Source organism: Lithobates pipiens, unplaced genomic scaffold (genome assembly GCF_037356315.1).
Source record: "Lithobates pipiens isolate NorthernLeopardFrog02 unplaced genomic scaffold, aLitPip1_a1.2 Scaffold_41, whole genome shotgun sequence".
Taxonomy (NCBI): domain Eukaryota; kingdom Metazoa; phylum Chordata; class Amphibia; order Anura; family Ranidae; genus Lithobates; species Lithobates pipiens.
Genome location: NW_027507861.1, coordinates 3,030,396 through 3,102,484, shown reverse-complemented (window position 1 = coordinate 3,102,484; position 72,089 = coordinate 3,030,396). Strand labels below are relative to the sequence as shown.

At 45.7% G+C, this 72,089-nt stretch overlaps 1 protein-coding gene and 1 pseudogene across 1 annotated transcript; one reads left to right on the top strand and one right to left on the bottom strand.

Annotated features, from left to right (window-relative positions):
* The first annotated feature begins 17,567 nt into the window (after positions 1-17,567).
* Positions 17,568-58,158, top strand: LOC143956762 (uncharacterized; annotated as a pseudogene).
* On the bottom strand, positions 37,492-40,898 carry LOC143956810 (uncharacterized). The gene is made up of 2 exons (XM_077466983.1): positions 40,761-40,898; positions 37,492-38,776 (listed from the first exon to the last, which is right to left on the bottom strand). Exons 1-2 carry the CDS (start codon positions 40,822-40,824, stop codon positions 37,614-37,616), a joined length of 1,227 nt encoding a protein of 408 aa, XP_077323109.1. The 5' UTR covers positions 40,825-40,898; the 3' UTR covers positions 37,492-37,613.
* Positions 58,159-72,089: the final 13,931 nt, after the last annotated feature.

Below are 72,089 nucleotides of genomic sequence, written 5' to 3'. Positions count from 1 at the left end.
GATTTGCAACTAGTGGGAGTGGGATTATGGTTTGATTTAGGGGTTTCAGAACAGTGGGAGTGGGATTAGTGGTAGGGTTAGGGATTTGGGACTAGTGGGAGTGGGATTAGGGTTAGGGTTAGGGGTTTGGGACTAGTGGGAGTGGAATTAGGGTTAGGGTTAGGGGTTTGAGACTAGTAGGAGTGGGATAAGGGTAAGAGTTAGGGATTTGGGACTAGTGGGACTGGGAGTAGGGTTTGCGATTTGGGACTAGTGGTAGTGGGATTATGGTTAGGGTGATGGCATTTTCAACTAGTGGTAGTGGAATTAGGGTTAGGGGTTTGAGACTAGTGGGAGTGGGATAAGGGTAAGAGTTAGGGATTTGGGACTAGTGGGACTGGGAGTAGGGTTTGCAATTTGGGACTATTGGGAGTGGGATTATGGTTAGGGTGATGGCATTTGCAACTAGTGGTAGTAGGATTAGGGTTAGGGTTAGGGGCTTGGGAACAGTGGGAGTGGGATTAGGGGTAGAGTTAAGGATATGGGACTAGTGTTAGGGATTTGGGACTAGTGGGAGTGGTATTATGGTTAGGGTCAGGGATTAGCAACTAGTGGGAGTGGGATTAGGGTTTGATTTAGGGGCTTTAGAACAGTGGGAGTGGTATTAGTTGTAGGGTAAGGGATTTGGGACTAGTGGGAGTGGGATTAGGGTTAGGGGTTTGGGACTAGTGGGAGTGGGATTAGGGTTAGGGGTTTGAGACTAGTGGGAGTGGGATAAGGGTTAGGGTTAGGGATTTGGACTAGTTGGACTGGGAATAGGGTTAGGGATTTGGGACTAGTGGGAGTGGGATTATGGTGGGGTTAGGGCATTTGCAACTTGTCTGAGTGGGATTAGGGTTAGGGTTAGGGGTTTGGGAACAGTGGGAGTGGGATTAGGGGTAGGGTTAGGGATATGGGACTAGTGGGAGTGGGATTAGAGTGAGGGTTATGGATTTGGGACTAGTGAGAGTGGGATTAAGGTTAGGGGATTGGGACTAGTGGGATTAGGGTTAGGGGTTTAGGACTAGTGGGAGTGGGATTGGGGTTAGAGGTTTGGGAACAGTGGAAGTGTGATTAGGGTTAGGGTTGGGGGTTTTGTAACAGTGGGAGTGGGATTAGGGGTAGGGCTAGGGATTTGGGACTAGTGAGAGTGGGGTTAGGGTTAGGGGTTTGGGATTAGTGGGAGTGGGCTTAGAGGAAGGGGTAGGGATTTGGGACTATTGGGTGTGGGATTATGGTTAGGGTTAGGGATTTGCAACTAGTAAGAGTGGGATTAGGGTTTGATTTAGGGGTTTGGGAACAGTGGGAGTGGGATTAGGTATAGGGTTAGGGATTTGGGACTAGTGGAAGTGGAATTAGGGTTAGGGTTAGGGATTTGGGACTAGTTGGAGTGGGATTAGGTTTAGGGATTTGAGACTAGTGGGAGTGAGATTATGGTTAGGGTTAGGTGTTTGGGACTAGTGGGAGTGGGATTAGGGTTAGGGGTTTGAGACTAGCAAGAGTGGGATTAGGGATTTGGTACTAGTGGGAGTGGGATTAGGGGTAGGGTTATGGGTTTGGAACTAGTGGGAGTGGGATTAGGGTTAGGGGTTTGGAAACAGTGGGAGTGGGATTAGGGGTAGAGTTAGGGATTTGGGACTAGTGGGAGTGGGATTAGTGTTAGGGTTAGGGATTTGCAACTAGTGGGAGTGGGATTATGGTTTGATTTAGGGGTTTCAGAACAGTGGGAGTGGGATTAGTGGTAGGGTTAGGGATTTGGGACTAGTGGGAGTGGGATTAGGGTTAGGTTTAGGGGTTTGGGACTAGTGGGAGTGGAATTAGGGTTTAGGTTAGTGGTTTGAGACTAGTGGGAGTGGGATAAGGGTAATGGTTAGGGATTTGGACTAGTGGGACTGGGAGTAGGGTTAGGGATTTGGGACTAGTGGGAGTGGGATTATGGTTAGGTTGAGGGCATTTGCAACTAGTGGTAGTGGGATTAGGGTTAGGGGTTTGGGAACAGTGGGAGTGGGCTTAGGGATAGGGTTAGGGATATGGGACTAGTGGGAGTGGGATTAGGGTTAGGGATTTGGGACTAGTGGGAGTGGTATTATGGCTAGGGTTAGGAATTTGCAACTAGTGGGAGTGTGATTAGGGTTTGATTTAGGGGTTTTAGAACAGTGGGAGTGGGATTAGTGGTAGGGTAAGGGATTTGAGACAAGTGGGAGTGGGATTAGGGTTAGGGTTAGGGGTTTGGGACTAGTGGGAGTGGAATAAGGGTTAGGGTTAGGGATTTGGGACTAGTGGGACTTGGAATAGGGTTAGGGATTTGGGACTAGCGGGAGTGGGATTATGTTGGGGTTAGGGCATTTGAAACTCGTGGGAGTGGGATTAGGGTTAGGGTTAGGGGTTTGGGAATAGTGGGAGTGGGATTAGGGGTAGGGTTAGGGATATGGGACTAGTGGGAGTGGGATTAGAGTTAGGGTTATGGATTTGAGACTAGTGAGAGTGGGATTAAGGTTAGGGGATTGGGACTAGTGGGATTAGGGTTAGGGGTTTGGGACTAGTGGAAGTGGGATTAGGGTTAGGGATTTGGGACTAGTGGGAGTGGGATTGGGGTTAGGGGTTTGGGAACAGTGGAAGTGTGATTAGGGTTAGGGTTGGGGGTTTTGGAACAGTGGGAGTGGGATTAGGGGTAGGGTTTGGGATTTGGGACTAGTGAGAGTGGGATTAGGGTTAGGGGTTTGGAACTAGTGGGAGCGGGCTTAGAGGAAGGGTTAGGGATTTGGGACTAGTGGGTGTGGGGTTAGGGTTAGGGATTTGGGACTAGTGGGAGTGGGATTATGGTTAGGGTTAGGGATTTGTGACTAGTATGAGTGGAATTAGGGTTTGATTTAGGGGTTTGGGAACAGTGGAAGTGGGATTAGGTATAGGGTTAGGGATTTGGGACTAGTGGGAGTGGAATTAGGGTTAGGGTTAGGGATTTGGGACTAGTGGGAGTGGGATTAGGTTTAGGGATTTGGGACTAGTGGGAGTGGGATTATGGTTAGGGATAGGTGTTTGGGACTAGTGGGAGTGGAATTAGGGTTAGGGTTAGGGGTTTGAGACTAGCGAGAGTGGGATTAGGGTTAGGGATTTGGGACTAGTGGGAGTGGGATTAAGGTTAGGGTTATGGGTTAGGAACTAGTGGGAGTGGGATTAGGGTTAGGGGTTTGGAAACAGTGGGAGTGGGATTAGTGGTAGGGTTAGGGGTTTGGGACTAGTGGGAGTGGGATTAGGGCTATGGTTAGGGGTTTGAGACTAGTGGGAGTGGGATACGGGTTAGGGTTAGGGATTTGGAACTAGTGGGACTGGGACTAGGGTTAGGGGTTTGGGAACAGTGGAAGTGTGATTAGGGTTAGGGTTGGGGGTTTTGGAACAGTGGGAGTGGGATTAGGGGTAGGGTTTGGGATTTGGGACTAGTGAGAGTGGGATTAGGGTTAGGGGTTTGGAACTAGTGGGAGCGGGCTTAGAGGAAGGGTTAGGGATTTGGGACTAGTGGGTGTGGGGTTAGGGTTAGGGATTTGGGACTAGTGGGAGTGGGATTATGGTTAGGGTTAGGGATTTGTGACTAGTATGAGTGGAATTAGGGTTTGATTTAGGGGTTTGGGAACAGTGGAAGTGGGATTAGGTATAGGGTTAGGGATTTGGGACTAGTGGGAGTGGAATTAGGGTTAGGGTTAGGGATTTGGGACTAGTGGGAGTGGGATTAGGTTTAGGGATTTGGGACTAGTGGGAGTGGGATTATGGTTAGGGATAGGTGTTTGGGACTAGTGGGAGTGGAATTAGGGTTAGGGTTAGGGGTTTGAGACTAGCGAGAGTGGGATTAGGGTTAGGGATTTGGGACTAGTGGGAGTGGGATTAAGGTTAGGGTTATGGGTTAGGAACTAGTGGGAGTGGGATTAGGGTTAGGGGTTTGGAAACAGTGGGAGTGGGATTAGTGGTAGGGTTAGGGGTTTGGGACTAGTGGGAGTGGGATTAGGGCTATGGTTAGGGGTTTGAGACTAGTGGGAGTGGGATACGGGTTAGGGTTAGGGATTTGGAACTAGTGGGACTGGGACTAGGGTTAGGGATTTGGGACTAGTGGGAGTGGTATTATGGTTGGGGTTAGGACATTTGCAACTAGTGGCAGTGGGATTAGGGTTAGGGTTAGGGGTTTGGGAACAGTGGGAGTGGGATTAGGGGTAGGGTTAGGGGTATGGGACTAGTGGGAGTGGGATTAGGGTTAGGGTTATGGATTTGGGACTAGTGAGAGTGGGAATAAGGTTAGGGGTTTGGGACTAGTGGAAGTGGGATTGGGGTTAGGGGTTTGGGAACAGTGGGAGTGGGATTAGGGGTAGGGTTAGGGATATGGGACTAGTGGGAGTGGGATTAGAGTTAGGGTTATGGATTTGAGACTAGTGAGAGTGGGATTAAGGTTAGGGGATTGGGACTAGTGGGATTAGGGTTAGGGGTTTGGGACTAGTGGAAGTGGGATTAGGGTTAGGGATTTGGGACTAGTGGGAGTGGGATTGGGGTTAGGGGTTTGGGAACAGTGGAAGTGTGATTAGGGTTAGGGTTGGGGGTTTTGGAACAGTGGGGGTGGGATTAGGGGTAGGGTTAGGGATTTGGGACTAGTGGGAGTGGGATTAGGGTTAGGGATTTGGGACTAGTGGGAGTGGGATTAGGGTTAGGGATTTGGGACTAGTGGGAGTGGGATGATGGTTAGGGTTAGGTGTTTGTGACTAGTGGGAGTGGGATTAGGGTTAGGGTTAGGGGTTTGAGACTAGTGAGAGTGGGATTAGGTTTAGGGATTTGGGACTAGAGGGAGTGGGATTAGGGTTAGGGTTAGGTGTTTGGGACTAGTGGGAGTAGGGTTAGGGATTTGGGACTAGTGGGAGTGGGATTATGGTTAGGGTTAGGTGTTTGGGACTAGTGGGAGTGGGATTAGGGTTAGGGCTAGGGGTTTGAGACTAGTGAGAGTAGGATTAGGGTTAGGTGTTTGGGACTAGTGGGAGTGGGATTAGGGTTAGGGGTTTGAGACTAGTGGGAGAGGGATTAGGTTTAGGGATTTGGGACTAGTGGGAGTGGGATTAGGGTTAGGGGTTTGGAAACAGTGGGAGTGGGATTAGGGGTAGGGTTAGGGATTTGGGACTAGTGGGAGTGGGATTAGGGTTAGGGTTATGGATTTGGGACTAGTGAGAGTGGGATTAAGGTTAGGGGTTTGGGACTAGTGGAAGTGGGGTTAGGGTTAGGGTTTTGCGACTAGTGGGAGTGGGATTAGGGTTACGTTTTTGGGAACAGTGGGAGTGGGATTAGGGGTAGGGTTAGGGTTTTTCGACGAGTGCAATTAGGGATAGGTTTAGGGATTTGGTTTTAGTGGGAGTGGGATTAGGGTTAGGGGTTTGGGACTAGTGGGAGTGGGACTAGGGTTAGGGTTAGGGGTTTTGGACTAGTGGGTGTGGTGTTAGGGATTTGGGACTAGTGGGAGTGGGATTATGGATAGGGTTAGTGATTTCTGACTAGTGGGAGTGGGACTAAGGTTAGGGTTAGTGGTTTGGGAACAATGGGATTAGGGTTAGGGATTTGTAACTAGTGGGAGTAGTATTAGGGTTAGGGGTTTGGGAACAGTAGGAGTGGGCTTAGAGGTAGGGTTAGGGATTTGGGACTAGTGGGAGTGGGACGAGGGTTAGGGTTAGGGTTGTGGGAACAGTAGGAGTGGGCTTAGAGGTAGGGTTAGGGATTTGGGACTAGTGGGATTATTATTTCTCTCCCCAGTAAAATGTTGTGGTTTTTCAGACCTGTGATATGGGAACTATAGGGATCTGGTGAAGCTGCTGTTTGTTTTTATCACATAGGCTTCCTGCACTGGATGAGGAGAGCGCCCCGTATGACCTACTAGAAGAATTCCTAGTTGGATTATTGAAAAAAAATAAGACAATGAAGGTGAAAATGCCACATGATGAGGATACACATACAGTATGTCTATGTAACTGCCAGGTAATTTTTTGGCACAGGTACATAGATGATATTTTTCCCTTTTGGATCAGACCTGCCAGTGAATTTAATAATTTTGTGGAGTCATCAGATGATTTTAATTTTGAAGTTTAAATATAAATGTAGCAAACTTGTAGTAAATGTCTTGGACTTCTAAATAGTGGTAACAAAAGAAGGTAAGGTTATCAACATAATAAATAGTAAGTCTGCAGTTTGCATCAAGTTCTCATCCAAGGCTCCTTAGATGTAGCAATAGTTAAACTTTTTGGACTTTGGAATAGTGGTGAGAAAAGGAGAGACACACTCCTCATTCCAGGCTCCTCATACCACACTCCTCATTCCAGGCTCCTCATACCACACTCCTCATTCCAGGCTCCTCAAACCACACTCCTCATTCCAGGCTCCTCATACCACACTCCTCATTCCAGGCTCCTCATACCACACTCCTCATTCCAGGCTCCTCAAACCACACTCCTCATTCCAGGCTCCTCATACCACACTCCTCATTCCAGGCTCCTCATACCACACTCCTCATTCCAGGATCCTCATACCACAGTCCTCATTCCAGGCTCCTCATACCACACTCCTCATTCCAGGCTCCTCATACCACACTCCTCATTCCAGGCTCCTCATACCACACTCCTCATTCCAGGCTCCTCATACCACACTCCTCATTCCCGGCTCCTCATACCACACTCCTCATTCCAGGCTCCTCATACCACACTCCTCATTCCAGGCTCCTCATACCACAGTCCTCATTCCAGGCTCCTCATACCACACTCCTCATTCCAGGCTCCTCATACCACACTCCTCATTCCAGGCTCCTCATACCACACTCCTCATTCCAGGCTCCTCATACCACACTCCTCATTCCAGGCTCCTCATACCACACTCCTCATCCCAGGCTCCTCATACCGCACTCCTCATTCCAGGCTCCTCATACCACACTCCTCATTCCAGGCTCCTCATACCACACTCCTCATCCCAGGACTTTGGAATATTATTGCTTCTGCCCCTGTGGGACATTCCTTACCAAAGATTACATTGAGTTTCTTTACCCTAGTACTCAACATGGGTACTATTGCATCAATTCCTGACTGCAGAGGGAGAGAATCCTATACATCCTATTCTATCTTGAAAGCAGGGGATTGTGGGACATGTAGTCTAGAAAGCTGGGATTTCAATGGACCCAATGCTGCTGCAAACTACAAGTTCCAGCTATCTGGAGAGAAAAATAATTCTGGGTGAGCAGATAAATAGAATGGTCAGGGAAGGGGTTCACTCTCTTGGGACATGGGACCTACAGCTGCAGGGGTGAGAGGCTAGGCTTCCATTTTAACCCTTCAATAGCGGGCACACCCCCTCCTGCCCAGGCCAAGCTTCCAGCGATGTCACACTTTGAATGACAATTACATAGTCATGTAACTCTGTACACATATGACATTTTTTATAATTTTTCCCCCACAAATAGAGATTTATGATGATAACAAAAAAATGTAATAAAGCGTTTTTCTTTGTTTTGTAGAATTTTGTAAATATGTTTTCTTCTTCAGTGATGGGAACTGATGAGGAGGCACTAATATACAGGACTGATGGGCACTATTAAGTGGCACTTATAGGCATTGATAGCTGGCACTGTTGGACACTAATAGGTGGCACTGATGGGCATCGATAGGTGGCACTAATGGGCAACACTGAGGAGGAGGCACTGACAGTCAGCATTGATTGACACCCCTGATGAACACTGATTGGCATCCCTAATAGGCACTGATTGGCATCATAGGTGGGCACTGGTGGGCATCGCTAAAGGGGCTGCACTAATTATCAGTGCAGATCCCCCCATCAGCAGTGCTGCTTATTATCTCTCCTCTACTCATGCCCTGTCAGTGTGAATAGAGGAAAGCAGACAATAGGCACTTCCTAGTAATGCTGTGGTCAGCTGTGATCACAAGGTAGAGAGCCTATGTCATAGGCTCTTTACTGTGATTGGAGATGCGGTGTGTTTGAGCGACAACCCACACTACTGATCAAACCGCACAGATGGCTTGTTCTGCCAGACGTCATATGACATCCAATCAGAACGGATGAGCCACCACACGGCCGTGATTTTGCTATAGGCCGGGCTGGATGTTGTTAAAATGGCATATTGTTAATCTATTGTACAAATAAATTTTAATTTATAAGAAGATTTATCATAATAAGGACAGAAACACAGCCAAGAAGGCAATGTTCATGTGAAAGATGTTTGATGAATTTGTTTCTCTATCTCCTCCTTATAGAGGTCTGTGTATAAAATCTTCATTGTGACAATTATCCTCACATTTAGAATGAAAATTGCTGTATTTTCTCTGATATGTAGTTCCTATATGATCAGCGCCACCTAGGGGCCATTATCTGTTTTTTCCTGGCTGAAATAAAATGCATAACCACCGCTGGGTGGCGCTACAGAAATATAGAAATTAGGGATGATTACACAAATAATAATACTGACATTATTAATAAATAAGATTAATATTATGAAACGACTTCTACTTCTCACTGTACTTTTACTTTCTTAGAAAGAAGTTTTGACTCAAAGCCGAGTTCCGGGGGACAATCCGCCCGTCTGTGTGCTAGTCCGCTGGACTTTTAAAATGAACGGACTTGCCCACACATGGAATAAAACCCATTCATTTTGAACGTGGCTCCATGTAGCCGGGACTAGCGAACGAAGTCAGTGTCGCCGCCTCCATTGGCGAGATTGACACCTCGCTGGCCCCGTCACCTGGTATGGATTTAAAGGAGAACCTCTACACCGAAAAAACAGCGTGGGGGTCTCCCAAAGTCCATAGCATACCCTTATCCCTGCGGACCCCCAACCCAAAGCACCTTGTCCCCATGTTGATGAGGACAAGGGCCTCTTCCTGACAACCCTGTCGGCAGAGAAAGAAGACCGGGCCAACACTAGTAAAAGAGCTATAAGAAGATAGCGGAGGCCCAGCAGAAGAACTGAAGAGTGGAACAAGACCCCAGAAGAGCGGGACAAGACCCCAGAAGAGTGGGAGAAGACCCTGAAGTCAGAAGTAGACCCCGGACAGTGGCAACGGCTATGAAGAAGAAAGCCGGGCTCCTCCGCTAGTAAAAGAGCTAGTAAAAGAGCAGAAGATAGAAAGACCATTGGAGCTGTCTAATAAATTCTTTTAAAAACTCATTCACATAGGGTGGGGGTCCGGTATCTGGGGGTCCCCTTATTAAAGGGGATTCCTATAAGCCCCCCACCTGCAGACCTCAAGAACCAACAGCCAGGGTTGTCAGGAAGAGGCCCTTGTCCTCACAAACATGGGGACAAGGTGCTTTTGGGGTGGGGGCCGCAGGGCCCCCCTTTCCCAAAGCACCCCATGTTGAGGGCACGCGGCCTGGTATTGCTCAGGAAGGGGAGCGCTTGCTCGTCCTCACCCCCTTTCCTGACCAGCTGGGCTGCGTGCTCGGATAAGGGTCTGCTATGGACTTTGAGGGGACTCCATGCCTTTTTTTCAGTGTAGGGGTTACCCTTTAAATCCATACCAGGTGACAGGGCCAGCGAGGTGTCAAACATTGACTTCCTTCGCTAGTCCTGGCTACCTGGAGCCACATTCAAAATGAACAGACTTTTCTCTGTGTGTGGGCAAGTCCATTCATTTCAAAAGTCCGGTCGGGTGTGGGCAGGTCTGCTCGTTTGGTAAGTCTGGCAGACCTCAGCTGCAAAGTCCGGCGATTAATCCTTCGGATTAAGTCCGCCGGATAGTCTGATCGTGTGTACGTGGCATAAGAGGCATAAAACCATAGTGGTCACTAGAAGGAAAAAAACAGATTATGGTATTGGGGTATGGGGATGTGGGGGGTCAGACAACACATGGGGTATCACCTTCTGTTGTATATACACAGAAATCACCCAGCACACTGGCAGATTTCAGGAGAACCCCAAGTTCCCAGCCTAGACAGGGGTAACAACTGTATAACAGCACACACACTCTATTCTTCCACCACTGCCACACACATGACAAGGATGGAAGCCACGGGAACTAGAAAACCAAGAGAGGACCTTGTATGGTGGAGGAGGGAAGGAGAAGGAGATCATTGTTAGCCAGTAATACCAGCTGTGATAGACTTGGCAAAGCTTGCAATACCTCTGCCCACCACTAGAGGGAGACTCTGCCCATATCTAACTGGCTGACTACACAGACTAGAGCAGTCTAGTAATCAGCACACACTTCTGGGGTTCCTCAGACTCCCCTACAAGCTAGAATCATTGTGTTACTCACTCTTCCCACTATCTATGTATACCCCTACACCAGACACAATATGGGGGGCAGTGAGGAAAGTGGGGTGAACAGGGAGGCATTTGGGGAATAGAGAAGTGGGGGGAGGTGAACAGTGAGAGGTAGGTGGTAAGAAAAAATACCCACTGCCCATGGTCATTGTGTGGGGGGGTACCTTCTATTGTTATCAGTTGATTTTTAAAAAAAGATGATCACTGAGAGGAAATGTTGGGCATTGGTGCATAATGTAAAAAAGGGGAACTTAGTGAGGAGCAAGGGAAGACAGAGGTGCTCAGTGAAGAAATAAATGGTATTGGACTGGTGCTCAATGATAGGATGGTGGGCAGTGAGGATACAGATGGGTGGAGAGGGGAGCAGCAGGGAGACAGAGGGGTGGACAGGGGGCAGTAGGGGGGCACATGGAAGGACAGGGGGCAGTAGGAGGACACATGGGAGGAAAGGGGGCAGTAGGAGGACACATGGGAGGACAGGGGGCAGTAGGTGGACACATGGGAGGACAGGGGGCAGTAGGAGGACACATGGGAGGAAAGGGGGCAGTAGGAGGACACATGGGAGGACAGGGGGCAGTAGGTGGACACATGGGAGGACAGGGGGCAGTAGGGGGACACATGGGAGGATAGGGGGCAGTAGGGGACACATGTGAGGACAAGGGGGCAGTAGGGAGACACGTGGGAGGACAAGGGGGCAGTAGGGAGACACATGGGAGGACAAGGGGGCAGTAAGGGGACACATATGAGGACAAGGGGCAGTAGAGAGACAAGGATGTAGGCAGGGTTACAGAAGGGTATATAGGGGCAGTGGGGGGAGACAAAAGGGCTTGACAGGGGGCAGTGGGGGGACACAGGGGTAGTTGGGGGACAGGGGGTGGACAGGGGGCAGTAGGGGGACAGATGACTGGATGGGGTGCAGTGGGTTGAATTGGGAAATGAATATCTGGCTGATGATGTCCTGTTCAAGGGGTTGATGTGGAGCTCCTCTGATGAGTCTTCTATGGTTGGGGTCCTCTCGGATGGTCCCCTTGGCTCCTCTGATGAGTCTTCTATGGTTGGGGTCCTCTCGGATGGTCCCCGTTGGCTCCTCTGATGAGTCTTCTATGGTTGGGGTCGTCTCGGATTGTCCCTCTTGGCTCCTCTGATGAGTCTTCTATGGTTGGGGTTCTCTCGGATTGGTCCCTCTTGGCTCCTCTGATGAGTCTTCTATGGTTTGGGTCCTATCGGATTGTCCCTCTTGGCTCCTCTGATGAGTCTTCTATGGTTGGGGTACTCTCGGATGGTCCCTCTTGGTTCCTCTGATGAGTCTTCTATGGTTGGGGTCCTCTCAGATGGTCCCTCTTGGCTCCTCTGATGAGTCTTCTATGGTTGGGGTACTCTCGGATGGTCCCTCTTGGCTCCTCTGATGAGTCCTCTATGGTTTGGGTCCTCTCGGATGGTCCCTCTTGGTTCCTCTGATGAGTCTTCTATGGTTGGGGTCCTCTCGGATGGTCCCTCTTGGCTCCTCTGATGAGTCTTCTATGGTTGGGGTCCTCTTGGATGGTTCCTCTTGGCTCCTCTGATGAGTCTTCTATGGTCGGGTGACTTCTGACTCTTCCCAGCACGGTGACTGGACATGAAAGGGGGAAATCTCTCCCAACTCTCGGCTTCCTTCTGCTCACAAGTCTCCACAATCAGGGGAAAGTTCTCCTCCGTGTCCCCGATGGTAGATGGAAAATTCTTGTCCTGGCTGAGAGGTGTGAGGGCCGTTCTGTGTCTGCACTACAGATCTAGAAAGATTCCTCCAATCTCATTGTGAGCCAGCTTCCTCACAGGGGCCCCTCCCCCACAGATGCCCTGGGGCCACACTGACTACAAACTCAGGGCAGGGTAGGGGGATTCACAAAGAGGACCCCTCCCTCCATTCTCTGGGATGACACAATATAATCTCATTCCAGATTGGTCATATGAAGAAGGTTTGTTGGATGTTCTTCTGGTTAGTGGAGGGAAATCAATGTTGATTATTGAGTGCAGTGAGGAGAAGATTGGGAGGAGCAGGATGGGGAATTTTTCTCCAAGGAATGAATTTCTAGCAGTGAATGTGGTTTTCATTCAATAAATTCCATTCATTCCAAAATGAGATGATAAAAGGAAATGAAATGTTGAACTCCTTCTGAGCGCCATTCATCAATCCATGGAATGTAGTGAGAAGATTTCTCCAAATTCTCCTTCAATAATCTCCTAGTGTAGGAGGAGCTTTGCCTTTCTTGTGTCCTCTTCCTTCCTCCGCTGATCACACTGGTGTCTTCAGAGAGATCCGGAGCTGAGCTCTCACATCTCTCAGGACTCTCATATTGCACCCACCGGGGGATCACCTCATACACTTCATCTTCTACATGTGCTGGACGCCATGACACTCATTTCTTGGGGAAAACTTTCTCCCGGAGATCTTGGAGGAGATGAAAGGAATATTGTACGAGGCATGTGTGAGACGAGGCACATGACATCACACGCTCCATCTTCTGCATGCGCGGTATAACATACATTTACATAATGATGGTGTGGGGGAGGGGACACAGGCTGCACAGAGGTACAATAAGTGATTCGGAAGGGATTGGATGGATTTTGATCCATGTATTGGCTTGCTGGTTGTACACAGGTCAGTCTATTGATCGATTTGTGTACAACCAGTCTGTCAGGTTTTACCTGAATGATCAACACCACCGGCTATAGGCGGCAGCACCAGTCATTGTATTCTGATGGTGGGGAGGGTCTCCACTGTCAGAACACAATAGCACAGCGAGAGGATTCCCCCATCCCCCTCCAATGTGTGGGAAATGTACATTCTACCCACTGTTTGAATTAAAAAAAAAAATATTCCTCTATGTCCAGGATAAGGACGTCCATATACATTCCAATCTGATTGTACAATCTCTGTTCTGTGAGCCTTGTCCCTCCCCTTGTCATATCAATAATGATAACTGAACCAATAATGATTCAAAATTAGGAGGACACCCCTCCCCCACCAATGAGGATACCATCTCCCTTCCTGCAACAATGACTTCCCCTCCCCCTCCCCACCACTGAGGGCATCCCCTTCCCATTCTTCACAGAGAACACCCCCTCTTTTTCTGCATTAAGGACACCCCCTCCCCCAGTGAAAACACCCCTCCCCTCTGTCACTAAGAGGGGGGAGGAACCATGGGGGGTAATGTGATGTCACTAAGAGGGGAGGAGAGAGGACCATGGCCTAGGTAATTTTGGGCCTCATGGGAAGAATGGTCAATGTGAGCGGAGGGGAGGATAGAAGAGGAGACCATAGGGGGCAGTGTAGTGTCACAATGTGGGGTCATCATAATGGAGGGAGGAACTATGGAGGACAATGTGGGGTCACTTCTGGAAAAAGAAAGAGGAACCAATGGGAACAATTTGGGGTCACTATTTTGAGAGGGATCATGGAGAACAATGTCCAGTCATTATGGGGGAGGGGCGGTGCAGGGAACATAGGAGGGGGTGACAAGGTACATATTGGGGGATTCTGGAACAGAAATCTATTTCTTTTAACGTTTTCCAAAACAATGTAATAGGAGGAAACACCCAAAACTTCCATTCAGTGTGTATGGGATCGGGCAGATCCTTGTACTATGTAGATGATGGAAAGGAGATTGTACAATCAGATTGTATAGTGTATGGTCACCTTTAGGGCTCATTCACACCAACAATTAATCTGGCCATACACGAGGAGATTTTCAAATGAACGTCCGTACAAACTTCCATATGACAATTCTCATCAGTACATTCAATGACTCCCATGGTGAATGTCCTTTGTGCTTGGAATGTCCCGTGTGTTTGGAATGATGGACTTTCCGGAATGAAATCGTATTCACTGCTAGAAATTTCTTCATTCCAGAAACATTTTCCATCCGACTCCTTCCAATTTCCTCATCACCGTCATCACACACTTCCATTTCCCTCCACTAACCAGAAGAGAATGGAGGGAAGGATCTTCCAATGAAAAGATTGGAAGGAGATTGTACGAGTGTATGGGCAGCTGAACAAGGCGATGTTCCCGATGTTCTATGGCTTCCGTCACCATCACAGAAAACAATGTGAGGTTGTATTGTTTGTGCCGAGCGTTCCCACACCTTGTATAATATTACAAAGAGCCCATAGAATTCTATAGAGGAGAGCCTAACACCTCATTACACCACACAACAGCGCCCCCACACTGCACACCGGAGAACACGCATTATACACACAATAACATGGGCTGTGTTCTGTGACTGAGCCCCAATGTTACCTCCCCCCTCTCCTCCGCCTCTACTAGAATTGTCCAATCATGCCCTCTAATATTAGAGAGAGTGTCTGTACTTCTCATTACATGTAACCTCCCCTCCCCCATACACAGCCCAACCCCATACACCGCCCTCCCCCATACACAGCCCAACCCCATACACCGCCCTCCCCCATACACAGCCCAACCCCATACACCGCCCTCCCCCATACACAGCCCAACCCATACACCGCCCTCCCCTCCCCCATACACAGCCCTCCCCCATACACAGCCCTCCTCCATACACAGCCCTCCCCCATACACAGCCCTCCCCAACTTCTCACTCCTCCCCCATACACAACCCTCCCCTCCCCCATACACAGCCCTCCCCCATACACAACCCTGCCCCATACACAGCTCTCCCCAACTTCTCACCCCTCCCCCATACACAGCCCTCCCTGTCTTCTCACCCCTCCCCCATACAGAGCCCTCCACACCTTCTCATCCCTCCCTCATACACATCCCTCCCCGACTTCTTACTCCTCCCCATGCACATCCCTCCCCAACTTCTCACCCCTCCTCCATACACATCCCTCTCCAACTTCTCCCCCCTACACATCTCTTCCCTGCCTTCTCACCCCTCGCCCCCATACACAGCCCTCCCCATCTTATCACCCCTCCCCCATACACATCCCCCCCTGACTTCTCACCCCTCCCCCTACACATCCCTCCCCTGCCTTCTCACCCCTCGTCCCCATACACAGCTCTCCCCATCTTCTCATCCCTCCCCCATACACATCCCGCCCCGTCTTCTCACCCCTCCCCCATGCACATCTTTCCCCACCTTCTCACCCCTCCCCCATAAACACCCCTCCCCCATACACACCCCTCCCCACCTTCTCACCCCTCCCCCATACACAGCCCTCCCCAACGTCTTACCCCTCCCTCCGACTTCTCACCCCTTCCCCATCCACAGCCCTCCCTGACTTCTCCCCCCTCCCTCATACACAGCCCTCCCCATCTCCTCACCCCTCCCCCATACACAGTCCTCCCTCATGCACATCCATCCCCCCCTTATCACCCCTCCCCCATACACACCCCTCCCCACTTTCTCACCCCTCCCCCATACACAACCCTACCCGACTTCTCCCTCCTCCCCCCTACACATCCCTCCCCGACTTCTCACCCTTCCCCCATACACATCCCTCCCACATTTCTCACCTCTCCCCCATACACATCCCTCCCCGACTTCTTACTCCTCCCCATGCACATCCCTCCCCGACTTCTCATCCCTCCTCCATACACAGCTCTCCCCAACTTCTCCCCCCTACACATCTCTTCCCTGCCTTCTCACCCTCGCCCCCATACACAGCCCTCCCCATCTTATCACCCCTCCCCCATACACAGCCCTCCCTGACTTCTCCCCCCTCCCCCCTACACATCCCTCCCCTGCCTTCTCACCCCTTGTCCCCATACACAGCTCTCCCCGTCTTCTCATCCCTCCCCCATACACATCCCGCCCCGTCTTCTCACCCCTCCCCATGCACATCTTTCCCCACCTTCTCACCCCTCCCCCATAAACACCCCTCCCCCATACACACCCCTCCCCACCTTCTCACCCCTCCCCCATACACATCGCTCCCCAACTTCTCACCCCTCCCCCATACACAGCCCTCCCCAACGTCTTCCCCCTCCCCCCGACTTCTCACCCCTCCCTCATACACAGCCCTCCCCATCTTCTCACCCCTCCCCCATACACAGTCCTCCCCCATGCACATCCATCCCCACCTTATCACCCCTCCCCCATACACACCCCTCCCCACTTTCTCACCCCTCCCCCATACACAACCCTCCCCAACTTCTCCCCCCTCCCCCCTACACATCCCTCCCCGACTTCTCACCCCTCCCCCATACACATCCCTCCCAGATTTCTCACCCCTCTCCCATACACATCCCTCCATTTAACAAAAAGTTCTAACAACTTGTCTGCTTTCTCTGCGCAAACAGATTCCAACAAATAACCTCACATGTCACTTCCCTCCCTCATACACTCCCTATAGATCAACTCCCCCTCCCCCACACAAATGATCAATTTATCCAACTGTCCATCCAGAGCCTCTGGTTTATAGACCGGATACATTCTAAATACAGAATCATTTATCCAACTATAAAATCAATTATTTAAATTTTTATAGTGCAGCTTTTTTTGATTTTATGGGTATTTCCTGTGTTATCGCACTGTATTGCTGCTGCTCTCCATAGCTTCTTTCCTTTTTTGCCAGCGCAGTTACATTCTTGTTTCTCTCTATATTTATCCAACTATAGTGTCATCCCAGAGAATGGAGGGAGGGGTCCTCTTTGTGAAACCCCCTCCCCCGCACTGTGATTGTAGTCAACGGGGCCCCAGGGCGTCTGTGGGGGAGGGGCTCCCTGTGAGGAAGCTGGCTCACAATGTGATTGGGGTCTTCCCAGATCTGTAGTGCAGACAAAGAACTTCCCTCACATCTCTCAGCCAGGACACGAAGCCTCCATCTTCCATCGGGGACACGGAGGAGAAACAGAGAAGATCCTCACACAGGTCAGAGCAAAATCAGCTTCATGTCTACAGTCTGCACATTGCAGGCCTAGGACCCCCACAAGGTGGAAAGACACTTTAAGGAGAACTTTCCCCTGATTGTGGACAACTTTTGAGCAGGAGGAAGAGGAGCCGAGAGTTGGGAGAGATTTCCCCCTTCATCTCCAGTCAGAAGTCACCCGACCATAGAAGACTCATCAGAGGAACCAAGAGGGACCATCCGAGAGGACCCCAACCATAGAAGACTCATCAGAGGCATCAAGAGGGACCATCCGAGAGGACCCCAACCATAGAAGACTCATCAGAGGAACCAAGAGGGGCCATCCGAGAGGACCCCAACTATAGAAGACTCATCAGAGGAGCCAAGAGGGACCATCCGAGAGGACCCCAACTATAGAAGACTCATCAGAGGAGCTTCACATCAACCTCCAGACCAGGACACCATGAGCCAGGTATTCATCTCCCACTGAGCACCACTACCTTCCCATCCCCCACTGCCTTCCTGTTAAGCTCCTTGTTTCTCCACTGCCTCCCAGTTTACCCCAATGCCCCCTATCCAACCCCTGTCCCTCACTTTCTCCTGTCCAGCCCTCTGTCCTCTCGACTCCCCCTTCCCCACTTCACCGCCCCTCTGTCCCTTTATTGTCCCTTTTCCACACTTCTGCCCCCCCCCTAGTTACCGCCCTACGCCCCCACTTCCCCCTGTCCAGCTACTGAGCAGCAGTGCCTACTGTTTCTCTATTGAGAACCTCTTACCCCCTTGCTCCTTCCCCCTTTTTCCTACTAATCACTAATGCCAATCATTTCCCCCCCAGTGAACACAACTTTTTTTAAATCAACTGATATTAATAGCGGACATTCCCCCCTCACACACACACACACTGTCCACAAATAACTGGAATTTAACCCTCTTTTTCCTATCTAGTTCCCTCTCTCCCCACTTCCTCGTCTACTTCCCTCTCCCCCACCCCCATCTATTTCCCTCTCCCCCCACTTCCTCATCTACTTCCCTCTCCCCCCACTTTCCCATCTACTTCCCTCTCACCCCACTTCCCTGTCTACTTCCCTCTTCCCCCACTTTCCCATCTACTTCCCTCTCACCCCACTTTCCTGTCTACTTCCCTCTCCCCCCACTTCCCCATCAACTTCCCTCTCACCCCACTTCCCTATCTACTTCCCTCCCCCTCACTTCCCCATCTACTTTTCCCCACCGCAGACCCCCACAACCACCGGCCAAGGGTTTTGGGGATGAGGCCCAATATAGGGACAAGGTGTTTTGGGGGGACCCCAAGAAACCCTCTGCATGTTGAGGGCATGTGTCCCGGTATGGTTCAGGAGGGGAGGCGCTCTCTCGACCCTCCCCTTTTTCCTGCAGCCTGCCGGGTTGCATGCTCGGATAAGGGTTTGGTATGGATTTTGGGGGGACCCCCACACCATTTTATTTTTATTTTGGGGTGGGGTTCCCCTTAAAATCCATACCAAACCTTAAGGGCCTGGTAATGGACTGCTGGGGGGGGACGGGACCCACACCATTTTTTTTCAATGATTTTTATGGAAATTTCCAATAATACATTACAGCCGCAAGCAATTTTAAATTCAATTTTTCCTTTATAAACACGGGAAAGATGCCCTACTTTACAGGCAGACTAAGGAGACCCCCCGACACGATATTTAAAGGAATATTTCACTTTTATTGTTTCACTTTAAGCATTATTAAAATCACTGCCCCCGAAAAAAATTTACATTTTTAAAACTTTTTTGCAGGGCAGGACCCGGATCCCCAAACACTTTTTATGACAATAGCTTGAATATAAGCCTTTAAAATGAGCACTTTCAATTTCTCATGTTCGTGTCCCATAGACTTTTGCCTGTTCGCAAGTTCTGGTGCAAACCGAACTGGGGGTGGGGGGTGTTTGGCTCATCCCTAATGATAACTATTCATGCTCTTTATTATTGTATATATTAGATAGATAGTTAGAATATAAGGCTGATGTTTATATTTCCCTCAATTGTTTGGGTGGTATACCACACATAAATTGTACATAATGTCTGATATTTATCTGCCTTGTGTGAACTACCATTCACTTATGTATATGTTACATATGTTTATTTCATGTGGTACCCCCCTTGTATTACTTTTATTATTATTCCTTTCCTTGTTTCCCCTCCCATCCCAGCTTTTGCCAGGACATTCACTCTCAGGCTTGAAGGCTCAAATTATTATTTTTTTCTGCAAAACTATGAGATGTAGTTTCCTAGGCAGGGGGAGGATGTAGCACCCTGATGTTTAGGCAGAGCTGCTCCTAAATTTATTTGCCGAGTGATAGATGCCATGGCCAATTGTTAGGGGCATAGGCGTGCACACAGGATGTGTCGGGTGTGTCTAGGCACACCCTAATCACCCAATGTGCATTACCATTATCCAGGAGCAGCATCATGTGGGTGGTTGAGGGTGCCAGTGGTCAGTGTAAATGCCCCCAATATATTAAAGTCTAGGTTCAACCTTAGGAACACATTACATCTGTATTTAGGGTGTACCGTAATATGCTCTTGAACTTTGGAGTGCACACCCTAATGCAATAGGCTGCGCTCACCTATGGTTAGGGGTCAATTGATCTCACCCTAATTCTGGAATTGCTGCACCTCTCTCTCCTGGAACTAGGTGGCCGGGTATCTGGTGGCATTAGATAAGACAAGGGCATTGCAAGGAAAAATTAGGAATAGATATGGTATCTCAACCAATGGGCAGGAATTTTCTTGAATCCCTTGGCCTGCTGGGAGAGCCTATTTATTTGGGTGAGGTCAGGTAATCGGTGTTCTGTGCCACCTGGATGGCTGTCTGGGTGGATGTGTGTTGTGCTGCCCCGGTCTGCTAGGCCAGAGCCTGAGGCCTATCCCGGGGACATCTGGCTGCTAGGCTCTCTGAGGGCCTATCCAGAAACAAGAGAGCAGCATAGGGTTGGGATGGCGGCATGCAGTCCAACCAGAAGGGATGATTCTGACAGCTGGAGAACCAGTCATGGACGGAGGTAGAGGGGAAGCTTTTGTTACTAAGGGACCATCCACCTTATTACCAGGGACCAATGTGAGTAGCTGAAGAAAGTACCAGAGCAGCATTCTCACCAACCGGGGATGGTGAAGAATTGGGAAACTTCAGTAGGTTTCAAGCCAGGGACCCAACCAGCGGAGGTGATGCTTGCAGAGAAGCCTTGTGTGTCAAGTCAGGGACCGAGCCAGCCAGCGAGGTGACACTTGAGGGGTATCTGTGAGTGCCAAGCTAGGGACCCAGCAGGGAAGCGGGGGAGACACTTGAGGAAGATACTGAGTGAGAAGGATGGAAGAGCTCAGGGGTTTCAGTGGCGGTGGATCAACAAGTCCAGTGAGAGAGACTGGGAGATCAGTGGAGTGAAGATCTACAAAAGGAGATTGTAGAGGAAATAAAGAAGTTTGTTACAACTTGTGTTAGAAACTATTATAAGACTGTTGCCATAGGAGATGGCTTCCTTACTCGTGCAGATGTGGTGTCTTGCTGGATGCCTTTCCCTGCATGGCTGTCTACCTATAGAAGTCTCAGAGTCTGCCAATTTACATTGCAACTACTAAGGGTGTCCTGGCCCTAACCCTCTCTCCCACAGTTCTGTTCAAGAAACAATAAATCTCTTGGCATTCAAGAAGTGTCTGGTGCCCATTAATCTACTTTATTTTGCACCCACCATGTCTCATAACCCACTCTGCATAGAAGGATGTCAGCTGTGACTAACTCTGGAGGGTCTCATTAGACCAAAGGGGGCCCGGGACCTTACTACATTATAATTGATGTCATTTTTATTATATTTTCAGAGTGGAAACCTCAGTAATTCTGAAGTTGATGTTAAAGAAGAGATAAAAGAAGAGGATGATGTGGAGGATGGGGTGATGGAGGAGTCAAAGTTCCTAAAAGAACACAAAGATCTGTACCAGGACACCATGGTGGAGACATCCAGCTACATGAACCCCCCAGAGAGATGTCACCATCCTCTGTATTCCCGGGATTCCACACAGGAAGATCTCACCATCCCTCATTATTACAAGGTTGGTGGGATGGAGCATCTAGAACATGGATGGAGATGTGTGGATTTTATATCTGTGATGTCACAGTAATAAATCTTCTATCTTACAGATGATATTTTCTCTCATTTTCCTGATTTAGAGTGGAGATCCAATGGATATAGAATTTGAGGTGAAATCAGAAGAAGAAGAGAGGTATGTGAGGGATGATCAGCAGTCTATGGAGGAGGATGGAATAACGGGGACACTTATAGAGGAGGACACTCCTACAGAGATCAGCACAGGTGGGTCATTAACACCAAATCCATTCCTCCACCCATACTGCTCACTGATTGGTCCAGAGTAGGGCGGGGGCTGGGTGATATCAGCCTGTAATCCCCTGGTCACTTTCCTGAGCTGTGTTCCCCGTCCTGTATTCCTGGATTTCTCTCGGATAATCTTCCTTCTCTGTGCTGCAGACACAGTTCATGTATCTAGGATGGATTTATGGAGATTCGGAGGGTTCAGCTGGCAGCAAAATGTTGATTTTCTCTATAGGTGTTGCTTGTCTTAGACATCTGGGGATTGTGTCTTCGGTCTTCTGTCCCATACCCGGATCTAGCGAGATCTCTGACAGAGGAATTCTCCCGGGGTTACTAGTTCTGTTGTTTGCTGGCAGTGCCGGGTGGAGGGATATGTCTGTATAGCAGAGGTAGGTAACCTTAACGAGGTGGAGATCTACCTGAACAACATGGATGAGTCAAAGATCACCAGGCACAGTATTGCCCAGTGTCACCTCCTCAAACCTGAGTTAACCCTCTAATTGCCATACTACTGTGTCACAATAGTGTGCATTGCACCGCAACCATGGGTGCAAATCAGGTGGTGAGGAGGCAACATATCACCTCCTCACCACCTGTCAACACACACTTGGATCGCTTTTCAGAGGAGCAGCAGTGTACTGCCTGCCAATTTTAACCCATTTAAGTAAATAAGGGCATTATGGAGGAGCCCCACAACTTCATGCTTCTGTAAGGTCCAAGGGGTTAAAGCAGGTGGTGAGAAAGCAACAATGCTGCCTGCTTTAACCCCTTATTTTCTGTACTGCACAAGGTTGCAGGGCACTTGCAGAGTTGGCTCATCCACTTGAATGGGTTATGCTTGGTAGGTGCGACACCCACAAACTATGACACCCACCAATCATCAACCACGACATCCACCAACCACGACACCCACCAACCATGTCACCCACCAACTATGACACCCACCAACTATGACACCCACCAACCATGACACCCACCAACCATGACAATGCATATAACTCCTATTGCGGCTATGACATGTGAACACCTCTGGCCACTGCAGCTAAAGGGGATGTGGTTGGGGCAGGGGTGATAAAAACACATTTTTACTATGGGGTTTTACCACCCCTAATAATAATGTGATAACATCCTCAACCTTTGGACCCTTAAACAGAAAGTGATAATGAGGGAGGAGTCAATAACCCAATGATGGGGGTCTTCAGGATCAGTCCAGTCTTCATCTTGTTTGTTCTCCCCCCATCCTCACTCTCTGACCTCTGGTGGGGCTCAGCCCCGCTGTTATTCATGACTAAATCAGGGAGTTCAGGACTTCTTGTGTTGGGAAGATGGCAATGAGTGATAGAGGGGGAGGGGACACTCGTCCTATAATCCCCTCATCACTGTCACTCCTATAATAGACAGTTCTCGTTGTTTCCTCACTCTCTGACTAAGGTCCATGAATAAAGAAATGATCTGGTAGGAGATCAGAGGACCGATTTACTAGTTACCTTGAGGGGGGAATTGTAAGATCCTCGGAGACAAAGCTGCCTGATGTGGGCGGAGTCCTGGTTTAGGGGAACCAATCAGCTCATGTCTAGTAATAATCTTTGTATTTCTATTTTAGTAGATGGACGGGAGATGAGGAAAACCTCAGAGGATTGTCTCACTTTGTCTCCAGACTGTGAAGTAGAAGATGAGGACATCACACAGTATAGTCCAGGAGAAAACCCGTCCACCTCAAATGTCCATCCGGCACCACACAGTGTAGATGGACCATCGTCTTCCTCTGATCCTGAGGAACCTCAGACTGTGTGGGACGGGGCCGTCCTTCCAACAGAGAAGAGGTTTTCCTGTACTGAGTGTGGGAAGTGTTTCCATCAGAAATCCAAGCTTAATGAGCATACAAGATCTCATACAGGGGAGAAGCCGTATTCCTGTCCTGAGTGCGGGAAATGTTTTTCGAGGAAGTCCCATCTTTCCACACATCAGAGATCTCACACAGCGGAGAAGCCGTATTCCTGTTCTGAGTGTGGGAAATATTTTTCACAGAAGTCCCATCTTTCCACACATCAGAGATCTCACACAGGGGAGAAGCCATATTCCTGTTCTGAGTGCGGGAAATGTTTTTCACATAAGTCCCATCTTTTTACACATCAGAGATCTCACACGGGGGAGAAGCCGTATTCCTGTCCTGAGTGTGGGAAATGTTTTTCAGACAAGTCCAGTCTTTCCACACATCAGAGATCTCATACAGGAGAGAAGCCGTATTCCTGTCCTGAGTGTGGGAAATGTTTTTCAGACAAGTCCAATCTTTCCACACATCAGAGATCTCACACGGGGGAAAAGCCGCATTCCTGTCCTGAGTGCGGGAAATGTTTTTCAAGGAAGTCCAGTCTTTCCAGACATCAGAGATCTCACACGGGGGAGAAGCCATATTCTTGTCCTGAGTGCGGAAAATGTTTTTCAAGGAAGTCCAGTCTTTCCAAACATCAGAGATCTCACACGGGGAGAAGCCGTATTCCTGTCCTGAGTGTGGGAAATGTTCCTCACTGAAGTCCTGTCTTCCTGTCCATCAGGGATCCCACACAACCCTTGAGGTGTATTAGTGACTTGAGTGCGGGAAATGTCTTCTATATGAATGTTGTTGGACATCACAGGTCTCATGTGGGGAAGAAGCACACCCTGATATACACCTCAGATATACTCCATGGCTGATCTCATCATATAAGAAGCAGGGGGATATATGTGTGGGGAGTGTGTGAAGGGGGTGTGAGTCCCTGGATGTCCTTTATTATTGGCACGTGCACAGGGAGGACTTGTCTCACAAATATCCCACTTATATTGTGTTTTATCACTCCATGTCAATGTGATATGTCTATCTAAACAAGGATGGACAATGTCACTTGTCATTTGTAACACTTTGTATTTTGTAACTGATTGTTCAATATGAGAACTTCCAATAAAATAACTGAAATATAAAAATGGAGTCATTGCCTTCCATTGATATGTGATGTAAGCTTTGCAAACACTCAGTGTTCTCATTTTTTTTTGTTTCAATAGTTTATTGAAAGTTTTGTAGTACAACAAATAAAATATACAGATAGTAAAATACAGCAATAAATGATCTTATAAACACCAAATTTCTATTGCGGTTGGGAGGTAAAACAGAGGTGTAGAAGGTTTATCTATGTTTGAGCATTAGATAGGTTGTAACCGTAGAGTAGAACATCAATGTAAACGTTAATAAGGATAAGAAAGACCCCCCTAGGGCTCACATCCTATTCTGCTGTGATATACTCATAACAGGGGTGTTACATTTGTAGGTAGAGGATTTATGTTGATGAAAACCCCAGTCACAGGGAATGTCGGAAACCAGTTGGGATCCAAGGTTTATTTAACGGAAAACAATCCGTTTTGCATCAAGTCTCTTTCATATCCATCCACCCCTAATGGGAGATAACTGTTGACGGAGGAGAACTGCCGGTGAAGGAACCGAGGGGTTTATGAGGAGACTTGACGAGTTCTATTATAACCATATGGAATATCTATTGTTATTGAACATTAGTCTGTGTATCGATGCTAACATTAAATGATTACATTGTGCAACATGGAGGGGAGGAGAGAGAGATATGGGGAGGGGGAGAGGCGATTGTCGACAGAAACTGAGGTATATAAATGGTGTATGAGGATATAGAGAGGGGGTAAGAGGGAAGGCTACCTGTAAGCTTTCTGTAAGGTAAAGGAGAGAATAAGGATGGGGAAAGGAGGAATGGGGGAGACGGCCCCTAGACAAAGCAGCACAGCTATTTATCTCATTATCAGATCAGGTTGAGGGTAGCAAGTGAGTAGTGGTATGTTTTGTGGAGGATCTAAATTGTATCCAGCATGCCCCAGTGTGAGTGAATTTGGAGTGTTTGTCATGAGCTTGATGTATAAGCCCTTGTACACACGATCGGAGATTCCGATGGAATGTGTCCGATCGGCGCGTTTTGTCGGATATTACGACTGTGTGTGGTCTGCATCGGACTGTTTCCGTCGGAATATCCGTCGGACCAAATTTTCCAACTTGCCGGAAATATTTTCCAACAAAATGCTCCAATCGGACATACTCCGATCATGTGTACAGAATTCCGATCGGACAAAGTGCCACACATACTCAGATCAAATCCCTACATCAAAGCTATTGGCTACTAGCCTGAACGTAGTCCCGTCGTAACGAAATAACGTCATCACGTTCTGAACGATCAGATTTTCTGACAACTTCGTCCCACCGTGTGTATGCAACAGTTTTGGATAAAATCCAACGGATTTGGTTGTCGGAATCTCCGACCGTGTGTACAAGGGCTGTGTGTAGACATGTGCATTCCGTTTCATTCTGAATCGAAATTCGGACGAATTTTCATTATTCGGACATTCGGATGCATCCGAATTACCGAATTGCAATGCTAACGAATTCAAACGAAATTTGAATCAAATTCGAAAACTGACATTTTGCCACCCGAATTTGGGGCCATGTATCTCGGGGCCACTTATAGCTAGGAACACCAAATTTGGTATGCCAACACAGTAGAACTAGCACTACAACATATCCAAATTGACCCCGAGATACATGGCCCTAAAGTCGGGTCACAAAATGTCATTCTCTGCTTCAGAAAAGTGCTTGACATTTTGCGACCCAACTTTGGGGCACCATAACTCGGGGTCACTTAGAGCTAGAAACCCCAAATTGGATATGTTGTAGTGCTAGTTCTACTGTGTTTGCATACCAAATTTAGGGTTGCTAGCTACAAGTGGCCCCGAGATACATGGCCCCAAAGTTGGGTCACAAAATGTCATTCTCTTCTGCAGAAAAGTAATATAAATGAAATAAGATGTGAGTGTTTTTTGCACTGTACACTGCAAGTATGAGAAGTTGATGTGACAGATGTATATAAGTAACTAACCATCTTCCAAAATTTCTAATTCAAATAGAAAAGATTAGAAAAAAATAAAATTTTATAGAATAAAATAGAAAGAATATACAACCATCTTCTGAAATTCTAATTTCAAATAGAATAAATTTGAATTTCGAATAGTATGAATTCTAAATTTTTAATTAATTAATTTTAAATTTGGATTGAAAAGATTATAATAAAATAGAAATAGACTAGAAAAATTATAGAACAGAATAGAATATATTATATTTTATTCTGTTCTATTGTTTTTCTAGTCTATTCTTTTATATTCTATTAAAATCGAAATCATTATATACTAAATTCAAATTTTTGGAAGATGGTGGTTTTATAATATATACATTTCTTTCTGACATTTGAATTTCGTATAGAATGAATTCAAATTTGATTAGAAAAGATTACAATCGAAATAGAGAATAGACTAGAACAATAGAACAGAATAGAATATAGATACTATCTGTTTCATTTTAATTTTCTTTTGCAGATTACTATTTGTTTCCATAAGATCTCCTGCAGACTATTAGCATCTATTTACATTTTTTGCAGATCTCCTGCAGACTATACCATGATTTTGATTTTAATAGAAAAGATTTTAATGGATTATAAAAGAATAGACTAGAAAAACAATAGTACAGAACAGAATAAAATATAAGATATTCTGTCCTGTTCTGTTCTGTCATTTTTCTAGTCTATTTTCTATTTTATTATAATCTTTTCTATCCAAATTTAAAATTAATTTGTTTAAAAATTTGAATTCATACTATTCAAAATTCAAATTTATTCTATTCAAATTTGAATTTCAGAAGGAGGTTGTATATTCTTTCTATTTTATTCTATTAAATTATTTTTTTTCTATTCTGTTCTAATCTTTTCGATTTGAACTAGAAATTTTGGAAGATGGTTAGTTACTTATATAAATCTGTCACATCAACTTTTCATACTTGCAGTGTACAGTGCAAAAAAAACACACACATCTTATTTCATTTATATTTCTGAAGTTGTCAGCATCCCTGATTGAAGAAGTCACGGATGTCGATCGCAAGGCAAGTGCATATGCTGTATGTCATTGTCCACTTGCCAAAAGTTGTGTATTGTATTTGTCCACTTTCCACGTCACCTGCCACAAGTTGTGTATTGTCCACTTGCCACGTCACCTGCCACAAGTTGTGTATTATCCACTTGCCACGACACCTGCCAGGAGTACCACATGACCGGCCACGAGTGCCACGTGACTGGCCACGAGTGCCACGTGACCGGCCATGAGTGCCACGTGACCTGACACGAGTGTCGTGGCCAGCCACGAGTGCCACGTGGCCTGACACGAGTGCCATGTGACCGGCCACGAGTGCCATGTGATTGAAACACGAGTGCCATGTGACCGGCCATGAGTGCCATGTGACCAAGTTGTGGATTGTCCACTTGCCACGTCACCTGCCACCAAGCGACCCCAGATATGGGCAATATGAAAGTACTTCTCTGCAGCAGAGAATGACATTTTGCGACCTGAATTTGGGGCCACATATCTTGGGGTCACTTATAGCTAGAAACACCAAATTTGGCATGCAAATACAATAGAACTAGCACTATAACATATACAATTTGGGGTTTCTAGCACCAAGTGACCCCGAGATACGTGGCCCCAAAGTCGGGTCGCAAAATATTTTCGAATCCGGTTGAAATAGTTTCCAATGCAGTTGAAATAATTTCGAATCATGTTGAAATCATTTCAAATTCGGTAGAAATATTTTCGAATTTGGTTGAAATATTTTCGAATGTGACCGATTTTTCGAATTTGGTAATAAACTAAATGAAATATGAAAACGAAGGAATTTAACGAAAATAACTAAACAAAATTAATTAATTAACAAATTAAAACGAAACTAAACTAAACACATTTTTTTCCTTTTGCACATGTCTAGCTGTGTGTGGTCTGTATCGGACTGTTTCCGTCGGAATATCCGTCGGACTAAATTTTCCAACTTTCCGGAAATATTTTGCGACAAAATGCTCCGATCGGACATACTCCGATCATGTGTATGGAATTCCGATCGGACAAAGTGCCACGCATGCTCAGATCAAATTCCTACATCAAAGCTATTGGCTACTAGCCTGAATGTAGTCCCATCGTAACGAAATAACGTCATCACGTTCTGAACGATCGGATTTTCCAACAACTTTGTCCGACCGTGTGTATGCAACAGTTTCGGACAAAATCTGTCGGACAAAATCCGATGGACAAAATCCGACGGATTTGGTTGTCGGAATCTCCGACCGTGTGTACAAGGGCTAAGTCTTTCCATTTCTTCAGTGTTATCAATCTGTCGGTACCATTCACTCACAGTTGGTGTTCTTGTGGTTCTCCAATGTCTGGGGATGCGTTGTGTAGCGGCATTAATCATATGTAAGGTGAGTGATTTCCTATAGCGTCAGAATCAACAATTGACTCTCCATTCGGGGTCACAATTTTATGAATGTTGTACAACGCTTTCTTTCTCTGAAGGGCTCTGGCTAATAACTTACCGGCTTTATTGCCGGATTCGTAAAACAGTTTGTGTGTCAATGCAAATTTGCGTTTTAATGTTTTCTGAAGCTCTTCCAGTAATTCTTCCCTGACCGAGGTGAGTTCGGTGAGGTATGAGTCAGCAAGGGTGCGTTTGTGAGCCCTTTCCAGAGAATGAACACGCCTATACAATTTGTCCATATGTGCTTTCTTTAGTTTGTTTCTCTGTGCTGTTAGGGATATTAGTAATCCCCGCACAACACATTTATGTGCAGCCCAGACGGCGGCTCATGGTGACTCCTCTGTAGTGTTATCTGTAAAATAGTTTGAAAGACATTCTGCGATTGACGAGATATTGGCTGTGTCTAGTAGCAAGGAATCATCCTGTCTGCATATGGCAGATCGTGGAGGATCTTGTGATAGCGAAAGGGTGATTGTTATCGGGTTGTGGTCAGAGAGGAGCAAAGGCTCAATTGTGGCTCTTTCCAAACAGTTAATATCGGCTTGCGTGAGGAAAAAATGATCGATCCGAGAGTATTTATTATGTGGGGGTGAAAAGAAAGTGAAGTCCTTAACCGCCGGGTAAAGCGTACGCCATGTGTCATGTAAGGATAGCATTTGGAATTGCGATTTTATGTCTCTCAGTGCCCTGTACTTGAGACATGAAGATCCATTTGAAGTATCGAGAGAAGGATTCAGGGGAGCATTAAAATCCCCCCTAATATAAGGACTCCCTTCTGGAAAGTTGTGAGTTGGGAAATAGTCTCTCGGAAAAAGGACACCTGATGAGAGTTTGGGGTGTATATATTGGCTATAGTTATGTGTCGGTTGTAAATATGGCCTTTGAGAAATAGATAGCGCCCTTTTGGGTCTCTAAGCACATCCAAGATAACGATGGGGCATGATTTCAATATCAATATAGATACCCCTTTTGATTTTGCTTCATCATTGGTCTCATGGTATACCGTGGGGTAGTGAGTATTTTGGATTAGTTGTATATAATAGTAGGTCATCTGCATACGCAGCCATTTTATATTCCTTACCCTTAATCTTTATCCCTTTGATGTCCTGATTTTCTCTTATGGCTTTCATGAGATGCTCCATCACTATTATATATAACAATGGGGATAAAGGACATCCCTGTTGGATTCCATTTTAAATTTTTATATACTCTGATAGTATTCCATTTGTTTCTAACTTTAGCTCTTGAATTAGTATATAACGCAACAATCCTTCCTAACATTTTTGGCCCCATTCCTATCTGCTTTAATGCTTCTTCCAAGAACTGCCACCCCACCCTATCCAATGCCTTCTCAGCATCTCTAGTTAGAAGGAATGCTGGGATAGCAGCTCTCTGAGCATATTCCATCAATGTACAGGTTTTAATAAAGTTGTCCCTTGTTTCTCTCCCTTTCGTAAATCCTGTCTGCTCCAAATGTATACACTCTGGTATAATAGATGTTAGTCTTTTAGATATGATCTTTGAATATCTTCTTATAGCTATATTTGTCAGGGATATAGGTCTATAGTTCTTGCATAGTGTATGGTCTTTCTCTGGCTTCGGTATTAATATAATATGAGCTTCTGTACTTTGTGGTACGAATGTTTGTGTTTTGGATATAGAATTATATGTCTTTTTAAGGATAGGTATGATTACATTTTGAAAAACCTTATAAAATCTAGCAGTGTATCCGTCTGGACCTGGGCTTTTCCCTAAAGCCAGCTCTGTAATAGCTTGTTGAATCTCTTCAGTTGAAATTTCTGCCTCCAAATCTTCTACTATTTCTTTAGGGAAATTAGAGCCGTTTCTCTTACATATTTACGTATCTCTTCTATCTTTCCATTTTTTTACTTATAATCTTGTTGTTCTTCTATGTTATCTAATTTGGAGTAATAAATATGAAAAGTTTTAGATATTTCTACTGGATCATAAGTCATATCCCCGTTTGATTTCAAGATTTTTGCTATAGAACTCAAGGGTTGCTGTTCTTTTAATGATCTAGCCAATATTTTCCCAGATTTATTTCCGTATTGATACCACTGTATTCTATTTTCTCTCTAATCCGAAGGGACTCTTCGTCAAGCACGGATTGTAACTCCATTTGCTTATCCTTTAATCTTATTCGATCAGCCGAGTCCAAGCTCTGCTTATGTATCCTTTCCAAATTTTCAATCTCTAACAAAAGTTTCTTCACTATTTCATTATTTGGATTATGATCCGAAGATTCAACGTATGGACTATGATTTCACTGGGTTACATTATATTATGTTCTCAGGAAGTTTCACAGTGGTGATTGTAACAATTTTTTTAGGAAGTGGACACTGTCTGATAGAACTTGAAGCAATTTGTTTGATTCTCGTTCTCTGTTTATTTATTTTCAGTGCTGAACAATATTTAGTCACAGGGTGATTTGTTTCAATAGATTGTATGTATTTGCCATCACTATTCATCTGGTGATATGCACTATATAATAATTTGTGTTCATTGATTTTGATACAAGTTATTTTTTTTATTTTCTTGTTGAATATCTACTTTGCATCTTTTATCTTTGATTAAATTATCGTTCAACCTCCATATTACGCTTGGTTTTTATACTCAATTATTTTAAGTTCCAAAAATATTGGAGCATGATCTGACCACAGAAATCCCCCTATCTCTGTTTTTGGGATCATCCTCAAACCAGATTGATTCACAAAGAAGTAATCTAGTCTGTGATAGGAATTATGAATATTCGAGTAATACAGTGGTGTGAAAAAGTGTTTGCCCCCTTCCTCATTTCCTGTTCCTTTGCATGTTTGTCACACTTAAGTGTTTCGGAACATCAAACCAATTTAAACAATAGTCAAGGACAACACAAGTAAACACAAAATGCAATTTGTAAATGAAGGTGTTTATTATTAAAGGTGAAAAAAAATCCAAACCATCATGGCCCTGTGTGAAAAAGTGATTGCCCCCCTTGTTAAAACATACTATAACTGTAGTTGTCCACACCTGAGTTCAATTTCTCTAGCCACACCCAGGCCTGATTATTGCCACACCTGTTCACAATCAAGGCATCACTTAAATAGGAGCTGCTTGACACAGTAAGGTCCACCAGAAGATCCTTAAAAGCTACACATCATGCCGAGACCCAAAGAAATTCAGGAACAATTGAGAAAGAAAGTAATTGAGATCTATCAGTCTGGAAAGGGGTATAAAGCCATTTCCAAAGCTTTGGGAATCCAGCGAACCACAGTGAGAGCCATTATCCACAAATGGCGAAGACATGGAACAGTGGTGAACCTTCCCAGGATTGGCCGGCCGCCCAAAATTACCCCAAGAGCGCAGCAACGACTCATCCAAGAGGTCACAAAAGACCCCACAACAACGTCCAAGGAACTGCAGGCCTCACTTGCCTCAGTTAAGGTCAGCGTTCATGCCTCCACCATCAGGAAAAGACTGGGCAAAAATGGCCTGCATGGCAGAGTTCCAAGGAGAAAACCACTGCTGAGCAAAAAGAACATCAAAGCTCGTCTCAATTTCTCCACAACACATCTTGATGATCCCCAAGACTTTTGGGACAACATTCTGTGGACCGATGAGACAAAAGTAGAACTCTTTGGAAGGTGTGTGTCCAAGTATATCTGGCGTAGAAGGAACACTGCATTTCATAAAAAGAACATTATACCAACAGTAAAATATGGTGGTGGTAGTGTGATGGTCTGGGGCTGTTTTGCTGCTTCAGGACCTGGAAGACTTGCCGTGATAAAAGGAACTATGAATTCTGCTGTCTACCAAGAGATCCTGAAGGAGAATGTCCGACCATCTGTTCGTGTACTCAAGCTGAAACCAACTTGGGTTCTGCAGCAGGACAATGATCCTAAACACACCAGCAAGTCCACCACCGAATGGCTGAAGAAAAACAAAATGAAGACTTTGGAGTGGCCTAGCCAAAGTCCTGACCTGAATCCTATTGAGATGTTGTGGTATGACCTTAAAAAGGCCGTTCATTCTCGAAAACCCTCTAATGTAATTGAATTAGGACAATTCTGCAAAGATGAGTGGGCCAAAATTCCTCCAGGACGCTGTAAAAGCCTCATTGCACGTTATCGCAAACGCTTGGTTGCAGTTGTTGCTGCTAAGGGTGGCCCAACCAGTTATTAGGTTTAGGGGGCAATCACTTTTTCACACAGGGCCATGATGGTTTGGATTTTTTTTCACCTTTAATAATAAACACCTTCATTTACAAATTGTATTTTGTGTTTACTTGTGTTGTCCTTGACTATTGTTTAAATTGGTTTGATGTTCCGAAACACTTAAGTGTGACAAACATGCAAAGGAACAGGAAATGAGGAAGGGGGCAAACACTTTTTCACACCACTGTATGTCAAATTCTTTTCCATTTGGTGCAGAGCTCTCCAGATATCAGTCAATTGATACTTTCCCAATACATTTTTGAACTCCTTTATTTTATTGTTTTTCCTATAGGTTTGAGTATTGGTCGTATCAAGTTTTACATCCATTATAAAGTTCAAATCTCCACCCAGAATTACTGTTCCTTCTGCTTTCTCCATTGTGTCCGACAGGGCCCTCACTCCAGCCTCAATTTGCTCATAGCATGACCTTTATTATTAAGGACCTGCCATCTTTACCTTTATATTTTTGTAATATTTGATACTGTAAGTCCCTATGGAACGCAATCGATCCTTCTTTTGATTTGGAAAATGAAAATGTATCATGTATCCATGTAATATAATTCCTATTACTTATTTTTGGTATGTGATCTGAATGGAAATGAGTTTCTTGAAATAAGACAATATCTATTTTTTTGCTTATGGAGAAAATGTAATATTTGATTTCTTTTTGAGGGGGAATTAAGGCCTCCTACATTGAAGGAGCATAATTTTACCCCTCCCATATCTCAGTAGAGGGATAGATGATCCACAAAAGTGTTCATGATCCAAAAAAGAGGATCAGGGAGATTCAAGAAGAACAGAGAGCAGAGGAAGAAGGGGAGAAGAAAAAAAAACAACACAACACCCCTCCCACCCCTCCCTAACACACAATCCCTCAATCTATCCCACACTTTAAACCCAACCCTTACCCCCTCTTTCTATTTCTTCCACACTCAACTCACGCTACTCTTTCTTTTCCACACCACTTATCCTCTATCTATTGACTTCAATAAGTCTAACTTACTAAAAGTAAGATCCCTATTGAGGGGGATCTGAAGCTGTTGATCCAGATTTGCTACCTCTCTGCTTTTCTCATGCTACTTTGTCCATTTCATTTTTTATCTTCTCTCTTTCCCTTCCTTCCTTCTCCCTTCCCTTTTTCTTATTTACCTCTATACTAATATAGGATTACCTCATCCTTTCTATCAACCATAATTTAAAAAAAAAGGGGGGAGGAGGGGAAACTCCAAAAAATTGTTATAGTGACAAAAAAAATAAATCAAACCTTCTCTTATGTTCATCCATACCCATGCCTTTATACCCAATCTCCCTCCCATTAACCTCCCCACTTTTTTTTTCCTACCCCAATTTTTATTTAAGTACCTTTATATATTCATTTAAATTTAGTTAAGTGTTAAACTTATATATAAAATTTGTGTATCTAGTGCTATACCATTCAAATTACCTTTTATATTACCTTCACTACCATCCCCCTACCAACCACATCATTTTATGTGGATTTTACCATCAATATTCTCTCCGTGTTAAGTGATTACCATCCCACATATCTTACATAAAGTGTTACATTCCTATGTGATTATTATTTTGTGATATTTTAAAGTTACTATAATTTTACCTCTTCCCCCCATATTCCCCCCTCCCTCCCCCTAGTCCCTTCATAGTTTCTTATGATTTTTTAAAAGTTCTCTTAAATTCTTTAGGCCAATCTGGTAATTTAACTTCTGGGAGTTGAAGGGTCTTTTGGAACTCCGCTGGATCCTCAAGGTCCCTATATCTTACTATTCGACCTTCATATTGGACTTGCATTTGAAAAGGAAATTTCCATCTGTAATGCAGATTCTTCTTTATTAACTCTTCCAAGAGGGGCTTTAATGCTCTTCTCCTGTTCAACGTAAATTTAGACAGATCTTGAAAAAATAGTAATTGTGTCCCTTCGTATTGTATGTGACTATTTTTCCATACAGCTGTCATGATTTTATCCTTAGTTTGAGCGTAGTGCAATTTACATATTACATCTCTTGGCTTTCTGGGGTCTGCTTTTTTGATCCCATAGCTCTGTGTGCTCTGTCAATTATTATTTCTGTTTTAGATGGATCCTGTATTATTTCTTGAAATATCCTTTGTAATTCTAATAATAGCTCATCTGTGCTCACACTCTCTTTTAATCCCCTTATTCTTATATTATTCCTTCTGCTCCTATTTTCCTGCTCATCAATAGCTTTTATTGCTTGTTTTAGTTCTTTATCTTGCTCTTGTATTTTCTCCTTTACCTGCTTCAGCTCTTTTTCCATATTTATCATTCTTATTTCCATATTTTCTACCTTCTCTTGTGTTTCTATGGTAGCTGTTTTTATTTCTTGAATTTCTGTTTTATATGATTTTTCCAATCTTTGAATATACTGATCCATATCTGCCCTAGTGGGTAGGGAGGATATATAAGTTCTCATGTCCCATTTATCTTTATCCTTCCTCTTTTTTTTTCCATTGATATTTCCATAGTATCTGTTGGGGGGCTACTTCTAGGATGTCTTTCTGATTCCTCCCCTGATATCTCAGATGTTAGAGATGACTCCACTAAATTTGATCGCTCTCGAGATAGCTGTAGCGTCTGTAATGTCTGAGGTGATTGTGGTTGTGAGTATGGCTGTAATTGCTGAAAGAATTATTTTATATCAGTTGTTTGCGTCGCTTGAACCCCAGTGGTGCTTTTATTTATACCCTCCCTTTTTTACTCCCACCGGTATGCGGCGTCTTGTTCCCCTTTTTTGGTGCAATATCTAGCTTCTATTATATTTATGGTTTTTATTTACTTTTGCTTTCTTATATTAGTATCAATCTCAGTCCTTTACAATTTCATACACCACATTCCATAGTTCTTATCATGTTTAACAACCTCAGGTCCTTCCACACCCAGTCACAGATTTCATTTAATATATACCATCATCTTTAACGATTGCCTTTCCGATCAGAAAATATGCGATATATAGAAGTTCATAGAATAAAATTTGATGCCATTAACACAGTTGTAGCTAATAATTAATACAGGGTTTTTTTTCCCTCTTTATTTTTTTGTCCATAGTTTTTTATCCTTAAATCCTTATATCCTTATACTGTATCCTGCATCTCCAGCTTATAATTTCCTTATTACCATCTTCAATTTTGTTTTTGTCTTTCAGTAATTTTCCATTCATACAGTTCCCTCACCCCCTCCACTGTCCACCGGGAGATTCCCGTTCAGATCATCAGGCTCCAATTGCTGTCCAGCTCAGGGGTGAATCTGTTACACTTACTTTCTCCACTGCCGGACTTGCACACCTCCCAGGCTATGAGCAATCCCGCCGGTGCTGGTGCCTATAGCCACGCTCGGTATACGATCTTTCACAGATCTCCGCCCATCTCAGACGTTCTCCGAGTTTGCCCCAAGGTTTCCTGATCACTGCTGATTACTTTCCGAGGGCTTCCGATCGAAGGATCGCGTGGTTACCGGTCCCGTCCCGACCTTAACGTCACAGTATGATGAGACGCTCACCCCGGTCAACTCCAGCTCCTCCTCCTCGGCCAGATAATCTCGGTCCTTGACCCCACAGCACCCCACGGGCTTTCCTCTTCACAACCTCGGCCTCTGGATAATAGGTAGGTAGCGGAGATTAGACTTGCCAAGACCAGTTATGTATCACTTCTGTTTGTGTGCAGTTGCAGTTGCGGATTCAGATCAGGTATATCTAATATATCATCTCACCCACGTCTGTCACCTTACTTAGGACCTAGAGGGTCTCACGAAAGTCTTATGGCCATGCCTAGCGAGTCAAACCAAGCAAAGCAAAGCTCCATATATCCTGAGCTCAAAGGAAAGAGAAACGCCAGATATAGCAGCATCTTGCCTTGCCGAGCCATCTTAGACAGCAGCTCCTCCCCCCTCCATCTCTCTGATGCATGCAGGAAATCCCTGTATGAGATAAAATATGGACAACATTCATCACAGCTGGGTGAATTCTTCTCATATTCATTCAACAATAACAAAAAAATGAGAACACTGAGTGTTTGCAAAGCTTACATCACATATCAATGAAAGGCAATGACTCCATTTTTATATTTCAGTTATTTTATTGGAAGTTCTCATATTGAACAATCAGTTACAAAATACAAAGTGTTAAAAAATGACAAGTGACATTGTCCATCCTTGTTTATATAGACATATCACATTGACATGGAGGGATAAAACACAATATAAGTGGGATATTTGTGAGACAAGTCCTCCCTGTGCACGTGCCAATAATAAAGGATATCCAGGGACCCACACCCCCTTCACACACTCCCCACACATATATCCCCCTGCTTGTTATATGATGAGATCAGCCATGGAGTATATCTGAGGTGTATATCAGGGTGTGATTCTTCCCCACGTGAGACCTGTGATGTCCAGCAACATTCATATAGAAGACATTTCCCGCACTCAAGGCACTAATACACCTCAAGGGTTGTGTGGGATCCCTGATGTGCAGGAAGACAGGACTTCAGTGAGGAACATTTCCCTCACTCAGGACAGGAATACGGCTTCTCCCCCGTGTGAGATCTCTGATGTGTGGAAAGATGGGACTTCCTTGAAAAACATTTCCCACATTCAGGACAGGAATATGGCTTCTCTCCTGTGTGAGATCTCTGATGTGTGAAAAGATCTTGCTTCTGTGAAAAACTTTTCCCACATTCAGGACAGGAATACGGCTTCTCCCCCGTGTGAGATCTCTGATGTGTGGAAAGATTAGCCTTCTGTGAAAAACATTTCCCACACTCAGGACAGGAATACGGCTTCTCCCCCGTGTGAGATCTCTGATGTGTGGAAAGATTGGACTTCACTGAAAAACTTTTCCCGCACTCAGGACAGGAATATGACTTCTCCCCTGTGTGAGATCTCTGATGTGTGGAAAGATGGGACTTCCTTGAAAAACATTTCCCACACTCAGGACAGGAATACGGCTTCTCCCCCGTGTGAGATCTCTGATGTGTGGAAAGACTGGACTTCATTGAAAAACATTTCCCGCACTCAGGACAGGAATATGGCTTCTCCCCTGTGTGAGATCTCTGATGTTTGTAAAGATCAGACTTCACTGAAAAACATTTCCCGCACTCAGGACAGGAATACGGCTTCTCACCCGTGTGAGTTCTCTGATGTGTGGAAAGATGGGACTTCCTTGAAAAACATTTCCCGCACTCAGGACAGGAATACGGCTTCTCCCCCGTGTGAGATCTCTGATGTGTGGAAAGACGGGACCTGTGTGCAAAACATTTCCCACACTCAGAACAGGAATACGGCTTCTCCCCTGTGTGAGATCTCTGATGTGTGGAAAGATGGGACTTCCCTGAAAAACATTTCCCGCACTCAGGACAGGAATACGGCTTCTCTCCTGTATGAGATCTTGTATGCTCATTAAGCTTGGATTTATAATGGAAACACTTCCCACACTCAGTACAGGAAAACCTCTTCTCTGTTGGAAGGACGGCACCGTCCCGCACAGTCTGAGGTTCCTCAGGATCAGAGGAAGACGATGGTCCATCTACACTGTGTGGTGCCGGATGGACATTTGAGGTGGTCGGGTTTTCTCCTGGACTATACTGTATGATGTCCTCATCTTCTACTTCACAGTCTGGAGACAAAGTGAGACAATCCTCTGAGGTTTTCCTCATCTCCCGTCCATCTACTAAAATAGAAATACAAATATTATTACTAGACATCAACTGATTGGTTCCCCTAAACCAGGACTCCGCCCACATCAGGCAGCTTTGTCTCTGAGGATCTTACAATTCCCCCCTCAAGGTAACTAGTAAATGGGTCCTCTGATCTCCTACCAGATCATTTCTTTATTCATGGACCTTAGTCAGAGAGTGAGGACACAACGAGAACTGTCTATTATAGGAGTGACAGTGATGAGGGGATTATAGGACGAGTGTCCCCTCCCCCTCTATCACTCATTGCCATCTTCCCAACACAAGAAGTCCTGAACTCCCTGATTTAGTCATGAATAACAGCGGGGCTGAGCCCCACCAGAGGTCAGAGAGTGAGGATGGGGGGAGAACAACCAAGATGAAGACTGGACTGATCCTGAAGACCCCCATCATTGGGTTATTGACTCCTCCCCCATTATCACTTTCTGTTTAAGGGTCCAAAGTTGGAGGATGTTATCACATTATTATCAATATGTAGAAGTCTGTCCTCCAATCACATCATCAGATATAAAATCAAACCACTATAATCTGATTCCACCCTGAAATGAAATAAGTAATCAGGAAGCTGCTCACATAATACCCAGATATGAGGTATAACAGAATTCCTCCAAAATATGCAGCGCTGGCCCTTTAAATCATATACAAAAAAACGCACCACAGATGAGGTCATCAGGGGCTTGATCACAGATCCGATCCCTGATGTGATGTCAGCACATTGGGCGGAGCACAACAATCTAACGTCATCACGCCCATTGCGGCTGGACCGAGCGCTGAGGAGATACACTGTGCATGTCTACCGATGTGTGTGACAGATATTTCTATGTAATAAAGTGAGAGATGTTATAGATCTATACTATGTGGAGAGTTCTTCTTGTCTCGGGGCTGAGACTATACAGCGGGGGTCAGCAACCTGTAGATCACGACCACGTGACTGGGAGATCTCGGTCTGGGCTTGCTGACCACATGCATTGTCATGGTTGGTGGGTGTCATAGATGGTGGGTGTCGTGGTTGGTGGGTGTCATGGTTGGTGGGTGTCATGGTTGGTGGGTGTCATGGTTGATGGTTGGTGGGTGTCATAGTATGTGGGTGTCGCACCTACCAAGCATAACCCATTCAAGTGAATGATGGCGCTCTGCAAGTGCCCTGCAACCTTGTGCAGTACAGAAAATAAGGGGTTAAAGCAGGCAGCATTGTTGCTTTCTCACCACCTGCTTTAACCCCTTGGACCTTACAGAAGCATGAAGTTGTGGGGCTCCTCCATAATGCCCTTATTTACTTAAATGGGTTATAATTGGCAGGCAGTACACTGCTGCTCCTCTGAAAAGCGATCCAAGTGTGTGTTGACAGGTGGTGAGGAGGTGATATGTTGCCTCCTCACCACCTGATTTACACCCATGATTGCGGTGCAATGCACACTATTGTGACACAGTAGTATGGCAATTAGAGGGATAACTCAGGTTTGAGGAGGTGACACTGGGCAATACTGTGCCTGGTGATCTTTGACTCATCCATGTTGTTCAGGTAGATCTCCACCTCGTTAAGGTTACCTACCTCTGCTATACAGACATATCCCTCCACCCGGCACTGCCAGCAAACAACAGAACTAGTAACCCCGGGAGAATTCCTCTGTCAGAGATCTCGCTAGATCCGGGTATGGGACAGAAGACCGAAGACACAATCCCCAGATGTCTAAGACAAGCAACACCTATAGAGAAAATCAACATTTTGCTGCCAGCTGAACCCCCCGAATCTCCATAAATCCATCCTAGATACATGAACTGTGTCTGCAGCACAGAGAAGGAAGATTATCTGAGAGAAATCCAGGAATACAGGACGGGGAACACAGCTCAGGAAAGTGACCAGGGGATTACAGGCTGATATCACCCAGCCCCCGCCCTACTCTGGACCAATCAGTGAGCAGTATGGGTGGAGGAATGGATTTGGTGTTAATGACCCACCTGTGCTGATCTCTGTAGGAGTGTCCTCCTCTATAAGTGTCCCCGTTATTCCATCCTCCTCCATAGACTGCTGATCATCCCTCACATACCTCTCTTCTTCTTCTGATTTCACCTCAAATTCTATATCGATTGGATCTCCACTCTAAATCAGGAAAATGAGAGAAAATATCATCTGTAAGATAGAAGATTTATTACTGTGACATCACAGATATAAAATCCACACATCTCCATCCATGTTCTAGATGCTCCATCCCACCAACCTTGTAATAATGAGGGATGGTGAGATCTTCCTGTGTGGAATCCCGGGAATACAGAGGATGGTGACATCTCTCTGGGGGGTTCATATAGCTGGATGTCTCCACCATGGTGTCCTGGTACAGATCTTTGTGTTCTTTTAGGAACTTTGACTCCTCCATCACCCCATCCTCCACATCATCCTCTTCTTTTATCTCTTCTTTAACATCAACTTCAGAATCACTGAGCTTTCCACTCTGAATATATAATAAAAATGACATCAATTATAATGTAGTAAGGTCCCGGGCCCCCTTTGGTCTAATGAGACCCTCCAGAGTTAGGCACAGCTGACATCCTTCTATGCAGAGTGGGTTATGAGACATGGTGGGTGCAAGATAAAGTAGATTAATGGGTACCAGACACTTCTTGAATGCCAAGAGATTTATTGTTTCTTGAACAGAGCTGTGGGAGAGAGGGTTAGGGCCAGGACACCCTTAGTAGTTGCAATGTAAATTGGCAGACTCTGAGACTTCTATAGGTAGACAGCGGTGCAGGGAAAGGCATCCAGCAAGACACCACATCTGCATAAGTAAGGAAGCCATCTCCTATGGCAACAGTCTTATAATAGTTTCTAACACAAGTTGTAACAAACTTCTTTACTTCCTCTACAATCTCCTTTTGTAGATCTTCACTCCACTGATCTCCCAGTCTCTCTCACTGGACTTGTTGATCCACCGCCACTGAAACCCCTGAGCTCTTCCAACCTTCTCACTCAGTATATTCCTCAAGAGTCACCCCCGCCTCCCTGCTGGGTCCCTAGCTTGACACTCACAGATACTCCTCAAGTGTCACCTCGCTGGCTGGCTCGGTCCCTGGCTTGACACACAAGGCTTCTCTGCAAGCATCACCTCCGCTGGTTGGGTCCCTGGCTTGAAACCTGCTGAAGTTTCCCAATTCTTCACTGTCCCCGGTTGGTGAGAATGCTGCTCTGGTACTTGCTTCAGCTACTCACATTGGTCCCTTGTAATAAGGTGGAAGGACCCTTAGTGGCGACAGCTTCCCCTCCACCTCCGTCCATGACTGGTTCTCCAGCTGTCAGAATCATCACTTCTGGTTGGACTGCAAGCCGCCATCCCAACCCTATGCTGCTTTCTTATTTCTGGATAGGCCCTCAGACAGCCTAGCAACCAGATGTCCCCGGGATAGGCCTCAGGCTCTTGCCTAGCACCCTGGGGCAGCACAACACACATCCACCCAGACAGCCATCCAGGTGGCACAGAACACCGATCACCTGACCTCACCCAAATAAATAGGCTCTCCCAGCAGGCCAAGGAATTCAAGAAAATGAATGCCCATTGGTTGAGACACCATATCTATTCCTAATTTTTCCTTGCAATGCCCTTGTCTTATCTAATGCCACCAGATACCCGGCCACCTACTGCCAGAAGAGAGAGGTGCAGCAATTCCAGAATTAGGGTGAGATCAATTGACCCCTAACCATAGGTGTGTGCAGCCTATTGCATTAGGGTGTGCACTCCAAAGTTCAAACACACATGAACACCACATGCTGTCACAGGAAGGGTGCTCTGATTATGGGAGACAGTTGATTGAGAGCATATTACGGTACACCCTAAATACGGATGTAATGTGTTCCTAAGGTTGAACCTAGACTTTAATATAATGGGGGCATTTACACTGACCACTGGCACCCTCAACCACCCACATGGTGCTGCTCCTGGATAATGCTAATGCACATGATGTGATTAGGATGTGCCCAGACACACCCGGCACACCCTGTGTGCACGCCTATGCCCCTAACAATTGGCCATGGCATCTATCACTCGGTAAATACATTTAGGAGCAACCCTGCCTAAACATCAGGGTGCTACATCCTCCCCCTGCCTAGGAAACTACATCTTGTAGTTTTGCAGAAAAAAATAATAATTTGAGCCCTCAAGCCTGAGAGTGAATGTCCTGGCAAAAGCTGGGATGGGTGGGGAAACAAGGAAAGGAATAATAATAAAAGTAATACAAGGGGCGTACCACATGAAATAAACATATGTAACATATACATAAGTGAATGGTAGTTCACACAAGGCAGATAAATATCAGACATTATGTACAATTTATGTGTGGTATACCACCCAAACAATTGAGGGAAATATAAACATCAGCCTTATATCCTAACTATCTATCTAATATATACAATAATAAAGAGCATGAATAGTTATCATTAGGGATGAGCCAAACACCCCCCACCCCCGGTTCAGTTCGCACCAGAACTTGCGAACAGGCAAAAGTCTATGGGACACGAACATGAGAAATTGAAAGTGCTCATTTTAAAGGCTTATATTCAAGCTATTGTCATAAAAAGTGTTTGGGGACCCGGGTCCTGCCCTGCAAAAAAGTTTTAAAAATGTCAGTTTTTTTCGGGGGCAGTGATTTTAATAATGTTTAAAGTGAAACAATAAAACTTTAAATATTGTGCCTGGGGTCCCCTTAGTCTGCCTGTAAAGTAGGGCATCTTTCCCGTGTTTACAAAGGAAAAATTTGAATTATAAGTTGCTTGTGGCTGTAATGTATTATCGGAAATATCCATAAAAATCATTAAAATAAAATGGCGTGGGGGTCCCCCCCCCCCCCGGCAATCCATTACCAGACCCTTACGGTCTGGTATGGATTTTAAGGGGAACCCTGCCCCAAAATAAAAATAAAATGGCGTGGGGGTCCCCCCAAAATCCATACCAGACCCTTATCCGAGCATGCAACCTGGCAGGCTGCAGGAAAAAGGGGAGGGACGAGAGAGCGCCCCCGCTCCTGAACCATACCAGGACACATGCCCTCAACATGCAGAGGGTTTCTTGGGGTCCCCCCAAAACACCTTGTTCCCATATTGGGCCTCATCTCCAAAACCCTTGGCCAATGGTTGTGGGGGCCTGTGGTGAGGGAAAGTAGACGGGGAAGTGAGGGGGAGGGAAGTAGACAGGGAAGTGGTGGAAGAGGGAAGTAGATGGGAAAGAGGGGGGAGAGGGAAGTAGATGGGAAAGTGGGGGGGAGGGAAGTAGATCAGGAAGTGGAGGGAGAGAGAACTAGATAGGGAAAAAGAGGGATACATTCCTGTTATTTGTGGACAGTGTGTGTGTGGGGGGGGGGGGATGTCTGCTATTAATATCAGTTGATTTAAAAAAAAAATTGTGTCCACGGGGGAAATGATGGGCATTAGTGATTCGTAGGAAAAAGGGGGAAGGAGCAAGGGGGATAAGAGGTTCTCAATAGAGAGGCAGTAGGCACTGCTGCTCAGTGGCTGGACAGGGGGAAGTGGGGGGTAGGACGGTAACTGGGGGGGCAGAAGTGTGGAAAATGGACAATAAAGGGACAGAGGGGAGGTGAAGTGGGGAAGGGGCAGTCGGGAGGACAGAGGGCTGCACAGGAGAAATTGAGTGACAGGGGTTGGATAGGGGCAGCGGGGTTAACTGGGAGGCAGTGGAGAAACAAGGAGCTTAACAGGAAAGCAGTGGAGGATGGGAAGGTAGTGGTGCTCAGTGGGAGATGAATACCTGGCTCATGGTGTCCTGGTCTGGAGGTTGATGTGAAGCTCCTCTGATGAGTCTTCTATAGTTGGGGTCCTCTCGGATGGTCCCTCTTGGCTCCTCTGATGAGTCTTCTATGGTTGGGGTCCTCTCGGATGGTCCCTCTTGGCTCCTCTGATAAGTCTTCTATGGTTGGGGTCCTCTCGGATGGTCTCTCTTGGCTCCTCTGATGAGTCTTCTATGGTTGGGGTCCTCTCGGATGGTCTCTCTTGGCTCCTCTGATGAGTCTTCTATAGTTGGGGTCCTCTCGGATGGTCCCTCTTGGTTCCTCTGATGAGTCTTCTATGGTCGGGTGACTTCTGACTGGAGATGAAGGGGGAAATCTCTCCCAACTCTCGGCTCCTCTTCCTCCTGCTCAAAAGTTGTCCACAATCAGGGGAAAGTTCTCCTTAAAGTGTCTTTCCACCTTGTGGGGGTCCTAGGCCTGCAATGTGCAGACTGTAGACATGAAGCTGGTTCTGCTCTGACCTGTGTGAGGATCTTCTCTGTCTCTCCTCCGTGTCCCCGATGGAAGATGGAGGCTTCTTGTCTTGGCTGAGAGCTGTGAGGGACGTTCTTTGTCTGCACTACAGATCTGACTTCCTCACAGGGAGCCCCTCCCCCACAGATGGCCTGGGGCCATGCTGACTACAATCACAGTGCGGGGGAGGGGGTTTCACAAAGAGGACCCCTCCCTCCATTCTCTGGGATGACACTATAGTTGGATAAATATAGAGAGAAACAAGAATGTAACTGTGCTGGCAAAAAAGGAAAGAAGCTATGGAGAGCAGCAGCAATACAGCGCGATAACACAGAAAATACCCATAAAATCAAAAAAAGCTGCACTATAAAAATTAAAATTAAAATTAAAAAATGAAATGAAATAAAAATATTCCATATACTGTGCCAAACCAATTGTATCCAAAATCGTAGTCACAGGTATATAAAGATGTATTAAAGTCTCTGATTAATGAAGAGCGCAGTGCACATGCATGAAATCCAAAAGTGTGCCGATCACCATAGAAGAAGATTGTGATTACCAAATAACAAGCATTTAAAAGCGATTGGCTAAACCCAGCCGAGGGCCTCTAAGCTTGCAGATGTCCACACCTCGGATCAGGGCCACATACACCTAAGAGCTGCGTCCACCAAACAAGGTCCATACGCCGTCATAAATGGCTCCGGAAAGAGAGAGGGACTACCATAGCGGAACACCTTCCAAATATTTTCTACATTTATTCTTAAAATTTGCACTTACAAAAGCTGATCGGTAAAATGCGCTTTCAGCGAAAATGGCGGCCGGCATACACACGGAGCCCGTCCTCCTATTCGGATGGCGTGGTGACGTCCAGTGTGGTGATCACAATCTACTTCTATGGTGATCGGCACACTTTTGGATTTCATGCATGTGCACTGCGCTCTTCATTAATCAGAGACTTTAATACATCTTTATATACCTGTGACTACGATTTTGGATACAATTGGTTTGGCACAGTATATGGAATATTTTTATTTCATTTCATTTTTAATTTTTATTTTTACAGCGCAGCTTTTTTTGATTTTATAGTTAGACATGTGCAAAAGGAAAAAATTTGTTTAGTTTCGTTTCGTTTTAATTCGTTAATTCATTAATTTTGTTTAGTTATATTCGTTAACTTCCTTAAATTAGTTTTCGGATTTCATTTAGTTTTCTACCGAATTCAAAAAATCGGCCCCATTCGAAAATATTTCTACCGGATTCGAAATGATTTCAACATGATTCGACATTATTTCAACTGCATTCGAAAATATTTTGTGACCCGACTTTAGGGCCATGTATCTCGGGGTCACTTGGTGCTAGAAACTCCAAATTTGGATATGTTGTAGTGCTAGTACGATTGTGTTTGCATTCCAAATTTGAAGTGTCTAGCACCAAGTGACCCCGAGATACATGGCCCTAAAATCAGATCACAAAATATTTTCGAATGCGGTTGAAATAATTTTGAATCATGTCAAATTCATTCAAATTCATTCGTTATATTTCTTTAGTATTCGTTGTAATTTGTTATTCTTTTATTCAGACATTCGGATGCATCCGAATGTCCGAAAGATGCAAAATTCCGCCAAATTTCGATTTGTTACGAAACTAATTGCACAAGCCTATTTATAGTTGGATAAATGGTTCTATATTTAGGATGTATCCGGTCTATAAACCAGAGGCTCTGAATGGACAGTTGGATAAATTGATCATTTGTGTGGGGGAGGGGGGGGTGATCTATAGGGAGTGTATGAAGGAGGGAAGTGACATGTGAGGTTATTTGTTGGAATCTGTTTGCACAGGGAAAGCAGACAAGTTGTTATAAGTTTTTTGTTAAATGGAGAGCTGTGTATGGGGGAGGGGTGAGAAGTCTGGGAGGGCTGTGTATGGGGGAGGGGTGAGAAGTTGGGGAGGGCTGTGTATGGGGGAGGGGTGAGAAGTCGGGGAGGGATGTGTATGGGGGAGGGCTGTGTATGGAGGAGTGGAGGGCGGTGTATGGGGTTGGGCTGTGTATGAGGGAGGGCGGTGTATGGGGTTGGGCTGTGTATGGGGAGGGATATGTATGGGGTTGTGCTGTGTATGGGGGATGGACAGTTACATGTAATGAGAAGTACAGACACTCTCTCTAATATTAGAGGACAGGATTGGACAATTCCAGTAGAGGGGGAGGGGAGGGGAGGTAACATTGGGGCTCAGTCACAGCACACAGCCCATGTTATTGTGTGTATAATGCGTGTTCTCTGGTGTGCAGTGTGGGGGCGCTGTTGTGCGGTGTAATGAGGTGTTAGGCTCTCCTCTATAGAATTCTATGGGCTCTTTGTAATATTATACAAGGTGTGGGAACGCTCGGCACAAACAATACAACCTCACATTGTTTTTTGTGATGGTGACGGAAGCCATAGAACATCGGGAACATCGCCTTGTTCAGCTGCCCATACACTCGTACAATCTCCTTCCAATCTTTTCATTGGAAGATCCTTCCCTCCATTCTCTTCTGGTTAGTGGAGGGAAATGGAAGTGTGTGATGGCGGTGATGAGGAAATTGGAAGGAGTCGGATGTAAAATGTTTCTGGAATGAAGACATTTCTAGCAGTGAATGAGATTTCATTCCGGAAAGTCCATCATTCCAAACACACGGGACATTCCAAGCACAAAGGACATTCACCATGGGAGTCATTGAATGTACTGATGAGAATTGTCATATGGAAGTTTGTACGGACGTTCATTTGAAAATCTCCTCGTGTATGGCCAGATTAATTGTTGGTGTGAATGAGCCCTAAAGGTGACCATACACTATACAATCTGATTATACAATCTCCTTTCCATCATCTACATAGTACAAGGATCGGCCCGATCCCATACACACTGAATGGAAGGTTTGGGTGTTTCCTCCTATTACATTGTTTTGGAAACATTAAAAGAAATAGAATTCTGTTCCAGAATCCCCCAATATGTACCTTGTCACCCCCTCCTATGTTCCCTGCACTGCCCCTCCCCCATAGTGACTGGACATTGCTCCCCATGATCCCCCTCAAAATAGTGACCCCAAATTGTTCCCATCGGTTCCTCTTTCTTTTTCCAGAAGTGACCCCACATTGTCCTCCATAGTTCCTCCCTCCATTATGATGACCCCACATTGTGACACTACACTGCCCCCTATGGTCTCCTCTTCTATCCTCCCCTCCGCTCACATTGACCATTCTTCCCATGAGGCCCAAAATTACCTAGGCCATGGTCCTCTCTCCTCCCCTCTTAGTGACATCACATTACCCCCCATGGTTCCTCTCCCCCCTCTTAGTGACAGAGGGGAGGGGTGTTTTCAGTGGGGGAGGGGGTGTCCTCAATGCAGAAAAAGAGGGGGTGTTCTCTGTGAAGAATGGGAAGGGGGTTCCCTCAGTGGTGGGGAGGGGAAGTCATCGGTGCAGGAAGGGAGAGGGTGTCCTCATTGGATGGGGAGGGGCGTCCTCCTAATTTTGAATCATTATTGGTTCAGTTATCATTATTGATATGACAAGGGGAGGGACAAGGCTCACAGAACAGAGATTGTACAATCAGATTGGAATGTATATGGACGTCCTTATCCTGGACATAGAGGAGTATTTTTATTTTTTTATTCAAACAGTGGGTAGAATGTACATTTCCCACACATTGGAGGGGGATGGGGGAATCCTCCCGCTGTGCTATTGTGTTCTGACAGTGGAGACCCTCCCCCACCATCAGAATACAATGATCGGTGTTGCCACCTATAGCCGGTGGTGTTGATCATTCAGGTAAAACCTGACAGACTGGTTGTACACAAATCGATCAATAGACTGACCTGTGTACAACCAGCAAGCCAATACATGGATCAAAACCCATCCAATCCCTTCCGAATCACTTATTGTACCTCTGTGCAGCCTGTGTCCCCTCCCCCACACCACCATTATGTAAATGTACATTATACCGCGCATGCAGAAGATGGAGCGTGTGATGTCATGTGCCTCGTCTCACACATGCCTCGTACAACATTCCTTTCATCTCCTCCAAGATCTCCGGGAGAAAGTTTTCCCCAAGAAATGAGTGTCATGGCGTCCAGCACATGTAGAAGATGAAGTGTATGAGGTGATCCCCCGGTGGGTGCAATATGAGAGTCCTGAGAGATGTGAGAGCTCAGCTCCGGATCTCTCTGAAGACACCAGTGTGATCAGCGGAGGAAGGAAGAGGACACAAGAAAGGCAAAGCTCCTCATACACTAGGAGATTATTGAAGGAGAATTTGGAGAAATCTTCTCACTACATTCCATGGATTGATGAATGGCGCTCAGAAGGAGTTCAACATTTCATTTCCTTTTATCATCTCATTTTGGAATGAATGGAATTTACTGAATGAAAACCACATTCACTGCTAGAAATTCATTCCTTGGAGAAAAATTCCCCATCCTGCTCCTCCCAATCTTCTCCTCACTACACTCAATAATCAACATTGATTTCCCTCCAATAACCAGAAGAACATCCAACAAACCTTCTTCATATGACCAATCTGGAATGAGATTCTATTGTGTCATCCCAGAGAATGGAGGGAGGGGTCCTCTTTGTGAATCCCCCTCCCCCTCCCTGAGTTTGTAGTCAGGGTGGCCCCAGGGCATCTGTGGAGGAGGGACCCCCTGTGAGGAAGCTGGCTCACAAAGAAATTGGAGGAGTCTCTCTAGATCCGTAGTGCAGACACAGAACGGCCCTCACACCTCTCAGCCAGGACAAGAATCCTCCATCTTCCATCGGGGACACAGAGAACTTTCCCCTGATTGTGGAGACTTGTGAGCAGAAGGAAGCCGAGAGTTGGGAGAGATTTCCCCCTTCATGTCCAGTCACCGTGCTGGGAAGAGTCAGAAGTCACCCGACCATAGAAGACTCATCAGAGGAGCCAAGAGGGACCATCCGAGAGGACCCCAACCATAGAAGACTCATCAGAGGAGCCAAGAGGGACCATCCGAGAGGACCCCAACCATAGAAGACTCATCAGAGGAGCCAAGAGGAACCATCCAAGAGAACCCCAACCATAGAAGACTCATCAGAGGAACCAAGAGGGACCATCCGAGAGGACCCCAACCATAGAAGATTCATCAGAGGAGCCAAGAGGAACCATCCGAGAGGACCCCAACCATAGAAGACTCATCAGAGAAGCCAAGAGGGACCATCCGAGAGGACCCCAACCATAGAAGACTCATCAGAGAAGCCAAGAGGGACCATCCGAGAGGACCCCAACCATAGAAGACTCATCAGAGGAGCTCCATATCAACCCCTTGAACAGGACATCAGCCAGGTATTAATTTCCCAATTCACCCTACTGCACCCCATCCACTCATCTGTTTCCCCACTGCCCCTTGCCCACACCTCTGCCCCCCTACTGCCCCCCTGTCCCCAATCTACCCCTGTGTCCCCCCACTGCCCCCTGTCAAGCCCTTTTGTCTCCCCCACTGCCCCTATCTACCCCTCTGTACCTCTGCCTACATCCTTGTCTCTCTACTGCCCCTTGTCCTCCCATGTGTCCCCCTACTGCCCCTTTGTCTTCCCATGTGTCTCCCTACTGCCCCCTTGTTCTCCCATGTGTCTCCCTACTGCCCCCTTATCCTCCCACGTGTCTCCCTACTGCCCCCTTGTCCTCCCACATGTCCCCCTACTGCCCCATGTCCCCCCATGTGTCCCTCTACTGCCCCCTGTCCTCCCATGTGTCCCCCTACTGCCCCTGTCCTCTCATGTGTCCCCCTACTGCCCCCTGTCCTCCCATTTGTCCACCTACTGCTCCCTGTCTTCCCATATGTCCCCCTACTGCCCCCTGTCCTCCCATGTGTCCCCCTACTGCCCCATGTCCTCCCATTTATCCCCCTACTGTCCCTGTCCTCTCATCTGTCCCCCTACTGCCCCCTGTCCTCCCATTTGTCCACCTACTGCCACCTGTCCTCCCATATGTCCCCCTACTGCCCCCTTTCCTCCCATGTGTCCCCCTACTGCCCCTTGTCCTTCTATGTGTTCCCCTACTGGCTCCTGTCCACCCCTCTGTCTCCCTGCTGCCCCCCTCTCCACCCCTCTGTACCCTCACTGCCCACCATCCCACCACTGAGAACCAGTCCAGTACCACTTGTTTCTTCACTAAGCACCTCTTTCCCCCTTGCTCCTCACTAAGCACCTCTAGTCGCCCTTTTCACACTAAGCACCAATGCCCAACATTTCCTCTCAGTGATCACCTTTTTTTTAAATCATCTGATAACAATAGAAGGTATCCCCCCACAATGACCATGGACAGTGGCCATTTTTTCATCTCACCTACCTCTCACTGCCCCCCACTTCTTTATTCCCCAACTGACTCCCCATTTTGCATCTAATTCTCTCCCCCTCACTTTTCCATCTACCTCCCCCCCTCACTTTCCCTTCTACTTCTCTCTCCCCCAGCTGCCTCCCTGTTCACCCCCTTCCCTCACTGCCCCCCATGTTGTGTGTCTGGTGTAGGGGTATACATAGATAGTGGGAAGAGTGAGTAACACAAGGATTCTAGCTTGTAGGGGAGTCTGAGGAACCCTAGAAGTGTGTGCTGATTACTAGACTGCTCTAGTCTGTGTGATCAGCCAGTTAGATATGGGCGGAGTCTCCCTCTAGTGCTGGGCAGAGGTATTGCAGGCTTTGCCAAGTCTATCACAGCTGGTATTACTGACTAACAATGATTTCCCTCTCCTTCCCTCCCCCACCATACAAGGTCCTCTCCTGGTTTTCTAATTCCCGTGGCTTCCATCCTTGTCATGTGTGTGGCAGTGGTGGGAGAATAGTGTGTGTGTGCTGTTATACAGCTGATACTCCTGTCTGGGCTGGGAATTTGGGGTTCTCCTGACAATCTGCCAGCATGCTGGGTGATTTCTGTGGATATACAACAGAAGGTGATACCCCATGTGTTGTCTGACCCCCCACATCCCTGTACCCCGATACCATAGTCTGTAACAACAGATGGTGTTTTTTCCCTTCTAGTGACCACTGTGGTTTTATGCCTCTTAGAAGTGCTTATAGTTTCTCTGTAATAGAAGTAATATTTCCTTGTCTGTAGCAAAGCTGTTGCGGTTATTTCTTTGTACATTTATAATCCTTTTTTTTCACCTGCAGTGTGTTTTGTGTTTCATTGCTGACTAGCTAGTTTCATAATATTGATATTATTTATTAACCACTTGCCTACTGGGCACTTAAATCCCCCTCCGGCCCAGACCAATATTCAGCTTTCGGTGCTCTCACAATTTGAATGACAATTACTCAGTCATACAACACTGTACCCAAATGAATTTTTTGTACTTTTTTTTTCCACAAATAGAACTTTCATTTGATGGTATTTGATCACCTCTGGGTTTTTTATTTTTTGCGCTATAAATGAAAAAAAAGATTTTTCTTCATAAATTTTGGCCACTATTTATACCACTACATGTCTTTGGTAAAAATAACCCAAATTAGTGGATATTATTTGGTCTTTGTGAAAGTTAGAGAGTCCACAAGCTGTGGTGCAAATCATACAAAATTGATCACATCTGATGTACTGGTGGCCGATCTCATTTCTTTTGACCCGAACAAGCCAGGAAAGTACAAATACCCCCCAAATGACCCCTTTTTCAAAAGTAGACATTCCAAGGTATTTAGTAAGAGGCATGGTGAGGTTTTTGATGTTGCAATTTTTTCCCACAATTCTTTGCAAAATTAAGATTATTATTATTTTTTTCCCACAAAATTGTCATTGTAATAGGTTATTTCTCTCACATGGCATGTGTATACCACAAATGACACCCCAAAATAAATTCTGCTACTCCTCCTGAGTATTACGATAACAAATGTGTGGGACTTTTTCACAGCCTGGCCACTTAGAGAGGCCCAACATGCAGGGAGCGCCGTCATGTGTTCTAGGAGTATAAATTACACATCTAAATTGTTGACTACCTATTACACTTTTGAAGGCCCTGGAGCACCAGGACAATGACACGTGGCACTGATGTGGCCCTGATGACAGATGGCACTGATGAGACGTGACACTGATGAGACGTGACACTGATGGGCCACTGATGACAGATGCCACTAATACGGGGCACCGATGACACGTGACACTGATGACAGATGTCACTAATACGTGGCACTGATGACACGTGACACTGATGACAGATGGCAATGATACGTGGCATTGATGACATGTGACACTGATAATAGATGGCACGTGACACTGACACGTGGCACTGATGACAAATGGCACTGACACATGGCACTGATGACAGATGGCACTTATACGTGGCACTGATGACTGATGGCACTTATTCGTGGCACTGGGGACAGATGGCACTGGGGACAGGTGGCACTGACAACAGGTGGCACTGGGGGCAGATGGCACTGGGGGCAGATGGCACTGGGGGCAGATAGCAGTTTATTTTACTTTTTTTGTAACTTATGGCTGCTGCAGCCATTCACCTCTCCCTCCTTGCATGCTGTCTCTGTGTGATGAGGGAGAGCAGCGCTGAGAGATGATCTCATATGTTTACATATGAGATCATCTCTCATTGGACACGCCGATCACGCTGTAAATGGCTGCTGTGATTGGCCGTTTACAGCGATCTGCACAGAACTTCCCCGATGCATGCTCTCAGGAGTGCGCATTGCAGAAGTAAATAGGAGGACGTCCAGGGAAGGCCTCCCAGCAGGTAGCGTTCGCACTGTATCCGTCTTTCGGCTATAGCACGGGCGGGAAGTGGTTAATAATGTCTGTATTATTATTTGTGTAAACATCCCTAATTTTCTTATATTTCTGTATCACCATCCAGTGGTTATTATGCATTTTATTTCAGCCAGGGAAAAAAAACACATAATGGCCCCTAGGTGGCACTGATCATATAGGAACTACATATCCATATCAGAGAAAATGCAGCAATTTTCATTCTAAATGTGAGGATAATTGTCACAATGAAGATTTTATACACAGACCTCTATAAGGAGGAGATAGAGAAACAAATTCATCAAATGTGTTTCACATGAACATTGCCTTCTTGGCTGTGTTTCTCTCCTTACTATGATAAATCTTCTTATACGTTAAAATTAATTTGTACAATAGATTAACAATATGCCATTTTAACCACATCCAGCCGGCCTATAGAAAAATCTCGGCCGGGTGGTGGCTCCCCCATTCTGACTGGATGTCATATGATGTCCGGCAAAACAAGCCATTTATGCAGCCCGATCGGTAGTGCAGGGTGTCGCTCCAACACACCACATCTCCAATCACAGTAAAGATCCTATGACATAGCCTCTATTCCAGCCTTTCTCAACCTTTTCAACACAGAGGAACCCTTGAAATAGTTCTCTGGTCTAGGGGAACCCCTGCTAAAAATTAGAAATCTACAACTCATGATAAATTAGTGTGATGGTCAGTGGGAAGAATGATCCTTACACTTGTGGTCATTGGGAAGAATTACCTCCTTACAGATAGCTAACAAGATCAATTGTGTGAGTGGGAACTTACCTGAGAGGCAGAAATTGCCCAATGCTGAAGGAACCCCTAGCAACCCCTGGAGGAACCCTAGGGTTCCACAGAACCCTGGTTGAGAATCACTGCTCTAGACCTTGTGATCACAGCTGACCACAGCACTACTATGAAGTGCCTATTATCTGCTTTCCTCTATTCACACTGACAGGGCATGAGTAGAGGAGAGATAATAAGCAGCTCTCCTGATGGAGATCTGCACTGATAATCAGTGCAGCCCCTTTAGCGATGCCCACTAGTGCCCACCTGTGATGCCAATCAGTGCCTATTAGGGATGCCAATCAGTGTTCATTAGGGATGCCAATCAGTGCTGTCAGTGCCTCCTCCTCAGTGTTGCCAATTAGTGCCACCTATAGATGCCCATTAGTGCCCAACAGTGCTGGCTATCAGTGCCCATCAGTGCTGCATATCAGTGTCACCTAATAGTGCCCATCAGTCCTGTATATTAGTGCCTCATCATCAGTGCACATCAGTGAAGGAGAAAACATATTTACAAAAGTCTATGACAGAAACAAAGAAAAACATTTTTTTACATTGTTTTGTTTATTTATTTATTTGTTTAGCAAAAAATAAAAACCCATTGGTGATCACATATCATCATAAAGCTCTATTTGTGGGAAAAAAATATAAAAAATGTCATATGAGTACAGTGTTACATGACGGTGCAATTGTCATTCAAAGTGTGACATCGCTGGAAGCTGAAAATTGGCCTGGGCAGGAGGGGGGTGTGCCCGATATTGAAGTGATAAAGTGGAAGCCTAGCCTCTCACTCCTGCAGCTGGAGGTCCCATGTCCCAAGAGAGTGAACCCCTTCCCCGACCGTTCTATTTATCTGCTTACCCAGAATTATTTTTCTCTCCAGCCAGCTGGAACTTGTAGTTTGCAGCAGCATTAGGTCCATTGAAATTCCAGATTTCCAGACTACATGTCCCACAATCCCCTGCTTTCAGGATAGGATAGGATGTATAGGATTCTCTCCCTCTGCATTCAGGAAGTGATGCAATAGTACCCATGTTGAGTACTAGGGTAAAGAAACTCAATGCAATCTTTGGTAAGGAATGTCCCACAGTGGCAGAAGCAACAATATTCTGAAGTCCTGGGATGAGGAGTGTGGTATGAGGAGCCTGGAATGAGGAGTGTGGTATGAGGAGCCTGGAATGAGGAGTGTGGTATGAGGAGCCTGGAATGAGGAGTGTGGTATGAGGAGCCTGGAATGAGGAGTGTGGTATGAGGAGCCTGGAATGAGGAGTGTGGTATGAGGAGCCTGGAATGAGGAGTGTGTCTCTCCTTTTCTTACCACTATTCCAAAGTCCAAAAAGTTTAACTATTGCTACATCTAAGGAGCCTTGGATGAGAACTTGATGCACACTGTAGACTTACTATTTATTATGTTGATAACCTTGCCTTCTTTTGTTACCACTATTTAGAAGTCCAAGACATTTACTACAAGTTTGCTACATTTATATTTAAACTTTAAATTAAGATCATCTGATGACTCCACAAAATTATTAAATTCACTGGCAGGTCTGATCCAAAAGGGAAAAATATCATCTATGTACCTGTGCCAAAAAAGTACCTGGCAGTTACATAGACATACTGTATGTGTATCCTCATCATGTGGCATTTTCACCTTCATTCTCTTATTTTTTTTTTAGTAATCCAACTAGGAATTCTTCTAGTAGGTCATATGGGGCGCTCTCCTCATCCCATGCAGGAAGCCTATGTGATAAAAACAAACAGCAGCTTCATCAGATCCCTATAGTTCCCATATCACAGGTCTGAAAATGTTGCCCTTTAAAACACGGCTTGCAGCGTTTGCACCCACAGCAAGCTCCATGAGTAGGATAACGTGTCCCGTGGACTCAATGTCAGCGGGGATAACCGCAATCGTCTCACAGAGAGAAAGATCGGGGAAATGCTAATGTAAACAAGCATTTCCACGTTCAGCCTAGTGACACTGTCACTGATCACAGCTCCCTGTAATCAGGAGCGGTGGTCAGTGACATGTCACATGTAGCCACACCCCTCCACAGCTATAATCACTCCCTAGGACACACGTAACCCCTTAACTGCCCCCTAGTGGTTAACCCCTTCACTGTCAGTGTCATTTGTACAGGAGTCAATGCATTCGTATAGCATTAATTGCTGTATAAATGACAATGGTCCCAAAAAATGTGTCAAAAATGTCCGATGTGTCCACCATAATGTCACAGTCATGATAAAAATCGATGATCGCCACTATTACTAGTAAAGAAAAAAAATAAAAATGGCATAAAATTATGCCCTATTTTGTAGACGCTATAACTTTTGTACAAACAAATCAATAAACGCTTATTGCGATTTTCTTTACCAATAATATGTAGAATACGTATCGGCCTAAACTGAGGAAAAAAAAAATTATATATATTTTTGGGGGATATTTATTTTAGCAAAAAGTAAAAAATATTGTATTTTTTTCAAAATTGTCGCTCTTTTTTTGTTTATAGCGCAAAAAATAAAAACCTCAGAAGTGATCAAATACCACAAAAGAAAGCTGTATTTGTGGGAAAAAGGGATGCCAATTGTCAGTTGATGTCCTTGTCAGTTAAAGCGACGCAGTGCCGAATTGCAAAAAGTACTCTGGTCTATGGCCAGCCATATGGTCCGGGGCTTAAGTGGTGAATAAGATCACCAAAGAGAAAACAGCTTAAATGTAGATATATTTATAGAAATCTGGCTTTTAAATATTTTTTTTTATTTTTTTTTGGTGGATTGATGAACAAAGTTTTTGGTCAAGGTGGTCTTCCTGAGCATAACTGAGTCACCTTGGTGATGAGCCATATGAGTGTTCTGACTGAAAGGCTTTATTACAGATCACTGGAGGAATCACACAGGACACAAGCCGTATCAGTAATCTAAATGTCATAACTGTTTTGGATAATCTTCATCATTGATCCAGCTTTTCAGTGTTCCTGAGGAGACAAAGCCTTTAGAACAAAGTCAGATAATATCAGATACAGGATGGTTGGCACCGGAGAGAGGCAATTTGCATGTTCTTATTGCAAAAAAACTTTTACAGCAGAGCAAAATCTTATACAACACCAGATGATTCACACTGAAGGGAAACCTTATCAATGTTCTGAATGTGACAAAGCTTTCACAGAAAAGCATAGTCTTACAATACACCAGAGGGGTCATACTGGAGAGAAGCCATATCAGTGTTCTGAATGTGGAAAAGCTTTTACATCAAAGTCACACCTTATCAGCCACCAGAGAGTTCACACTGGAGAGAAGCCATATTAGTGTTCCGAATGTGGCAAAGCTTTTACATTGAAGTCAACCCTTATTGGACACCAGAGGGTTCATACTGGAGAGAAGCCATATAAGTTTTTTTGAATGTGGGAAATCTTTTACATCAAAGTCAGAGCTTATCAGACACCAGAGGGTCCATGCTGGAGAGAAGCCTTATCAGTGTTCTGAATGTGGCAAAGCTTTTATATCAAAGTCAGAGTTTATCAACCACCAGAAGATTCACAGCCTTCAGCTCCAGTATAAGGGAGATGTTAACAGGTAGCAGCTAAGTTGCAATGAAAAGGCTTGTGAAAAAGATCATCAGTTTTATCCCTCACATCATCACACAAGTTGGTATGAAATTAAAAATATATAATGTTAAAATCTGTGAGCAAATAGGAATGGAATGGACAGATGTATTGAGTTTAGCTCTTATGTCCATCAGGCACACACCTAGAAAGCCTTAGATCATTTTATCTTTTGAGTTATTTTTTGGACAACCAATCACTGAATTGTGTTTTCTCCATGATTCTCATCTTTCTCTTGTTTATGGAGCTTTGACTGAACATATATTACATTATAATCATTCTCTAATCCAGGGGGATTATACCTTATTTTTTTCTGGACAAATTGGGCTTCCATTTGGTGGTAAATGGTTATGGATTTCTCCAGATTTTTTTTATATATATCAAAGGAAAACTGGCCCAAAATATTAAAAAATAATCATGTTTTTAACCACTTGCAGACCGGACCATTTTGCTGGTCAAAGACCAGACCACTTTTTGCGATTTGGCACTGCTTCGCTTTAACTGACAATTGCGCGGTCGTGCGATGTGGCTCCCAAACAAAATTGACGTCCTTTTTTTTCCACAAATAGAGCTTTCTTTTGGTGGTATTTGATCACCCCTGCGGTTTTTATTTTTTGCGCTATAAACAAAAATAGAGCGACAATTTTGAAAAAAAACGCATTATTTTTTACTTTTTGTTATAATAAATATCCCCCAAAAATATATAAAAAAACATTTTTTTCCCTCAGTTTAGGCCGATACGTATTCTTCTACATATTTTTGGTAAAAAAATCGCAATAAGCGATTATTGATTGGTTTGCGCAAAAGTTATAGCGTTTACAAAATAGGGATAGTTTTCTAGCATTTTTATTAATAATTTTTTATTATTTTTTTACTAGTAATGGCGGCGATCAGTGATTTTTAATGTGACTGCAACATTGTGGGGGACCCATCGGACATTTTTGACACATTTTTGGGACCATTGTCATTTATACAGTAATCACTGCTATATAAATGCAGTGATTCCTGTGTAAATGACACTGGCAGTGAAGGGGTTAACCAGTGGGTGGCAGTGTAGGGGTTAAGTGTTCCTAAGGGTGTGTTACTAACTGTGGGGGGTTGGGCTTTCATTTAGTGAACACTGATCTCTGCTCCAATCACATGGAGCAGAGATCAGCGTCACTAGTTGCTAGGCAGAATGGAGAAATGCTGTTTACACGGCATTTCCTCCATTCGGCCGCTCCGTGAGACGATCGCGGGGATGCCCGCAGCGATCGAGTCCGCAGATCCCGCGACCAGACTCACGGGGGTCCCGACCAGCGCGGGAGCGTGCTGCCGGCGGCGCACTCCCGACGGCAGGGTGGCATTGAATATTGGACGTACCTGTATGCCAATATGCCTGCCCGCGCCATTCTGTCGACGTACATCGTCGTGCGCTGGTCGGGAAGTGGTTAAATGTAGCTGTATATTTCTTGTTACCACCATAACATACCACCAAAGAACAAAATAAAATCAATTTTCCTGCTTCTGACGATCGCAGTGATACCACATATATGTATGTTATTTCTTGTTTGTAAAACAAATCCTGCTCAAAATATAATGACCTTTCACCTTTATATTAATATTTTTTTATTTTTTATTAATTTTACACACACTTTTTTTCTCTCTATGCAAGGAAAGACAAATATTCATTGTATATTTGTCTCTCTCCATTCAGAGAGGGAGACACAGGGGCTTGCTTCATAGTGACTGATCACTCAGTAGGAGGCAATCAGAGGCTACCACGGTGATCAAGTGACCCAGAATTGCGCACTGTGCAGCGCATTTCCAACACAAAAGGTAGATATGAAAAAAAGCCCAGGACAGCGGGGCCACATATTTGTGTTTATGACCACATGAAGGGGTTAAAAATAATTATTTCAGCTCCGATGATTGCATAAAAGCCCCCAAACATATATTTTCTGAAAGCCGACACCAAAGAGAATAAAATAGAGGTAGTTCCAATTTTTTTTAATGTTACACAATATTAGAGCAAAGGTCTAGGAAAATATTGCTGTAAAAAATACTAAAATGTTCACTTTAGTTGGCACAAATGCAATAAATTACCCATTTGGTAAAATATTAAAAGATGGGGCTGCTCTAGGTAAATAGATACCCAACATGTCAAACCTTAAATTAGCGTGTGTCCGTGAAATGGTGACACACTCCAGTACCCTGTATTTTCCATAGTCCAGAAGGAGCTCTGGTGCTAGAACTATTTCCCTCACTCTGGCATGTGCAGTGATATGTAACGTGTATTGCAATCAGTGTTCTAGCACATAGATGCCCCCGAAGCATGCATGGTGAGACACTACTACATGCGTAGTGAGTACAGCATAGCATTTATGTGGAACTTGTGTCAAAATATAAAATATTCCATGGACTCAACATGCCTCTCAGCAAATAGCTTGGGGTGTCTACTTTCCAAAATGGGGTCATTTGGGGGTTTTGAACTGTCCTGGCATTTTATGCACAACATTTAGAAGCTTATGTCACACATCACCAACTCTTCTAACCACTTGAAGACAAAGCCCATGCTGGCACTTTTTGTTTACATGAATTTTTTTATTTTATTTTTTGCAAGAAAATTACTTTGAACCCAAAAACATTACATTATATATATTTTTTAAAGCAAAGACCCTACTTTTTAAAATGGTGGGTGTTTAATTTTTTTCACACAGTATTTGTGCAGCAATTTTTCAAAAACATTTTTTTGGAGAAAAAAACACACTTTTGTTCATTTTAATGCACTAAAACACACTATATTGGCCAAATGTTTGATGAAATAAAAAAGATGATCTTAGGCCGAGTACATGGATACCAAACACGACATGTTTTAAAATTGCACACAAACATGCAGCCGCCGACATACTACATACATTTTTAAAAGCCTTTAAAAGCCTTTACAGGTTACCTGTTACATTAGATTTACAGAGGAGTTACTTCCCTCGGTCTGACCTTCGTGGTGATACCTCACATGCATGGTACAATTGCTGTTTACATATGACGCCAGACCGACGTTCACATTGGCCTTTGCACGAGAGCAGGGGTGCTTTTATTATTTGTTATTTTTTTCATTATTTATTTTGCTCTTTTATTTTATTTTGAAACTGTTTCTTTAATTTTTTTTGATCATTTTTATTGTTATCTAAGGGAATGTAAATATCACCTATGATAGCAATAGGTAGTGACAGGTACTCTTTTTTGAAGAAAAAATTGGGGTCTATTAGACCCTAGATCTCTCCTCTGCCCTCAGAGCATCTGACCACACCAAGATCGGTGTGATAAAATGCTTTCCCAATTTCCCAATGGTGATGTTTACATCTGGGTTAGGTGCGGTCAAGCCCTCTGCCCGTGGGAGGAGAGTAATGTACCCATATGTTACTCTGCCTGCCTATGCCATTCTGCCGCAGTATATCTGCGTGAGGTGATCGGCAAGTGGTTAATAAGGGGACACTGAGAGCCATGACCGCTTAGGAAAGACCCTCTAGCGGGACAGTGCTCTGTCATCAGTTCTCCCCTAAATTCTCTAGTAACTAGTCTGTCCCTGATTGATATAGCCCTTCTAAAAGAAACATAGGGAACATTGGAAACAAATTTCAGATTTTTCAAATCATCAGTTAAAATTGACCAATGACCCTGGATAATCGCTCTAATTTGTGCTGCTTTGAAAAGCGCATAATTGGCGCGTGGTCTCTGCATGGAGGAGTGAGGACGCTCGATTAGGGAGCTCCCGGTACGTGACCCCTCCGTAGCCCCGTCTGACAGTCTGGCCACACATTTCGGCATCCCGGCTTCGCAGCACGCCACTGACGATCCGCCGCACCGGCGGAGATACACCGAACGGCGGTATGGACAAGTTCCTGGTACCGCTCCAGCCTCCGGCCTCCACGCCTGATCCGGCCAAGATGGCGCCCGCGGCCCCCGGCGTGTCCAGTCCGGCGCTGCACAGGGAAGGTGAGAGGGGGACACAACACTCCCACGACCTGCCTCCGTTCTCCCCGCCTAGTGACCTGTCTCCCTGCCTCCCCCGCTCGCTGTCCCTGGCATCCCTGGGCCGCCTGGAGCACAGCGGCCTGCCGCTATTGGCACCCCGCGGACCTCAGTACTCCCAGGGGCCACCCCACAGAGGCTCCCCCATCCTGGAGCCAGGCAGCCAGCCAGCGTCTGCAGCAGTTGCACAGGTGTATTATCCACCTACTTTCCTGGGAGACAGTACAGTGTGGTCCCTGCTGCAAAATCTTCCAACAAAAGAGGATTTTAGCTGCATGGCAGCCAGGATTGAGACGATACTAAGGACTGAAATAGCAAGTGTTAAGCGAGAAGTGGCGGCCACGACCACCCGAGTTGCAGCCTTGGAAAATGATGTGACATCAGTGACCGCAGATTTAGTTTGAAGGGCACACAAGATACCCTGATCGACAGAGTCGCACAGTTGCATTTGCTGGTAGACGACCTTGAAAATCGCAGGCGCAATATTAGGATCAGGAACTTGCCCGAAGCGACTGGTCCCTCTGACCTTAAAGTAACAGTCACAGCCATCTTTAACGCTTGCTTGGACCGCCCTGCTGATACACAGATTACTATTGACAGAGTCCACAGGACCATGGGACCCAGGGGCCCCACAGAGGGCAGGCCACGTGACGTTCTGTGCTGTCTCCATAGCTATTTCGTGAAAGAAGATGTTCTCCAGGTGGCGTGGCACAAAGGCAGCATAGATTTTGACGGGGCACAGATTACTCTACTACCGGACGTCTCCCGGAGGACCCTACAGATGAGACGCTGCCTGCGGCCCCTCCTGGAGAAATTAAATGAACAAAGGATACCCTACAAGTGGGGTCACCCATTCCACCTCATAGTACGCAAGAATGGCAGGCCCGTTACACTACGTCACCCCTCTGAAGTTCCATCTTTCTTGGACACGCTGGGTCTACCACCGATCGCTATTCCTGATTGGCTGGCGTTTGTTGTCCCACAAAGCACTCCAGCAGGCGAATTCGACCCTCAGGCCAGGCCGCAGAGATCGAGAAGAAACCGCCGACCACATCGCCGGAGAGCGCAAGCACCTCAAGACCATGAGCCATGAGTGAGTAGTGCTTTCCCTCATAGTTTGATGCCTGGAGAACATTGTTTTTTTCTCTTTTTTCTTTTCTTTTTCTTTTTTTTTTCTTTTTGTGGTTTGTGACTTTAATTGAGAGCTACCCAGTCCAATCCTTGCCAGAGTTCCCCACGGTTGATCCCGGGAGGGGGAGGGGGGTGAAACATAGGGGACCCGACCGGACTGGCGCCTGGACACGGGCTTGGCCTAGAACCGGCTGCCTATGCCTATGACTTTTGTGTAGTGCTCAGTTCCTGGGCCCTCTAGGACACCATCAGTGGGTCGGCAACCTTTGTTGGAACATTGCCTGTATTGACTGAACACCTTTGGGATACCCCCACCCCCTCCCCCCTACTTTTTCCCTTGCCGCCTGATGAACTGGATGCCACAGACTGGTCGTCCGCCTGGGAATCTTGGAAAGAAGCGGTCTAACACCCGGGACAGTTGTGGGATCTGGGCACCTGGCTGAGTAGGATCCCCCCTCCCCTTTTTTTTTTTTCTTCTTCCCCACTCACCTGAGGGTGGGAGGGGAATTAGGGGGAGGGGGCGGGAACCTGAGTGAGATTGGGACTGGTATACACTGTACTGTTTACTGTATTTGGATGCTCTTATTTTTTCTCCCACTGTTCTCCATGATTTACCGCAAACTGTTGTGAAGATATGTTAATCTTTTTGTTAAATGCTATTGTGTTGCCGTAAGGTTGATGTTGTCAACACCTGCAGGCCTCTTTGGGGCTGCAGGGACCAAGGGCTACGGAAGGGGTACCGTGCTGGGGGTTCCTCCCTCCGCAGTGCCTTACCCCTACCCCCAATAGGCCTTTCTGCCTTAGCCGGCAGGCTTTCTCCGATAGGAGCTTTAGAATTTCCCCATTCCGTCCTTACCTCCACCCCTGTCCCTTCCCTTTCTAAGTTAGATCTACTCCTAGTCTCCCCCTGACCGTCTTCCTTGTCCCGCCATTCCTTTAACCTTTGAATCTCCCCCTACTTTCGGACCCTGGTGGTGGGCCCAAGACCAGTACAGCGGCTGCCATGGCTTTGAAGCTGGTCTCCTGGAATATTAAGGGGTTAAACATACCAGAAAAAAGGTCCAGCTGCCTCACGGAGCTGTGGCGGTTGAGGCCTCAAGTGGCTTTTCTACAAGAGACCCATTTCAGGACCGACCAAATACCGCAGCTGTACAGTAAACATTTCCCTATAGCTTATCATAGCACCTCTCCTACATCAAAATCGAAGGGAGTGTGTATCCTCCTAGCTAAAAACTTGCCTTGGAAGCTGTTAGACATCCAGACCGATAGTGAAGGGAGATACCTCTTTGTCAAGGGTACGTTGTACTCACAAACCTTTACGCTTGCCAACCTATACATGCCAAATGTCGGCCAGCTGCCTGCTCTGGAAGCGTGCCTTTATGCCCTGGCTGCGTTCTCGGAGGGTACCCTGATTGTCGGAGGTGATTTTAACCTTACCTTAGACCCCCACAGAGACTCGTCAATGGGCACCTCTGCCCTATCTGTACGTACCCGCTCCCAAATAAAAGATCTCATTCACTCTCACCGATTGATAGACGTCTGGCGCACTCTCCACCCACAGGACAGGGACTACTCTTTTTTTTCTGCTGTTCATGGCTCTTATTCACACATAGACCTGTTCTTGGTAGCCCATAGTGCCCTGCTATTGGTTTCTCAGATTGGACACATTGCTTTGTCCGACCATGCGCCGGTTTTCTTAGCACTGAAGCTTCAACCAGAATCGCGGGGCCAGTCGTGGTGGCGACTGAATGAGTCGCTCCTGAAGGACACAGACACCCACTCAGATGTGCTCCGAGAATTACAGGGCTTCTTTGAGAACAATCAGGACTCCGTCCCCAACCCTCTTACGATCTGGGCAGCCCATAAATGTTACATTAGGGGCATTCTTATTAAGCATGGGCACAGACTTAAGGTTGCCAGAGCCAAAGCTCTCTCTGATCTTATCTCTAGGCTACACGCGTGTGAACAGCAGCACAAGTCTCTGCCGACGGCCGCGCTGGATGCAGAAGTGAAAGACCTTCGGGAGCAAATTAGAGAATTCTCTCTCTTTCAAGTGAAAAATAGACTTATGTGGGTACGTAGAACGTACTATGAGTATGGGGACAAATGCAGTAGGTCCTTGGCGAACGCCCTACGAGCTAAACGGAACACGTCTTTCATCCCGGCCATATCCTCTCTCACGGGCGCCAAAATTCATGATTCCAGGGCCATAGCTGAATGCTTCCGATCTTTCTATGAGGCCCTTTACAACTTACACCCCAAGGCGTCAGCGAACGCCACACAGGCCCGATCCGCAGCCATAGACGCATATCTGACCTCGGCAAACCTCCCTACCCTTCCCCCGGAAGAGATGGAGACACTCTCTCAACCAATCTCACTGGAGGAACTGGCGGCTACACTGAGGGAATCTCCCAAGGGCAAGGCGCCTGGCCCGGATGGGTTCACAATCCCTTACTATAAGACATTTCTCCCCTTGTTGAATGCACCCTTTGTCTCGGCCTTTAATGCCATATTGGAGGGCCGGCCTATCCCACCGGAGCTTTTGCAGGCCAGCATTTCAGTCATACCTAAGCCAGAGAAGGACACTCTTCTCTGTGCCAGTTACAGACCTATCTCCCTCCTGAATTGTGACCTGAAGTTGTTCACGAAGATTCTGGCGGAGAGACTGGCACTTATTCTTCAACGCCTGATACCACTAGACCAGGTGGGGTTTATTCGCAACAGGGAGGCCAGGGACAGCACAACCAGGACTGTGAATGTTGTGGAACGGGCCAGGCGCCTTAAAGTTCCACTTATGCTACTATCGGTTGACGCAGAAAAGGCATTTGATAGGGTGAGCTGGCCCTTTTTGCTGGCCACCCTACAACGCCTGGGGGTCCCTCCCCCTATGATCTCCTGGATAACGGCTCTGTATTCCTCTCCGACAGCAGTAGTCAGGATTAATGGGATTGCTTTGTCTCGCTTTTCTATTGGCAATGGGACGAGGCAGGGATGTCCCTTGTCCCCCCTCCTATTCATACTCTTCCATTGATCCCCTACTCCACCACGTCAGACTTAACGCTGATATCAAGGGGTTAGACACCCCGACATATCACCATAAAGTTGCTGCCTTTGCTGATGATCTCCTGTTTTATATCTCAGAGCCACACACCACCTTACCGAATCTGCTCTCAGAGATAAGGCGGTATGGAACTCTCTCAGACTTCAAAATCAACTTGCAGAAATCAGAGGCACTTAACGTCTCCATACCCCACACTGTTCAGATGTCTATGAGCAAAAACTTCCCCTTTCGCTGGGCATCTAAGGCCATACAATACTTGGGGACTAAGATACCCCCAGACCCGCAGCTTGTTTTCCAACTGAATTTCCAGCCCCTCCTGAAAACCATTACCTCGGACCTGGAGAGATGGTCACATTTGGCGACCTCCTGGTTCGGAAGGTGTAATGTGCTCAAAATGAATATAATGCCGCGGATCCTGTACCTTATGCAGGCCCTGCCAGTACGAATTCCCCAGTCATTCTTCAAGACTCTACGATCCGTCTTTATCAGATACGTTTGGCATGGCAAACCCCCAAGACTCAGTCGAACTTTACTACTTAGACCGAAACACAGGGGGGATTGGACTTCCTGACCCAGCTTGGTACTATACAGCAGTCCATATGAACCGGACGGTTGACTGGTGTAGGCACTTGGAGGATAAGATGTGGGTTCGTCTTGAACGAGAGTCCATGCCCTTCCTGATTGAAGGACTACCCTGGGGTGGGCCTTGCTCTTCGGGGGTGACGCTGGCGCACCCCCTTGTTGAGCCCACGTTACGAGAGGTGGCCAGATACTTTTCACTGGCAGGGGTACCCAGCTTTCCCTCATCAATGACTCCAATTATTGGACACCCGCAATTTGCTCCGGGCATGGTAGACCGGTCCTTTTCGCCTCATTCCAGACCAGGATCTGATCAGAGCTTCCCACTTTTTGGGCCCGAGGGCATGGAAGAGTGTTCTGACTATTTATGAGACGTTGGGGCACACTGCCCTGGGCAGGTGGAAACTGGCCCAACTCTCTCACTTTTTGAAGTCCTTGCCCAACAGTGAGAGCTTTCGCAGACCGTTAACTCCGTTCGAAGACCTGTGCTTGGGTGAGGGGCCGATGTGTGGGTCTCTTTCCAAATCGTATGGGATCTTAATGGACCTTCTATCTCGGGAAGACTCGACGTTTATAGGAAAGTGGGAGAGGGACCTTGATGTCAGGTTCTCGACGGAACAAAAGGCTCGAGTGCTTCTGTTTGCACACAAGTCATCCTTGTGCAGCAAGTACCAGGAAATCACATATAAAATCTTGACCCGCTGGTACAGGACTCCCACAGTCCTAGCAGTCATGTTCCCTGGACATAGCCCTGAGTGTTGGAGATGCAGTGCAAATGCAGGTACACTGCTCCATATATTTTGGGAATGCCCACAATTGTCCCATTTCTGGGGGCAAGTTCTCAAGATTATACTTGATCTCACAGCTATCGATCTTAGCAATGACCCAGCAGCAATCTTTCTTAACCTGACTCCACTTTCTGGTAAGAGGTTTCGTAAGTCACTTTTAAAACACCTTCTGAATGCAGCCAGGGCATGCATACCTAGTATGTGGAAGCAGCAGGCCGCCCCGACTGTGTCTCAATGGTTTGCGAGAGTTTGTGACATCTATCGAATGGAACAGCTTACAGCATCCCTGCATGATAGAGAGGAGGAACACACTGCTCGATGGATGCCTTGGAGCCTGTTTAGGTATTCTGATGCATACAGAACTTACTTGTGATACTAGGCATGGGAATAGAATGACAGCTCCGGTATGGGCTCACCACCGGGATCACCACAGTCTGTACCTCCACCTGAGGACCGTTAGGGTCCACACCACCCCCCCTTATTCCCCTTCTACCTTTTAACCCAATTTACCCCCCCTTCTTTTCTTCCTGTTCTTTAGCCTCCCCGCCCCCCACCCCCTTCCATTCCCTCTTCCACTCCCCACAATCCCGATAAAAATAACTAGTGATTGCGAGGGCTTTAGCAAGCTATTTACCCAGTTTTCTTTCTAATGACTGCTGGCCGTGGGAGTGGCCCTGACTGGGCTTCCCATTCTGCGAGTGACCCCAAGCCATTAACGAAGACCCCTCGGGGTCGGCCTAGGAGGGACCACCCCATGTGCCGCATTACTATAAAAGGAAGTACCGATCGGGAGACTCAAAGAACCCAGTAAGGGTTGGGGCATTGGCTACTCTAGGTCTGATTCAGATGTACTGTGATAAACTATCAAATGCTCCCCACCATGTGCTGAATGTATTATTTGATGTAATGAGACGACTGGGTGTCTATTGTTTCTTTTACAGTTTGCTTCTGTATTACCTGCAATCCATAAATAAAGAATTTAATAAAAAAATAAAAGAAAAGCGCATAATTAGACGGGTTGTGTTACAACCAAAAGTCTGTCTGGAATGAGTTTTGAGAAGGAGATCGTTGCGAGACTTAGTGGCCTCTTTGTTGAACGCTTTGCGTAAGCAGGACCGACTGTATCCCCTTTCCAAAAGTCTGTCTTGAAGTTTGGCTGCTTCCTCCCTGAAAATGTTCTCATCAAAACAATTTATACAAAGGCGTAAATATTGTCCAAAGGGTATAGAATTCTTTAATGGAGTAGGGTGAAAACTGTCTGTATGCAGCACAGTGTTCCCAGCCATCTCTTTCCTAAACAATGTGCTGCACAGTCTCCCATCTACAGTTGAAGAGATCCGAACGTCAAGGAAGGTGATGGTGCTGAGGTCAAAGGTCATAGTGAATTTAGGTTTAGATTGTTAATATTGATCTGATCAAAGAATTGTGTAAGCATATCTTCTGCACCCTCACAGACGATGAAGACATCCTCGATGTACCTAAACCATGTTTTAATATGGCCCACGTACTTAATGATGTCTACATCACCTAGGAGAGACTGCTCCCATTCCCCAGGTACAGATTGGCATAGGATGGGGCACAACAAGTGCCCATCGCTATGCCCTGCACCTGGAGGTAGTGGGAGCCACCAAAAAGAAAAAAGTTGTTGTTCAAAATGAACTCGAGACCATTGAGGATGAACTCGTTCAATGCTCTATCATGGCGGGAGCCATACTGGAGTATCCTGCATATGACAGCCAGATCTTTCTCATTAGGGATAGAGCTATACAGAGCTTCTATGTCCAAAGCAACCAAAATGAATTTGCTTGTCAAGACTATTTCATCAATTTTTTGTAAAAAAATTAATTGTGTCTTTAATAATCGAGGTCGGTGTGAGAACATACGATTCTAAGAATGAATCAATTGTTCTACTTATGTTTTCAGAACTACTGCCATTCCCGGAAACAATAGGACGTCCTGTAGGATCACAAGGGTTTTTATGGATCTTTGGGAGGCTATAGAACGTGGCCACTCGAGGGTGTTCCGTTCAAATAAACTCCCAAAGATCTTTGGAAATGGTGCCTTGGCCATATGCTTGATCAAAAAACCTTTAAAAAAGATTGTTTAATCTATCGATTCGTACAGAGGAAATACTCTTGTACCATGAAGAGTTATTCACAATTCTAAAGCCTCATACACACGATAGGACTTTGTACAAACTTTCCCTTGGATTTTTGTACAAAGAGCGTCGGCCCTGAACTTGTATTGCATACACACAGCAGGACTTTTTCAGCCAACTTTCACCAAATCATGTGGTTTTTCTGCTCTTTACCGCCACCTTTGGTCAACTTCTGTATTGTTGTCTGATCTTTTGCATTGGTTCTGAGCATGCCCGTTTGTACTTTGTACAAAAGTCCGATGGTTTTCTGTACACACGATCAGACTTTGCTCCATAGGACTTTTGTTGCCAGAAAGTTTGTCCGTTCGCACAGCCAACAAAAGTCAGATGAAAACCAAAAAAGTTTGTCCGATGGAGCGTACACACGGTCGGATGTTGCTCCAAAACAGCTAATTTGCATGTTTGTTGTCAAAAAGTCTGATCGTGTGTATGGGCCTTAAGGCACATGCATTTATGGTGGGAGTTGTCCATTACGACAGTCACACCCTTGTCAGAAGCCTTTATTATGATGGACTTATTTTTGATTAATTGCTCCAAGGCTGTATTTTCCTCCACAGTTAGATTTGTGGGATTTTTTTTTGGTAATGGTGATTTCCATATTTCTCACATTTCATAGTTTTTGCACTGTTTGGTTTGCCCTTGTGTGGTTTTGTTGCGTTCGCTCACCTTTTTCACTTTCCCATTGGTTTTTTCCATCTACTTCAGAACTGGCAAGATCCAGCTCTGTCCTAATTCAATTTTTTTTCTCACACGTTACCCACCCCTTCCCTTTGCCTCTCTCTTCCGTCACTTATATTCACCCTTCTCACATTTTATTCCGTCATTTTTTATAGTCATTCACTTTCACGTTCACCTTTACTCTTTGTCCAGGATAAGTGATACCTTCTCTAATTCATGATTATTATTATTATATAATTCCACAGTGGCCCTTGGGATTGATTTTTGGGTTCTTGTTCCTGGTTCCCTGCCCCCCCTCGCCCTCCCCCCTTGGTGGGGGTCTAAGTGCAGCCTCTTGTGGGCCCTTTTATTGGCTTTTTGTATGGTCTGCTTCTGTGTGGTCGTCCGGGGGTTCTGGCTGCACAGCCGGGATCTTCGAGCAATCTCTGGGCACAGTACCTAGGAGGCGACCTTTACAGCCGTCAATGGTAAATATGGTCTTAAAACTGCACTTGGTGTGTTAGTATTATTGTACATTGTTGTATAAATGTATGAATTTTTACAATATGTTTTGTAGAGTTCTTTTACTATTTTCCCTCAGAAGAAGACCTCTACTGTGGTCGAAACGCATCAGAGTTCCCCAGTATGACTATATATACCTATATCATGCTATGTTGTTTATGTCCCTGTACGGTTGTATCACCATGATGTATGTGCAATGGCCTCATCCACAGAGCTCATGTTTTAAAAAATGTTCATGCAATTGTATAATAATACTTTTTCAATAAAATTTATATATTTTTCTATTTCAATTTTTGTCTGCAACACAAAACCCCAAGGGGACATTTCTTTCTAATCTAATTGTGTATCCTCCACTTGATTGGCTCCCTTTGAAGGACTCTTTTGCCTCCCCATCTAAACTATATTTACCAAAAGTATTGGGACGCCTGCCTTTACACACACACATGAACTTTAATGGCATCCCAGTTTTAGTCCATAGGGTTCAATATTGAGTTGGCCCACCCTTTGCAGCTATAATAGCTTCATCTCTTCTGGGAAGGCCATCCACAAGGTTTAGGAGTGTCTCTATGGGAATGTTTGACCATTCTTCCCAGAAGCTCATTTGTAAGGTCAGGCACTGATGTTGGATGAGAAGTCCTGTCTCGCAGTCTCCATTCAAATTCTTCCCAAAGGTGTTCTATCAGGCTGAGGTCAGGACTCTGTGCAGGCCAGTCAAGTTCCTTTACCCCAAAATCTCTCATTCATGTCTTTACGGATCTTGCTTTGTGCAAGGTCCAAATCATTTGGAGGAGGGGGGATTATGGTGTGGGGTTATTTTTCAGGGGTTGGGCTTGCCCCCTTAGTTCCAGTGAAGGGAACTCTTAAGGCATTAGCATACCAAGACATTTTGGTCAATTTCATGCTCCCAACTTTGTGAGAACAGTTTGGGGATGGCCCCTTCCTGTTCTAACATGACTGCCCACCAAAGCAAGGTCCATAAAGACATCCATTACCCCTGTT

Bases quoted from the DNA above. Each gene is read 5' to 3' on its own strand.
- LOC143956810 (XM_077466983.1), bottom strand. From the start codon at position 40,824: ATGGAGGAGGATGGAATAACGGGGACACTTATAGAGGAGGACACTCCT. The intron at 38,777-40,760 runs GTGGGTCATTAA...TTTCTATTTTAG, and splicing joins TCCTACAGAGATCAGCACAG to TAGATGGACGGGAGATGAGG.